Raw genomic sequence first — 70,130 nt, 5'->3', positions numbered from 1 at the left:
AGAACCAGACTCAGAGGAGACTTCCTGTAGAACCAGACTCAGAGGAGACTTCCTGCAGAACCAGACCCAGAGGAGACTTCCTGCAGAACCAGACTCAGAGGAGACTTTCCGCAGAACCAGACTCAGAGGAGACTTCCTGCAGAACCAGACTCAGAGGAGACTTCCTGTAGAACCAGACTCAGAGGAGACTTCCTGCAGAACCAGACTCAGAGGAGACTTCCTGCAGAACCAGACTCAGAGGAGACTTCCTGCAGAACCAGACTCAGAGGAGACTTCCTGCTTTTCCAGTGGGGGATAGAAGAAGAGAGCAGTGGAGGACAGACAGACAGACAGCGGAGGGATTCAGACTCTGGCTCGGGTGATGCTGGTTGAAACAATATTCCATTTAGTTTGTTGGGTTTGTTGAGATGAGGTTTGTTGCAGTTTGTTTGAAGATGGAAACACTCCGTTAATTCACTAGATGAGAGAAAACACATGAGATAAATGTTTATTGAAATCCGAGCACTGCTTAACGTGGCTCTGTGTTTACTGCTTTGCTCCCTCTTTAGACTGCTTGGCAGAATGTGGATTACTCTTGTTTCGTATAGAAGAGCGTAATATTCTCAGGTCGTGAGAGGAGAGAGGCAACCAAGGCCCCAATGACTCCGAAATAAAGTATCTATAACAAAAACAGAGCCCAGAATGGAGAGCAGCAGCTCTGCAGTATGACTCTATCTGGATAATTCCATTTTTTCAAACATTAATTTTACCATGTGTGAGCTTGGTTTTTATTACATTGCTGCCTCAAGACCCAACGATCACAGCCAATCAGTATTCTTGGGTTTGTCACTTCATTTATGGAGAATTCTCTATATTCTTCATATCTTCCAATGATAATGTACACTTTGAATTCAAAAACCTGAAGTTTGTCATTTTAGGTGTAGATTGTTTGTTGTTGTTTTCTCTGGAACAGATAATTGAGCAGTCAACCACTGTATTTTATCACCCCGATTCAGCTTTTTTGGAACAAAACACTGATTAAAAACAACAAACAAACAAAAGAATAAAGAGAACGATATCTCACGTTGAAAACAGGCAGTAAAAGATTCATATTTACATTTCACACATAACTTCAACGTCTCTGGAATTCCGATTGTCTGTCCATCCATCCATCCATCCACCATCAGTCCGTCCATTCGCCCATCCATCCATCCATCCATCCATCCATCCATCCATCCATCATCCATCCATTTTAATCCCAAAGAGGTCATTGTGGAAATACAGAATAAAGAAATGAAGACACATCTGTCATCAGCTTCCTCCAGCTCCCACTCACAGGGTCCAGGGCTTCTGTGACCTTTCCAATCGGGCATCCAGTCGCCTCAACTGGCTCCTCTACGTTTGGTTTTTGAGAAAATCACACCACCCTGTGAAGAAGAGCTCATTTCTCAGTTGTTGAGCATCGGAACGTGGCTCTTTAGTTTCTGCTCTGATCCCTCTGACGACTGCTTGACACGCTTCTGGGTCGACCTCTTCCAGCTGACAAGATCCTGAGCTGGTAAAAGCCTTTTGGTTCTGCCTCAGACCCAGTGTGTCTGCTGGAGGGTAGTCATGTGTCGTACCAAAAGGACAGCATCGTCTGCAAAAGTGGAGATTCCTCTCCGTCCGGCTGCCAACACCGTGCTGCTAGAAACCATGTGGGCCCTAACAACAGACACAAGCGTTATTTATCGCCGTGCGGAAACATGTACACTTTCAGTAGGTGTTTTCATGGCTGTATTAGTGTTTTTCTTGAGCAACAGATGTGAGTACTTGAAGCAATGTAAACAGATGCGTTAGAGAGACCCTTGATACATTCTGTGAACTGAAGCTTTAGAGAGGGATGTTTACAGAGGTGGATTGGCCTCTCTTCTCTATTCTAGCTAATCTTCCTGATCCAGCAAACATTCCCTTCGCTTGGCTCACGCAGCTGGTTTGAGAGCAAAACACTTGATGGCTGCTGATATCAGGTAGTTTTATGTTGAGATATTTATTCTTGACTAACTTTATGCAACATCCTCTGAACTTTGGGCCACATTCTGTCTCCCAAAAGAGGAGCAGATCTTATCAAGTGTGGGTTTGGGAGCCTGAAAAACATTCTGCTCACATATTGTTGATCCAAGGTATAAAGTTAGTCATTCCCAGTAATTTCAGATAAGCGTCCTTGAGAACCCCCTGAGAACACACACTCCCTGTGTTATGGTGACCCAGTGTCGGGTCTGAACCGGGGATTTCCAGACATCTGCTCCTGCTGTGCGATGCGGCGCTGAGGGATAAATGTGTATGTGTGTGTGTGTGTGTGTGTGTGTGTGTATGGTGCACATTTTTTTCAGGCATGTGCATGCTCATACCTGCATGCGCTCCTTGTGTTTACCTGTTTTAGACTCATCAACAAAGAGACTCCTCAATGAAACAGATGCCACCTATTAGATAAAAGTACAATGCAGCCTTCTGTGACGGGCTCAGCAGTTAATTTTGGACGGATGCTTTGGCATGCCAATTTGGGCGAGACGCAGCAACTGCAGGGTCCTGTGGCGACACGCCGGCCCCGTCGGCAGGATTCCCCCTGCATACTCAGGGCTTTGTCTCTGCGGTATGTGATTTTGCGTTTGTGGCTTTTCATTGAAAATGTGCTGCTTGTTAACACACTGGCCTCGGTTCTGTCACTCACCTTCAATTGAACCACCTCCACTCAGCCAACCCGCAGTTTCAGTCAAGCTGAAGCGATTCCAGCTGCTGCCGGGGCAGACCCGCCAGTGTTCCTTTATCGTTTGATGCTGTGCAGCCAAGTGGCGAGAGGGTTTTTCTTCCCCGATGTACAGCAGAAACAGCTGATTCACTAATTTTTCACGCTGTAACAAATGTTGCTTGTGTGATTGGAAGCTGTGCTTGAGGGCAGAAACTCTGATGGCTTAATAAACACCGCAGATCGAGTGGAATAAAAAACATGAGTCAGATTAATTAAAATGTTTGGCTTGTATGGATTACGTCCCTGTGTTTCTGATCTAGTTTGAAACTTCAGTTAGTCTGAAGCTGTGTCAAATTTAGCGGCGTTGCAGATCGCAATCAACTATCTGCATTTTCTTATAAACAAAAAGCCCCAAAAGCAGCGGTTGAACTCCTCTAAAATGCGAGTCTTTTGTAAAAATATGTTTTTTTTCTAGAATCAGAAAGCTTTATTGTCGTCGTGCATTAAACAACGAAATGAAGAAAAAAGGGTAACACTTTATTTGAAGCCCCCTGTATAACACATTGTAAGTGCATTTATAAAGCATTATAATGCCATTATAACACGTGTAGCTGTAGTTATAAACATCCATAGTTGATCACAATGCCAAGACCTAACCCTAACCCTATGCTGTATAGTGCGTTATAAAGCATTGTGATCATTTATGAGTGTTTATAACTACTTATAAATATTTATAATGTATTATATCGGGTGCTTCAAGTAAAGTGTTACAGAAAAAAGACATCTGGGCGAAGAAAACCTAAATGAAATGCATTCCAGAGGGGGAAACCCTCCATTCAGACGCAGCCTCATGGCAACCAAATAACCAAGACATTCTATTTTATTTAAAGATGTATCTAAGTAATACCACTTTAGTTCAATAGGAGGCAGTGAAGAGTCACTATTTTAACAGATTGTGGGATTTTCTGTTAAAATTAGCTTCTTCTTCTGTTGTTGGCCTGAATTCAGGCAGACATGCAGTGACTAGACCGGGTGAATTTATCTGCTACATTAAGTTTATTATTTTCAGATCTTTTATTAGATGGAAAAAAAACACATACTGTACCTTTAGGGAAGTAACATTAATGAAAGCATGAAGGTAATTTTTTTTTTTTATTTGACCCTAAAGAAGAGTAATAGGTGTCCAGTTGTTGAGAATTGTGTGGCAGTAACATTTCCACTGTATGTTCTGTTAGACAGCAACCACTTTCCATCAGTGGTCCAGAATGAAACCACCTGGGATTGAACCAGAGAACTCCTCGCCGTGAGGCAGGAGAGCTGGCCGCTGCAGCCATGCTTCAGAGGTAAACAGCTCCGGGTGGAATCTGGAAAGTTTCTGGTTAGCTGACACACCTGCGTTCATTCCTCGCACCTTGTTTTCAGGTTTCCAGATTGACTCACTGCCATTAAATCCATAATCTTTTTACTTTAGGCAGCTTTCGAAGCTTTAGGTATGAAATTCTTCTCACTGCTTTGTGTTTACTTTCCCGTCCCAGGGGATGATTAATAATTACGGCTGTTAATTCCACCGTACGCTGGCCGCAGAGGGCTTGGTTAGGCGATTAACCCGACTCTTTGTGTGTTAAGTCGGAGCAGCCCCACTTGTTTCACCATCGGGTTGACTGAACAAAGAGCACAGGTGTTTGTCTCAGCTGACAGATTAGCAGAGGTTTCCAGGGCCTTTCTAGTGTGGATTCATGCGTCGTACGTTCCCTTTGACAAGCACTTTATCTCAGAAGCTCAAAGCACTGAAACTGGAGGTGGTGCAAGATCAGATAAAGATTGAACAAACATGTTTTTCAGAACAGTTTTTGTTGGAAAATAAAATATTTTCTTGTCCTCAGCTGATGATGAATGATAAAAGTATTCGCCACAGGTATTCGTCTGCCCTCAACAGCAGAGCTTTTAATTATCAATCACGTTCATCCCTGTAATCGTTACTCCACAGAATAATGCAGCATCACCTCACGCTCTGTCAGAATAATGTCCACCCTCGTTGCCTTGTGGGAGTTAAACCAGCCACTCAGCAGCTGTAAACCACAATGGAGCAACAATCACAGGGTGACCTGGGACAGCTGGCGTCAGAAAGTCACCTCAGCAAAACACGAGCCAGGTCAGCAAGCGCCTGAGTTCAGGGTGGAGGGAAGGAAGGAAGGTGCCGGTCACCCGGGACAGAACCCTGATGCACTTTTTATTTATTGATTCAGAAAGATGCAGGAACACTGCAGACGGATCTGGAGTTTCTCCTCTGGAGGGAACTTCAGGATTAACCCTGGATTTCTGTCCTACAAGTCTGGTTCACTTCTCACCGTGTAAATCACCACGATAACTTCCTCTGAATGGCTAACCTGATCCGGAGCAGGGTATGTTCTGGATCAGAGACCATGTTCTGGATCAGAGACCAGCTCCAGAGCAGGTTACGTTCTGGATCAGTTGCTCAGATGTGGAGAACACATACCTATTAAGATGATGTGATAAAAAAATCAGCTTTACTTGGACTCCATTGCTCCTCCACCAACATTTCTGCCAGCAGATGAAGAGACACATGCTGAGCAGCTGTGGTGACGAGTATTTTATAACTGAAATTTCACATTGATGACATATGCTGGAAAAAATGAGATACATGTGGGGTTATTGTAATGTTATCACCAATGGCTTTTGTAATGTGAAGACGAGCCAGAATAAAGTTCCTGTGTTGCACATTTGTTGACGTGCTGCAAAGATGAAACTTGTCCTGAAGGCAGAGTTCTGCTCGGTCTCATAGAGGCTTCGGTTTGTGTTTCAATTCAAAATGTGACTGGAGTGCACCAGAGTGGAAGCAGACAGAAGACTAACGTTAACATTAACTGTGCCACCAAAACTGGCCTTGCATCGAGTGCATCATCCAAAGCTCTGCTCTGGATTAAGCTGGAAAACAGTCAAGATCTTCTGCACAGAAAGGTATTTTCCAGATCTCAGTACTGATTTATAATACAAACACACTCACACTATGTAACCATGTAACTATGTTATTGTTAAGTGTTTAATAAGCAGGTGTAAATTAGTACAGAGGCTGCTGCTGCTGTGCTGTGAGGCTTCTCTTCAACTGGCCCACCACGGCTTGTATTTGTTCACTTTATCATGAGCTCTTTCCTTTGTTGTTCTTGGGTCAGAGCTTTGATTTTGGGACTTATATTGAGTTTTTATTTGTTTTTTATAGCTTTGCTCTTCAGCCTTTGAAGCCTTTGGTGACCTGCTGTACTTGGCTGTGCTTGCAGGCAGGACCTCACAGCCACAGTCGAGCTGGTCTGAAGAAGAGGGGGAGACACGAGCAGGACACGCTGAATGAAGACCACCACTCCAAGTCCCACAACGACACGGAGAACTGGAAGCGCCCGCGCTGCGGCGTCCCCGACTACCCAGCAATCACAGGGGCCGACGTGCCGTACTACAGCCTGAAGACCAACAGAGGCGGCCTGAGCAAGCAGCAGCGCAGGAAGAGGTTCGCCCTGTTCGGAGGACGCTGGGAGAAGACCCACCTCACCTACAAGTAGGAGACATGGACCCTGTCTTGACTTGGATGTGTTCTGCTTTACACCTGACACCACTTTGTTTTCACTCAGCTTTTTGAACGTCCTATTCTCTGTTCTATGCTGACAGTTGTCTCAGAAAAGCAGTTTTTTTCTGCTAACTTGTCCTTTTGGTAGGTTTTAGAGTAAGACAGATGAAGCTGCCTGGACTCCTGGACCTCTGCTGGTCCCCCGATGTCCACAGTGTCTTTCTGAGCTGCTGGTTTCGGTTTGAGACGGATCCCTGGCCTGAATCAGGGAAACGTGTTTCTGTTTCCGCTCTGTGGTTCACACTAATTTGGAAGACTACACAGAGATTAGTGGAGCTGCAGCCACCTCGTAAAGCATGCGGCCATCTTTTTGTCGTTAACACCTACACAGCTTGATAATTCCTTCAAACGGGAGTTAATCATTCATGTGTTTGGTTACAAGAAAGGTTTGAATCAAATCAGCTTGAAAATACTAAATGTAGGTTTTGTGGAAGAGCAGGAGAATCTCGTGTCCACTGAAACAACCACTGCTGTAAGTCTGGAGTTACTGCAAAGAGACTTATCCTGTATCTCCATCTGCTGCCTTAAACGGTCTTATTCAGTCCTCTGCTCTCTCAGCCTGGTGACAGATCAGGAGCTTCGATGTGGCTGTGTAATATTTATATTTCATATTCAGGATGCACAATAAACAAATCTATAAAAAAATACACATTGGAAATCAGTTTTCTAGCCTGCAGTTCATACACAACTGTTAATTACAATACTGAGGGACAAATGCAGGAGCCATCAAAATAAAAGCACTGAGCTCAGTTTCCACCGTGAAAAGTGTCTGAAGAAACAAAGAGGCTCCCTCTCTTCTCCACTTCTTAAAAAAAAATATCGTCTAATTTCAAGTAACTCTGATCAGAGATCAAATAGCTGCAGTTTGTCTGTTTGTTTTCATGTTTTAAAGACTGAGTCTTTCTAAAGAAATGAAATGTGTTTACAGTTTGCTTGCCGCCGCCATTAGAAGTATTTTCAGGTCAGCTGTGGTGAATAACTGGATGTTTATGTGCTGCAGAAACAGGCTGAAGAGGAATGCAGTATTTACTCAACGAAAACAGATGTCCTCAATGAGGAACTGCACAGAGCGTCCAGGCGTCCTGGAGCTTCACAGAAAGTAGAAAAAAGAGCAAATTAATGGAGAAACAAACAGAAAAAAAAAAGATCTTTATAGGGAGTATCCTCAACAGAAAGAGTTCAAAATTAGAGTCAGTTAAATGTTCTTATTGGGAGATATATAGAGAAGTCAAGAAGTAAAAGCCCAAGTAAATAAACATAATTAAATTAGATTTATGTAAGTAAGTGAAGTTTATTTATGAAGCGCTTTTCACAGATAAAATCACAAAGTCCTGTACAGGACTAGGTAAAAAGGCAAAATGAGTTATACACGTCACAGATTTCACAGAATTCTCTAAAACCAGCCAAAATAATGCAGAATTCAACATTTCTAGATTAGAGATATAGTAAATGATGAAAGTCGTCACAGGATTCCCGAGACCCTGGATCCTAAAAGGATGCTATTGATTGCAGTTTGCGCTCCTTGTCTGCTCCTCCTGGCGATGCTGGACATTGCCGTGAGGCTCACTGACCCCTCCAGAGGCTGGACGGGTCCCTCAGGGGTTGTCGGTTAAAGCTCTGGGTGTGTCCGTGTCCTCAGGATCATGCGCTTCCCGTGGCAGATGAGCGAGGACAAGGTCCGCCGGGTCTTCGTGGAGGCGTTCGGCGTGTGGAGCGAGGTGACTCCCCTGACCTTCAGAGAGGTCACCGATGAGAAAGCGGACATCACCATCGACTTCAACAGGTAGGACCGGTCAGCGCCGGGCAGCTCAGCGAGGGGAGGGGGTCGACTGATGGCGGAGAGTCGTGGTGAAGCACTGAATGGATGAACAAGAGACTAAATCCACTAAAACTGTTTAAACAGCTACAGCTTACATAATAAACATAAAACAGTTTAAAGACTTGAAACACTACTGAAATAATGTCAGGTGATCAATATGGCTGAATAAATACCAGATAGCTAAAACTGCTAAAAACTGTTCAAAAGTTTCACAATGCTAAAATAGCTGAAAGTATTTTTAAAAAGCTCAGTGGGCTGAACACGACGGAGAATGTCTGTGGCCCTTTGTCTGGACTGGAGCGCTTCTTGAACCTGTTCTAAAGGTCAGTGAAGGAGAGAAGCCGCCATGATGTTAAGACAGCACCAAGTCCAGAGAGTGGATGAAACACTCGCCGATTGTGAGGGAAGAGAGTCACCAACTGGATGTACTTCAGTGAAGGACATTAAGAGTGTTTCCAGCTGCACCCAGCCCCCTTCTGGGGGAGTAAGAAGGGACTAATGAATGAAGCTGAACTCAGAGTTTAAGTGTCTGTTTCGTGTGGATTTGGCTTCTTTTCCTGAGATAGAAACAGTCCATCCATCCATCCATCCATCCATCCAACCATCCATCCATCATCCAGAGAAGGGACTCCAGCCAACAGCCTGATCAGCTCCTGACCCAGCAGCCTCACTTGGATATTTTATTGGATCCATTACTCCCTCTGAGGCTTCCACGGCTTCTGAAAAGCTTTTCAGCTCTCTGCAGAGCAGCATCACAGTCTGGTCTCCCCGCAGACCCTGGAGGTGTGGAGCGTTAAATCAGGACTGTCTGCCACTCCCTGATCAGCAGCACCTCATCTGGAAGGATGAGGAGGATAAAGCGTTTACTTTTCATAGGATTGATCTGTTTTCCTGTTTAACTGACCCAGCAGGAGGACCCCCCCCCCCCCCCCCCCCCCCCCCCCGCCGCCACAGTCATGCCTTCATTTCGTTTTAAGGGAAAACCGTAAACTCTGAAGGCTTTGTTCAGCTTTGAAAAGAATGGGCTGGCGGGGCTCGTCTGTAGAGTTGAGCTAATTGAACTTCCTCATTTCATTCTGCCCTGCAGTCAACATGGTTCCTGCAGTCAGTCCTTACAGTGTGCAAAAACAGATCGCAGTGCTTCACACGCCGAACACATGGAAACACAGAGATTCAAGTAGGAAACATGTTCAGGTTGTCAGGAAGCTGGAGAGCCAGGATCCAGACCTCCAGCTTCGTTCCTATTAGAGGTCCAAACGATGGCCTTTGAACTGCCCTCTTTGAATCCACGCTAGAGGGAATCCCAGCACGTTCCTTTCTGCCACCCCCGTCTCCAAACCTCCCGTCAGGTCTGGCTGACGAAGCTCCTCCACAGGGTAAACCCACGCCGACGTCAGAGCTGAGACACGCAGACCGAGACGTGGATCTGTGGATGCGTTTGTCAGAGTGACCCTGGAAAGCAGAACCACATGGACGCCGTTCAAAGCCACGAGCGCGCTGGAAGCATGAATGAGTGCAGCACAGGACTTGTCTGACAGGATTTTTAATAGTAAGCCTGCAGCCACATTTTTATCAACTCATATTAGTCTCTTGGCATGTGGTTTACGATACTTCCCTGTCATAACAGCGCTCCGGGGTTTTCAGTGTCCGCCCACTCGTTCAGTTCCTCTGCCAAGTCCTTCTTCTTCCAGTCCTGACTCGCACATAAGTCACTTTCATAACAGATCTTTCTAATGCCTGTTATAATCTCTCCAACATGATACTGTGTTCTCCTTAATAAATGAAGGACACGACCCCCCCCGGCGCCCCCTTTAAGGCCTTTATAAGAAAACATAAAAGCCTCGAGTCTGCAGATATGCCGAGCACAATGACTCTGAATATGAAGAGCATTTCTAAAAATAACGAGACAAATGTAAGAAGATGAGATAAGAATCTTCTGGGAAGAGAAGATCTGAGTCTCTGACATGGATTGACCTGTGAGTGTTTTCCACGCTTTATCTGAGGAAAAGCCACAAACCCTGGCTCTGAATCCTCTGCTCCAATCAGCGGCATGACTGGAATTCTTGGATAATCAGAAGAAGCTGTGTTAAAAGAGGGGTTTGTGTGCATTTGAGCACAGCCTTTGTTGTCACTCGGTTGGGCTTTGTTCAAATCTCTCTGCACAGACAATCAAAGCTCGCCTTATTTCTGCTTCAAACAACACATTTTCAAAAGTGTCTTTTCTCTTTCACAATAAAATAAAAGAGTTGAATTGATGTGACTTCCAGCAGCTTCTGCCTTTATCCAGTCTGTCTTCACAAAGCACCTTTCTTTAGTTAATACTGAAATATTTCATCTCACTGACCACGTAGTAAAGGTCCCATATGATACTGATTTTAAACACTTTTACACATCTGTCATGGGTCCACAATGCTAATATTGAACGTTTATTGTCTCAAATCCAGCTTCTCCTTGATTTTCAGTCATAGGATAGTGGATCCTATGAGCTGTTTTCAGAGCAGACATCTATAAGCCAGTGAATTTAGTAAATGTTATTGGTTCACAATCTAAAAAAGAGCATGTGCTTGGTCTATTGTCCTCATATACCGAGATGTAACGACATACATGAGACGCTGAGACAAAGACGTGGCCACGAATCATCTCTGAATCAGAGAAATACCACCGTCTCACAGTAATTAAGCTCAGACACACACGTGAACCTACATTTGATCGAACTGCAGAGTCAAACGGTGTCCGTCCGGTCCAGGTACTGGCACGGGGACAGTTTACCCTTCGACGGCCCCGGAGGAATCCTGGCCCACGCCTTCTTCCCTCGAACCCACCGACAGGGAGAAGTCCACTTCGACTACGACGAGCACTGGACGGTGGGCAACAACGTGGGTGAGTCCTCGTCCGGCTGCAGGCCCGGCAGCACCGTGGGGGTGGGCGGTGGGGGGTGGGGGGTGGGGGGTGGGGGGGCTGGTGTGAGCCTCGCTGACCGGCCGTCTTCCTGTTCAGGCACAGACCTCCTCCAGGTGGCGGCCCACGAGTTTGGCCACGTCCTGGGCCTGCAGCACTCGCTGGAGCCCGACGCCGTCATGAATCCGTTCTACAGCGACTCCTACCCTCTGCAGCTCAGCGAGGACGACAGGAAGGGCATCCAGTACCTGTACGGCCCCCCCCGGCACACGCCGCCCGAGATCACCGAGACCAACGAGATCGCCACGGATCTGGTGAGACCAGGAGTCCTCCGGCGTCTGAGTCTCCAGAGGACTCACTCTGCGGTGTGTGTGTGTGTGTGTGTGTTGCGACCCAGCCGGACGCCTGCAGGACAGACTTCGACGCCGTGTCCATGATCAGAGGGGAGCTGTTCTTCTTCAAGTCGCGGTACGTGTGGCGGATCCGCGACGGCCAGCTGCAGCCCGGCTACCCGGCGGTGTCGTCTCGCCACTGGAGAGGAATCCCAGACCGCATCGACGCCGCCTACGAAGACAGGGCTGGAAACATCTGGTTCTTCCAAGGTACCAAGCCAGCAGACTGCCAAACGTGCACGTCTTCTCTCTCCAGGGCTTGAAATGTCTTGGTCTCTCTTCCTTCCTCTGTGAAGCTTCTTTCTCTCTCAGCTCTCACCCTCTGAGTCTCCTGACCTCTGCTAACTCTGCTAACTGCGTTTCAGCCAGACTTCACCATCATTTTACACCTCGACGTCCCATAAAAGCTCCAGTAGTATAAAAAACCCCTCTGGTTTCCGTGTCTGCTGCATCCGTTTCTGTAAGCTGCATTGGCCTCGTTTTAAAGGTTGAACAGGTCATTTTCATTTGGTGGAAAAGCACAGAAATGGCTCTTTTGGTGATTCAGGCTGGTTTATGGTTTGGTCATACAGGTTGCAGACTCCTGAACGAGAAGTTGGAGGTTTAAAAAAACACAAATCTCTTTTCACCACTGAAATTAACAATATAATCCCAAGAGAATACTGTGAAGAAAATAAAACCAACACATTTTCACATAAAACATCCCAAAATTCCAGAGGTGGAAGGTGTTTCAGTGAGACGTGGTTCCCCTGCAGCGTGATCGATCAGCAGATCAATGAACCGCTCACCTCTGCGGCAGGTGACAGCTACTGGGTGTTCGACGCCGAGAGGAAGATCACGGGGCCGGACTCGGTGCGGCGGCTGGGCCTCCCGGTCGCAGACATCCAGGCGGCTCTGAAGTGGGAGGAGAACCACGTGGAGAAGGTCTTCTTCTTCAAGTCCTCCTCCTACTGGCCCTTCGACGTTCACCAGAACCGGATCGACGACGTGCGCCCCCGCAGCATGCACGCCTGGAGCGGCGTGCCCGGGAACATCGACGGAGCCTTCTGGGACAAATACGGTGAGACGTTGATCTGCTGGGGCGGCGGCGGCGGCGGCGTGGAGACGTCCACCGGGCTGACTGTCCCTCCTCTGCTCTCCCACAGGCTACGTGAACTTCCTGAGCGGCCTGCAGTACTGGAAGTTCGACCCGGTGCGGCTGCGGGTGGTGGAGGGCTTCCCCCGCAGCATCGGGCAGGATTTCTTTGGCTGCGCAGCCTCTCGCTTTAAATAAGGTCGCCGGTGTGCGTCTGGTCCGTTTGTCTTCTTCACTGCCCAAACTGAACACTCAGGCTGCCATGGAAGTTTACCAACGGTACATCCTAAAGAAATCCACTTCCATATGGTTCAGACAACTAGATTTATCAGAGTCAGGCGCTTTCAGACAGCATTTGGAAAACAGACCTGTACGCAGACGAGGTTTCTACATTTCGATCTAAGCATTCAGTCAGTCGGCACATCAGTCAGCCCAGTATTCCAGCTGCTCCTGTGTGTTTTGTCTGAGCAGACCGAACCACAGGTAGCTCCGCCCTCCCAGGACCGCTCTTCCTTCCCTGGATCACTCTCCAGCTGCAGGTTTGGAGCTGCTCCCGCCCATTCATCAACATTTTAAACTCATGTGTTCCATCCTTCATCTTCCCCCTGTGAGGCCCGCCCATGACGAAGAGCCACCATGAAGACCTTCAGGAGGTTCAAGCCGATGGCTGATGTTCCAGACTGCAGGTCACGAGACGGCTAATTCACACATCTGTAAATGAGATGCAGCACTAAGCTGCAGCTGCCTGGGATTCAGCATGCTCTGACAGACCGGCGTGAGCGAATTGATCCCTAACCATCCGTCCATCCATCTGACCGACCGGCAGTCACATGAGGAAGACAGAATAATCCACCTTCACATCATGGCTTCAGTACACACAAACACACAAGATGATCCATCATCTGTAGGAAAAAAGGTTGAGGATGAGTGCAGCTGAGAGGGATGAAGAGTCAAAGCTCCAGTTTCCTCTGCAGTGATGTCTTCAGTAAATAACCGACTGCTGAACATATTTACTGCAGAGGCAGCTGCAGCGCCTCCACCACTGTGTGCAGATGTTATAATCACAGCCGCCCACTCGGCATCAGGACTCATCAACCCTGCATTTTTACTTTCAGGTGCAAATTATGTCTTCATCCCTGATCCTGATAAATACAAAGACCTCTGATGTTCACACGGCGTCTTTCTCCACTGCTCTGCGTCTCTTATTGGATAATTGCACATTTTATGATGTGGATCAACTGCGGTTAACCAGACTTTTATAAATCTGTCGATTTGAGGTTTCAGAGCATAAAAAGTTCTGATTGAGTGTAGTTCAAGTCGGTCTTTTGCAGCATGTTATCAGAATGAATTTGTGGAATATTGTGAGGCAGTCTGTTGAACAGACATGATTCTATTCTGTTATGATCACACAGTAGAGTCAGTCTGAACCTGAAAGGAGTGTCAAATTGGTGAAACCACTCAGTAAAGAAAGCAGGAGGGGATCAGTCACTCTGCGGCGCGACGCCATTAAGAGCTTCCAAGAGGAATTTGGTTTCCTTTGATGCGATACAAAGCGTCTCTGGGCCGTGTTCTCTAAGGCGTGCTGAATCCCTCAGGCGTGCTGTGTGATGGTCTCATCGGAACCTTTGTTCCAGCTGTACTCATGTCAATCTGTGGCCTGTCAGCTCAGCCTTCAGGCTTCCTGTAAACCTGGTGAAGTGCATCCTGCTAAACGTTCCACGTGGAGGCTGCACAGCCTCTTCAGACGAGGAACACTTCACTCTCATTGGTCCTGTTTTCTTGTGCAAGCCCTCCGTAAAGCTGAACTCCAGGAAGTGGCTGGTCGTGCTCATGCAGTGTTTCCAGTGCAACGTTCAGCATGAAGACTCACACATACACACACACACTCACACACATACACACACACTTCAGCCTGCTGTCCAGCTGGTGTGATCTTAGGTCAGTCAGTATTGCGTTGAACCTGGGGTCCGTTGATCTGTCCAGAAGGGGCGGAGCGGCGCGCTCCGTCTCTCCCAAGGTGCTATCCACCACTCAGCAGGCGGGCGAACCTCCTCATACCGTACCTCACATGTTGCACAGACTCTGTTCTCCCCTCTGTCACTGAGACCGGCCCTCACGGCCCGCTTCACTCCTCTGACGGTGACCAGAGGAGTGAGACAGAGCCGGGACGGGGCGTCTCTCACGCTTTTATTTTGGAGATCAGTGCAGGACACTGATGATTGAACACTGTGGTGTGTCTGCCTCAGCCGCTGTCCAGTGTAGCTGGGACAATGATAGCTGTGATTTCAACTGTTTGTCTTTATACCCAATGATTTTTTTTTTCATGTGAATACTTTTTTCATTACAATAAAACAATAAAAGAAGAAGAGTCTGTTTCCATGGTGTCATAAAAGCGGTCGGTGATCAATACACTCTCGACTCAGCATGGTGGCGTCAGTATGGAGGATAAATAATCCCTCAGCCCGGGATATAATCAACACATCTTCAACATCTCAACAACTGAAATACAAAGGAAGTATTGGTTTTTCTCACAATTCAAGTCAAATTTCAGATTTTTTGTCACTCTGGGAGATTCAAGGCTTCTTTGATTGTTTGTCTTTCTGAATTTCAGCTTGTAAAAGTCATTATCAAAACTACAAAATCCTAAAATGTTTTAAAATTTCATTAAATCAGGTCATTTTACTGTTTAGTTTTTTAACCAGATTATATAAAAACCAAAATTAGAAATGTATTGATCTGCGGAAGGGGAGTTCTTAATTCTCCTGTTGTGTTGCTGAAAAGCTTCAAGATTTGACAGCCTGAGCTCATGGGTGTCGAACAGATCCAGTGAAGGGGAAACATTCACCTTAATGTCTGAAGCACAGAGCAGAGCGGCAGTGTTCCCAGGACCCATCCCTGAGGGACACCGCTGGACGTCTCAGGAAGGCATGGTCACTTTCCTCTTTCACATCTCATCAGTGTAGGTTTGTTCCAGTTTTAAACTCATTTGGCGTTCTTCTCGAACCTTGAAAGTCAAATATAAATTTACACGTGAGTTTGTGCGTGAAATATTAAGTAGTTTAACAATGAATCAATCCATTCACTATCCCACTGAAGTTTCAGGAAGAACTTCAAAGTTTTTCTAACTTTAGATTTGTCATAATTGCCAAGACGTCCCTTAACTGCCCCCTGGTGGTTGGTTTGTGTATTGCAGGTCTCAATGATCCTGTTTACAAGGGTCCAAGAATCCTGCAACTAATCGGATTGATGGATCAATCAGATTCAAAATGTCTCGTGAATAGGGTTAAGGTTAGACTGAACTAATCACTCAATGCTTCATCTAGTGTAATTTTTTCAGACAGTTTATCTACTTCAAGCGATGGTGTTATGATCAATATTAGAAAAAAGGAACTAAAATCTTGTGATTACCCTTTTTTAAAACTGAAATTATTCTAATTTAATTACTGATGAATCATGTAGCCTGCAGAAAAATGTTCCTTTCAACCAATTTCAGCGGCTTTTGGAGAATCTGGGGAGAAAAAAAGTTGAGCGGCATTGGAAAAGCCTCTGTTTAGAATTACACAGTGAATAAAAAGCACATGTCGGCGTGCGCCGCTCGGTGTCTGGTTATCTCCGGGCCGTCTCTCGTTTCCTGAGTCACGTTCCAGTCATCCCCGTGTGGTTAGAGCAGCTGGAGGCCTGATTCCACTGTACAGGTATCCTGTTAACCACATCCACCAGTCAGACACGGAAAAAACTCCTGTCACCGATCCAACTGCATCTGCTCCAGATTAGAAAAAAAATGACTCTGTCAACTTTCCAGTGTGTGTCTTATTCTAAGATTTAAAACATTTTTATGTCATCAAAACAAACAGTCAAGGAGAAATAACCGAGCCTCCTTCTCTGAGCTTTTTCTTGTTGGTTTGTCTGAATTGTCTCTTGTTTTCAATTTCAGCTGGAGAGCTAAAGGAGGTTTTCATGATGGATGACAGGCGAGTGCAGCAGGTCAGCAACATCAGAGAACTGTGGTTCCTCTGAGCAAGGCAGGCTGAGCGTTACAGCACCAGCGTGGCTCCAAACATGAGAACCAAGGCATGAAAAGACACTTTTCCCTGAGGTTCTGCGTCGAAGGATCAGAGAGTCCAGCCAGTGAGCAGTGACTGGGCCAGTTAATTAGAGTGATTTAGAACGTTAGTAACAGCCTGAAGCAGCTGGTGTGTGTCAGACGGGCCAGTCAGGGCTGGAGGGACAAGATGGAGACAAAATCTGAGTGACGGAGTGAGTGAGTGAGTGAGTGAGTGAGTGGAGAAGTTAGTAACACAGTGAGGTTATTGAAAGGTGGCGAGTTAGTGAAGGTCAGTTCAGTCCTGTTCTAGTTGTGTGAAGAGACTGAATCAAACTCCAGTCATGAGGCAGACATTCAGTCATTTATAAAACCTTCAGACGTTCAGGAACTTAAGTTATATTCCCTGTAAAACTTGTTTTTTTAAGAACCCCTTATTGGCGAAGAGCATATTTGTGCACCACTGCTACAGAGTGTAACGGGATGGCGCTGACCACAGGCTCACTGTGCAGTCCTCTAATGGAGGATGACTCTAAAGAAGCAGCTGAGGAGAAAGAATAACCTTTAAACCGCCGCTGCAGTGTGTGATGTGGGCGGCGGAACATCTGGAATCGCTCCGTCAGCAGAGGGCTGAGCAGAGCGGCGTCTCTCTTCAGTGGAGACGCTCATGTGTCAGGGACTCGGAGTGGAGCCTTCTGATGTGGAGCCAGGCGCCGTCCTGAAGGATGGAGACCCTCACTGAGCCCCGCCCCCTGTCCTGAAGGATGGAGACCCTCGCTGAGCCCCGCCCCCTGTCCTGAAGGATGGAGACCCTCACTGAGCCCCGCCCCCTGTCCTGAAGGATGGAGACCCTCGCTGAGCCCCGCCCCCTGTCCTGATGGATGGAGACCCTCACTGAGCCCCGCCCCCGGTCCTGATGGATGGAGACCCTCACTGAGCCCCGCCCCTTTCCTGAAGGATGGAGACCCTCACTGAGCCCCGCCCCCTGTCCTGATGGATGGAGACCCTCACTGAGCCCCGCCCTCTCGCTGCAGGACGGCGTTTCATCCCGCCAGGATGTGGTCTCTGCTTTACCGTCACATAGGAGATGATTCTAACTCTTCACACAGCCATGGAGGCCGGCCTTACTTCCTGTCAACCAGCCGTTTCCATGGAAACCGCTGCTGAGGACCAGGAGGAGGAGGGACAGACAGACAGAGACAGAGACAAAAGAGGGACCACGTGTTTTAAAGTGTTTTCACATGTTTACTGGAGAAGACTCAGTAACAGGTTGAGGATGTTTGCTGTAACACTGCCCCCTGCTGGAGAGCAGAGAAACTTCAGACCTCACTGATTAAAACCAAGGCTGTCATTATTACAGCTGAGAGCTGCACGTCTAAAAGGTCACCAGCAGACTTCACGAATCCGGCGCGCCACCGCCTTCTTCCACAAGCACAATCCTTTAAATTAACACATTATTAGAACCTAAAACAGATCCGAACGTTCTTCCTCCGGCGCCGCCGCTACAGCCGGAACCTGAGCCGGCACCTGCCGCCCCACATGGCCCGGTCGGCAGGCGTGCCGGGCAGCCGGCCGGCCGGCGTGGGCCGCGCCACGCCGGAGAAGGGCCTGGAGTTCACCCCGATGTGGGGCATCTGCTTCTTCAGGCCGGGCAGGTGGGCGTCCTGCCCCAGGCCGAAGACGTCCAGCAGGGCCAGCGAGGGGAACGTCCGGCCCACGTCTCTGCAGAACAACCACAAAAACAGTCAGTCGGCAGAATCCACGCCGTCACCTGGTCAGGAAGCACCGCCGTGGACGAGGAGCCACAGCTCAGCTGAAAGAGTCTTCCTGCCCTCTGAAAACTGACACCATCTCCGGGAAAATCTGTTCTCATTCAGTCAGCTAACAGATCGCTGTGAGAGCCAATAACAGGCTCTCCTACCGATCATCACGCTGGGAATGGATCACTGAGGGCGGGACGGACACTTTATTCAAATGTAAAAAGAAGCTGAGAAGAATTTTCACCGCGGTGCTTCTGGTCCAGCATCATGAAATTTTGGAAAACTTCTGTCATTTCTGGTGGAACAAAAACTAATCAAGGAAAAATATTGGTCAGAGTATGAATCCATTTGGGCTTAAGTGTATATATGAAATCTATTTATCAAATCCTTCTCCTTATTGATATATGCCTTTTGTGAATGTATTTTGTTGGCAACGCCCAGTGGAAGGGGCTTAGGGGATGAAGCAGCCCAGTGGGCGGGGCTTATGGGGATAAAGCAGCCATGTTGGCTGCTGAAAGGCAGAGCTCTACAGAGCTGCAGTTCAGGCACTGGGAGAACCAACTGACTGCAAACAAATACCTTTTTTTAAACTTGCAAATATTTTTTGTCACTGGACTTTGCGGAGCAGTGAAATAAACAGTCGTCCCCGACTTTTCTGGAAAGTCCCGTCACATTCATTACATTACTGACTTTATCACATTACGTCTTTCCATCTTCTTCTGTAACTGTCATTTCTCTGTGTGTGTGTGTGTGTGTGTGTGTGTGTGTGTGTGTGTGTGTGTAGATCCTGAACATCAGCATGTGCAGATCTCTGAGTGTGTGTGTGTGCGATGCAGTGTCTTACGTGAGCGCAGCCATGTGGATGTGGTAGCAGCGGCTCAGGGACAGGTGCTGCAGAGACGGCAGCTGTTTGAGGACGGGGAAGCTCTCAGCAGTCAGCAGGGTGCAGTCACTGGAACAGCCAGAGGAAGAGGAGAACAGGGGATTTACCGTCTGCCGGTCCGACCCCAGAACTAGCTCAGGTTCCAGAGCTTCACACATCCAAACTGTCACATTCAGTCATTCTTTCATAAAAACCCACACAGTGCCGCAGAGCGGTGCTCAGACGTTCTGTTTTCCTGACGGCAGCCCTCCCAGCATCGTGTCATCCACCTTCAGAACCCTCTACTGGGGTCTCTACTGCTCTGCACTCTACTCTGACTGATGTGGACTTGTTTCCAGTCTTGTTGTAATCTGTAATGCTGTCCATGAGAGGGGGCGTGGCCTGACAGCCGTGGTCACTGATCGTTCATCTACGGGCAGAAAGCAGCAGAGCGGCCGTCCTCACCTCAGATCCAGAGTCTGGATGTGTGGACATCTGTCCACCAGCACCTTCACATCTGGAGGAGACAGACACGGTCAGAGACGTGCACGGCCGCTCACTCAGCTCAAAACCTTTTCCTTCATCAGAGATTGTTAAACGATCCAATATGTAACTGCAGTATATTAAAAAGGTTAAAGGTCAACCCGGGTGCCAGTGTGTGGGGTCTCTCACAGACGCCCCCTGCTGGACGTGTTATTTCTGAGCATTCCCGTCACGTACCGTCCAGACTGAGACTCTCTCTGTAGCCGCTGAGGTTGAGGCGAGTCACCGCCGGAGTCACGTTGTCCACGACGCTCTTCACGTGGTCGGCGGTGAAGTGGCACCACGACACGTTGAGCTGCGTCACGCTGCAGAAACAGAGAGACGGCCCGAGTCAGAGAGGGACCAGATCCCACCTGGAGGAGGAGGAGGGGGAGGCCCACCTGCTGCAGGACCTCAGCATGGCGCCCAGCGGAGCGGCCGAGAAGCCGGAGCAGCCGCTCAGGTTGAGCTGCAGCAGGCCCGGGTTGGAGGCCAGGGAGCTGGAGGAGAGAGGACACGGGGTGAGGCGAGGCCTGCAGCCTTCAGGAGATCAGCGACCGCACACAAACGTACGCCATGATGGAGTCCGACAGCTGCAGACCCTCCAGACTCACACACTGCAGCAGCGTGCAGCGGCGGAGGACGCCCTCCAGGGCGGGGGTGGGGATGATGGAGCTGGACAGATCCATGTGGGTGACGGGCAGCGGCCTGGACACCAGGACACAGGAGACAGTTGACCCGTGCCGTCCGTGACGCCCGGCGGCGGGCAGGCGGCGTGCCGAACTCACCCGGCGTCCGCGAGCCGCAGCTCCTCCACGCAGCAGCGGGGGCAGCGCAGCCGACTCACGCCGATCTTCAGCACCTGCTGCAGCGCCGGGCCGGCGTGGACCAGGCCCTCCAGGTCCACACTGCTCCACAGACACCGGTCGAACCTGGAACACGGTCACAGCGCACGCTGACGAGGCCAGCCGCTTTGTGTGGCTGTTGTGTATTTGATATGCGCGTCCTTGAAGATCACTGCTGGATCTGGGGACTCACGCCAAACGACGCCACCGCATGCAGACCGCAGACACTCGGACCAGGTCCTGCAGGCGGAGGTGCAGCAGGACCCTGAGAAGCAGCTCGTCCGGGAGGTGGTCCCACGAAAGACCTGCAGGGACACGGAGCATGACAGAGAGTGGGACCGGGACCGGGATCAACCCCCCCGCCTGGCAGCAGCAGGCCAGACAGGCTCCCCACCTGCGCTGGACTCCTTCCTCCTCCTGGACCTCCTGCCCAGGACGAACTGGCCGTCTTCGTTCTCCTTCCCTTTGCTGGTGTTCTTGAGCTGTTTGTGTGGAGGGGACCACAGCTGGATGCAGCTGGATGTGGGGGTGCACTCCGAGTCCAGGCCCTCGCCGAGGCCTCCCCGGGGCTTGGACCGCTTCGTCCTGCTGGAGCCCTGCAGACTCTGCAGCTCCTGCAGAGGCCTGCAGCGAGCAGGACAGAAGAGGACGCTCGGTCACCGTCAAACCCAGCTCAGAACCCAGAGAGCCAGCCCAGAACCCAGAGAGACCCAGCCCAGAACCCAGAGAGACCCAGCCCAGAACCCAGAGAGCCAGCCCAGAACCCAGAGAGCCAGCCCAGAACCCAGAGAGACCCAGCCCAGAACCCAGAGAGACCCAGCCCAGAACCCAGAGAGACCCAGCTCAGAACCCAGAGAGACCCAGCCCAGAACCCAGAGAGACCCAGCTCAGAACCCAGAGAGACCCAGCTCAGAACCCAGAGACCCAGCCCAGAACCCACAGAGACACCCATCCATCCATCCATCGCATCACTTCCTCCACCAGCTCCCTCTGCCCGCCATAACCATGCACCGAGCAACGTGGAACCGCGCAAAATCGGACCCAAAAGCAAAGCATTGGCACCGCGTCCCTCCGCGGCTGGGGGATCTGCTGCAGCGGGAAACCTGCTGTCCTTTCTGGAAGCCTTTCAGAGTTTAACCCGGGAAGCAGTGTGTGAAAGGCGGCCTGGCTCTGAAGAAAAGCGCGGTATCGGCGGTTTCCACCTTCACTTCAGACTGAAAACCCCCCAAATATCCGTTTCAAAGTCATCCACGCGGATAAAGCAACACCGATTATACTAACAAGAAAACTTGATCTTTATTTTATTTGAATCAGGACACAGCAGAGGCTAACTGAGGAAACTAGTGCTGCGTTCACGTGAGCCCTTTACACACATTACGCAAAAACAGCATCGGTCTGGAAATACACTTAAAACACGATCACGCTGCTACACACACCTGAAGGCATACCTTTTGTTTGGCATCGGCCCTGACTTTCAGACTTTCAGAGATCCGGAGAGAATCGACAGTTTGCTCGTGCTGCCCTCCTGCAGACTCTTTAAACTCAGCGCCAGCAGCAGCGGCGCCACTCACGCAGCCTACGCTCTACGTGCTACGTGCTACGTCACACGTTTTCAGCCCGGCGGCGCAGGAGGCGTTCAGGTCCCACTCGGATATAAACTCCACAGTCAGTCACTGAACACAGAAAGTGAGTGGCCAGTGGCCAGCACGTGTTTGTCCAAGACAGAAGCTCCACGTGGGGCTCAGGTGTCAAACATACGGTCCGCAAACCAAAAGCTGCCCGTTTGAGACTGAACTTCTGCTTATTACAATATGACCTTAGAAAAAGTGTGAAAAATCATTCAGGTTTTTAAAGAGTATATACTTGGTCAAACTTTAAAATATTAAAAGAGAGTAAAACTCGGTTCAAATATACCTTTTAATTCTTATGATTCTTAACTGCGCATACTTTGTGTAGATTTAAAAAACCAGTTATATGAAAAACTCTAAGAGTTTACTCAATACACTTTATTATAAATACACTCATCTCTCTTTATAGTGGCTTTATTACAAAAGCCAGGAAAGCGATAATCTCATGAAGATACTGGTTTAACAAACAAAAACATTTACTATTTAATCAGTGAATGTGAATTTATGCTCTTTACTTCCTCTCAAAGCAACACCTGCACTCAGGCGTTTTGTAAACACAACATTAATCCAATATCTATTGTTTTCTTGTGATTTATTATTTCTATTTCATTTGTGAGGCTATCAAGCCAAGACAAGATGGAGACTAAAGAAAACATGTCTCAACAAATGAGTGGAATATTCTCTGCAAAGCACCAGTTATTTGAAACACACATCCTTGGAAAAAAAAATATAAAACAAACATTTACACAAAGTAGACAATCTCAAATATACTGTACATCTGTTAAAGTGTTGCGTGCGTCAAACAGGTGAAATCTGTTGCGTTTGTACATCCTTCTACAGCTTCCTAAAATAAGACACCAAGTCATGAACGCTGTGTAAAAGCACAAAACCTCCCCAGGTCTGTTGTCTAGTCAATTAAAAAACCTTTGGCTAAAAGTGCATTTTTCACCACACTTGCATTGGAACGCAGTGATGTTAACTTACAGCAGCTATGTAAGAAGGATTGAGTATTAAAAATATTTTTAAAAGGCCGGTCAGAAACTATCTTTCATGTGGGTGTTTTCGGATGTTCACCATCAAACTGATGCTGCAGCAGGTTTTACTTTGGAGCTAAAGGTCCACTCAGTCCATAACTGCTTTTAAAAACTAAGTCCTTTATTCGAATATTGACCTGAACTTCAGCCGGTGTTTCGCCCTCGCCTCACGTGGGCAGAGAACCTCCTCTAATCTGGGCTTTGGGGCTTTTCTAAGCAGAGTTTGCATGTTCTCTCCGTTTGTTCTGTGATGAACCACTGCCTTCCAGGTGAACCCAGCATTCAGGCTCTGAAGGTGAAAGTTAGTCACAACCAGACTACTGTTGTGTGAATCAATAATCTCAACACATTATTATAACCTCCTACATATTCAAGGCAGATAAAAGGTTCTCTGATGTGTTCCATGATCACGAATTAGTCAAAGCAGCACAGAAAGTGACTGGAGAAGGACAAGCAGCAGAAGGTGGGTTTCAATCATTTATTGTGATTCCAGAACAAGACATCCTGACAGGGTGACAGGGTGACGGTGGACGTGTGAGGAAAGTGGCCTTTGGCACGACTCAAGCCGGGATCGGTCACGAGGAGTGGCGCCGCGTGAAGAATCCCTTCAAATCACATTTTAAATCGAGCTGTCGTCCGACCGCTGAGGGGCGGAAACACACAGAAACATGGAGCAAAGTGCTCCGTTCATTCTTTTCCAACGTCCTGAAAAAATATACGCTATTTTCCAAAAATATTCACTCGGTGCGCGAGCTGTAACAGCCGCTGTGCTCTCAAACGCCTGCATGTGAAGAAATAAGAGTCCTCCGTGTCCAGAGAGGCCACGCCCCTTCTGATGGGTGGAGCCAGACGCAGGAGGATGGAGGGAGCTGATGGAGTCAGTGACAGGAAACCTGCTCGTCTCGGGTGCAGCTGGAGCAGGGGGTGGAGCAGAGGGTGGAGCAGCGGTGGACTCGTCTCTCTCTACATGTCCCGTTCGTCCAGGTGTAGTCCCACTCCACACACCAACCACACTTCTCCACCCTCAACAGATGGACGAAGCAGGAAATCTGGACTTTACAGCAAAAACAAAGAAATGAAAGCGAAGAGTCCGAAGCTGATGTGGTCGGGGAGGTGAAGCCACAGTCCTGCTCACTCCTCCTGAGGCCAGACGGGCCGGGCGGGGAGGGCTTCCTGTCAGCGGGGGGTCAGAGGTCAGCCGACTGACTGAACCGTCGAAGCTAGAGGCGACTCCTCCAGTCAGGCTGGACTCATCAACAAACACTCCTCTACTCTATATAAATAAAAACCTGTCAAACAGCAACTCATTCATGGTTGGCCTCCTCCCCACCAAAAACAAAGGAGAAAAAAAAAAAAAGAAATGTAGAAGCAGGAGCTCCGTGGAGATCTCCTCCCCAGAGGAGCTTCTACAGACCGGCAGACCGGACACGATCGGAGCAGAGAGGAGCGATTAGCTCGACTGATTCATAAACAGCAGCAGAGGAGCGTCCCGGAGGCCTGCGGTCACGTGACACCGTCTGAAGGCAGCGGGGGGCGTGGCCTCAGTTCTCCAGCAGCACCGTCCGCAGCTGGTCCTCCTCGCTCAGGCTGATGGTGGCGATGGCGCCGTCGTTGAACTCGAAGGACGTCCCGCCGTCCACCACCATGCAGGCGTCCCAGCACCGGGAGCGCACGCACACCCTGAGGGAGGCGGAGGTCAGGAGGTCAGGAGGTCGGCGGGGCGGGGCCTCGCCGCCCGCCACGCCTCGCTCACCTGCTGGCGAAGCCGCGCTGCCGACTGCTGGAGAAGACGCGGTTGACGATGGGCTCTCTGACGCTGTACAGCAGGCGGAAGTCGTCCGGACTGAACACCAGAGACTCGTTATACTTCTCTGTAACTGAACACACACACACCACACACACACACACACACACACACACACACACACACACGAGCCACATTAAAGACAAAAGCGATCCGATCCGTAACCATGACGTCAGCAGGAGGATGGACTCACCCTTCTGGAGAAACTCTGGATTTAGTGGAATTTCAAGACCAGTCTGGGCCTTTCCTGGAGACAGAGACAGAGACAGAGAGAGAGAGAGAGAGAGAGAGAGAGAGAGACCGTCACTGGAGTCAGGAAACAGAACACACATGCGAACACACCCACACACACACCGTACCGATGCTGAGGATCTCCTCCACCGCCTGCTGGGCCAGCTTGTTGATGTTGTAGGACCTGTTGACAGGAGCAGGAGAGCAGTCAGACCCGTGGCTGTGAAACAGAAGAAAACCTCTCAGGGACCCGAACCAGGCCAGGCGGACGGCGAGCGAGGCCATGAGCCACTAAGACATCTCATTTAGAGCCGCAACGGGACACAAAGGGTCAAAAAAAAAAAGTTGAAACACTTGATTCCAGCTTTATGTTTAGAAGCCGGGCTGAAAAATACTTCAAGTCACCTTTTAGTTTAACAGGAACAAACTGGAGACACTGGGCTGTCTGGACTGTTTTTACTGTATTTTAAGAAGACATGAGGAGGAAATGGCTGAGTTTTAGAAAACTAAACCTTTTATGCTTTTGTTGTTGTTTCTTTTTCACACAGTCAAAGCTTTTCAAAAGAAAGTTCAAAGTTTAAAATAACATTCAGATGTGATGTGCACATTTGTATTTTTTGGGCAAATAAAGCTCCTGATATAATCTGTAGACATCATGAAACGGTGGTGTTCAGCAGCCATTATGAGACGGCAGCTTTCGCTTTCAGTACAGCTTGAAAACTCTTATTTTATAGCTCAGTTTAGAGCCGGACCACAGGAGAGGACTGACTCCCGCTGTAAAGAGTTCCAACAGGCTCCGGGCTTTAATCCTCCTCAGAGTTAATATTTGCCAGGAGGACAGGAGTGAGACGAGGGACGCCGCCGTGTTTACCAGGCTTTGGATCCGGTCCCGGTGCAGATGCTGAGTCCGGAGCTCTTCTGTTTCTCCCAGGGGCCGTCGTCCACCGAGATCTCGTAGTAAGAAGCCCTGCGGAGCGAGAGGGGACACGGGCTGAGCGGCGGGACGGACGGACTCAGGGTCAACGGGGTCGCGACCCGCCGTGTGGAAGTCCCAGGTACCTGGAGGACAGGGACTCTCCGATGAAGATCTCATTCAGGCTTCGAATGGGCAGCAGGCTCGGCTTGGAGAAGCTCTCATCAATCGACCCGGTTCCTGGAAAGAGGTGCGGCGTCAGAACAGAGCAGGGAGAGAGAGGGGACCTGCCGGGCCGGGCCGGGCCGGGCCGGGAGGCGTACTCTTCCTGCTGTCCACGGTGGACAGCCGGTGGGCCTGGCTGTGCTGCTCCAGGCTCAGCTGCTGCTCGTGCAGGTCCACGGGGGTGGGGTTGATCCCCGTGCCCTCCAGGTGCAGGCGGATCCTCTGGCGCCACAGCCACCTGAACACAGCAGCACACAGGAAGTGAGTCCGGACGCCGCCTCCCGCCGTCCTGACACACACCGTCATGTGACCCAATGGGAGACCCGATCTGGATCCATTCCAACATGTTCCCTTCACCAGCAAGCATCGCACGCCTCTTTCTGTCTGGTGTCTGATCAGACGGGACAGACGGCAGGAGTCTGACACCACGACGGAGACGAAACACTGACAGCTGCTGATCAGTCCATACGCACCTGAACTCACCGCGGCAGAGCTTTTCCAGCGCCTCCGGGAAGGCCCGAGTGTAGCGCACAGGAAGGCACAGATGACCCTCGGACCTGGAAGTGACAGGATGTGACAGTGGATCAGGGGCTGGAGACCCCGGAGCCCAGACCCCCCGGGGACTTTAACAGTGTCAGGCTTGGTGGGTTTTACCTCTCAGGGTCTGTGTTCACTCCAACAACTGGCTTGTTCTTGCTTAAAACCTTACTGGCAACAAGAAGCATTGTCCCGTCGCCTGACAAAACAAAGAGCAGTTAGAGAACTCGCATTGTGCAGCTGCAGCCGTTGTTTCAAGCCTTTGTTCACGTGACTTGTGCCCCCTCCCCCCGGGCTCTGTCCATTCTGCCACAGCTTGAATTGTTCAGTTTTGAAGTTTTAGCTGTTTTAGGCATTTTACCTCTTTTTAAACAGTTTTGTTTGCTTTTTCCTGCCTTATTTCATTTTTTTTTTTGGATCATTTTAATTCCCCATTTCTTGGGGTTTTGCTATTTTTCCCAATTTTACTTGAACCTTTTTTGAATCCCTCTGGAACCAAGAGTGAGAAATCATAATAGTTTAAACATAAGTAAAATGTTTATTCACGTATCATGGAGCCGCAACAGAGGGACTGAAGAGCCACATGTGGCTCCAGAGCCACAGTTTGAACACCCCTGATCTAGGGAGTTTCTTTGATCCAGCGTGCGTGGAAACCTCACTCACTGGCAGGACTCGTGTGCATTATAATAATGATAAGCGACGCATTAAAGAGCACATTGGATCCGATCGTTCTCACCTCCAGCAGAGATGATGGCGTCGGCCCATCGCACCACCTCTTCATCGTATTCCCCCCTCTTCACCACCCGGACGTCGATGCCCTCCTTCCTGCAAACACACACACGAGGCGTCTCAGCGGCTGGACAGAGTCTCCGGGCGGCCGGGTGACCACGCTGCGTCTCGGCTCACTGCAAGCTCGCCACGATGTGCTCCACGTTGTTGGTGTGGATGTTGTGTCTCTCCAGAAGCCCGCTGTAGCTGGAGCCCTTCAGGGCAAGCTGCAAGACACACAGGGACACACACGGCATCAAACACGTGGTCCACGGGCCAAACCCAGGCTGTCAGAGGGGTCACCGTGGTCCTGAGCAGAGTGTGAATGTGATGCATTTGTTAGTCCAGGGGTCTCAGGTGTGTGTCCTGTCAGGGGGTCTCAGGTGTGTGTCCTGTCAGGAGGTCTCAGGTGTGTGTCCTGTCAGGGGGTCTCAGGTGTGTGTCCTGTCAGGGGGTCTCAGGTGTGTGTCCTGTCAGGAGGTCTCAGGTGTGTGTCCTGTCAGGGGGTCTCAGGTGTGTGTCCTGTCAGGGGGTCTCAGGTGTGTGTCCTGTCAGGGGGTCTCAGGTGTGTGTCCTGTCAGGGGGTCTCAGGTGTGTGTCCTGTCAGGGGTCTCAGGTGTGTGTCCTGTCAGGGGGTCTCAGGTGTGTGTCCTGTCAGGGGGTCTCACCAGGTGTTTCAGGTCCTCCTCGGACAGTCCCGCATATCGATACCGCTGCTGCTCAAACTCGTAGCGGGTGGTCTTCGTGACCACCGCCACCCGGTCAGGCTTGAACCCGGCTCGGGGCTGCGATGACACGCTGCACACGGACGAGCGGAGCGGTCGAGGTCCGCACAGCAGGCTCGCGGTTCGAGTCCCAAGGCACAGGATGTTGACGGCTGAGCGGCGAGCCATGATCAGGAGGAGCAGAGGAGAGGGGTCCGGGCTGGGTGGAGGTCTGGAGGTCTGGAGGTCTGGATCCCCTCAGGACTCCGTCCTCGTGAGCAGCATGCCCGCCCAGTCACACTCCCCGCTCACGAAGGTCACCAACTTTTTAATGTCACTTTCCGGATTACACACGCCCTCGCGCACGTCGCAGCGGACCAGCCGTGGACCTGGAAGTCCCAGACCCGGATGTGGCGGCGTTAAAAGTCCCGATCGTCTCAGCAGCTGTGATAAGGGAGCTAAAAGTAGCTAGCAGCCAGCTCACGAGCCGTAAGCCAAAAATAAGACATGTTTTGACTGGGCTCGCGCTCACTGCGGGGCCGTTCTGAAGCCGCGCCAAGTTCCTCGCCTACAAACTCATTTTCAACACGAGCTCACACACCTGGACGGCGGAGGCGTGGAGGAAAACACTCGCAGAAGCCCTTTAAACACGCAGAAACACACCTGGGCAGGTGAGGAGTGAACGACAACAGGAGGACGGAGAGACAGCGCCATACAGATACGCACGTACGCACGCTGTACGTGCGCTACGCAGCGCTTCACCTGATTGGCTGCGTGTAGGGGGCGTGATGACGTAGTATTCTGACAACCTCTGTTTGTGATGCTGATGCGTTCATGGCCACCATAAAAGATAGGACATATCTAAAAATAACCTGACCTCTTTATTGCCCCTGATCTTCTATTTCAGAAGGAAGCAGAGAGCGCTGGGTATCCGGAAGAACAACTGGATTTCACTCAGTATGGCTCACCTTTGCACTTTCAATCCCTTTAAAAGCAGATTCCCATAAACACTGTGAAGTACAAGTTTCCTTTTTATTACTTTGAGCAGTAAGAACCCATTTATTTATCTTTGGGATGACATGCGGCTGGAATCAATACCAGCTTACAGTGTCCACATTACACCCGAGACAGTCCCCAGTCCATCACAAGGCAAACGCAGGGCCACACATTCACACCTGAGGGCAATGAAGATTCACCACATAATGTCACACACATTTCTTTAGACTTTGGGAGGACATCACACTACTCCAAAATGCACATCAGTCAAAAGTTTAGGCACAGCTTCTCAGTTGGTTAAAACAGCAGCAGCTTGGTAAACTGGGAGCTGATGGAGGGAGGAGTGTGTGAGCCCAGGACACAATGATTTATATTAATCCAGCACTGACTTGATCAAAGCAACAGTTGTTTTTCTAAATCATCCCATTTCAGGAAGAGTAGCCTTGAAAAAAACTTGCTCTCACAACTCATTCAGTTTTTTGATGTATTTCAGGTTATGTCATGACAATTTATTTATTCATTTATTTTTACATCTGTTAGACTTAGTGGTTAGAGTAATGAGGCAAAGAATCAAAGTTTCAAATTACCACGTTACACTTGAAATAAACTGGTGTAGTTTTCTATTTCTTTATTTGAATAAAACACATTATGTGCTAGCTGGATTAAACTCATGAATACAGTGAAGCAGAGTCAGGTGTTTGTCTTCCATCAGGTAACATGCAGAGGACAATCTGAATGTCTTCAGTAGAGCAATTAAAGGATAAACAGCTAGCTTAGCTATGATGGATGGATGGATGAATGGATGGATGACTGTAGGGATGGATGGATTGATCATGGATGGATGGGTGGATGATGGATTAATGGTGAATGATGGATGATGGAGAGATGGACGTATGAGTGTAGGGATGGATGGATGAATGGATGATGAATGAATAAATGAGTGGATGAACTGTGAAGACATTTGGACAGACCCCTCCCATCGTCAGTGTGACGGCGACATGGGAATATGTTTGTAAAAGGCTTGGTGACCTGATTCCAGGGGTATTCTTCACTAATTATACTCAGCCCACCAGGGGATATGTTTCCATACACTGAGGTCACTTATTACAGCTCCAGCTCCACTTCTTCCTGCTAATTGTGGTGTGTCTTTTACTCTGTGGAGTTGTCTTGAACTATAACACGTCCCAGGAGAGATGATGTGTATCTTATAAACCTGATTATTGCTTTAAGTAGAGAGAAACAGCAAACTCCTCAGAAGGTGCCGAAGTGTTGGAGATTAGATGGAGTGAGGAAGACAGAGGAGCAGAGGGGGGAAGAAGAAATGAAAGGTGCAGTAATGTGTGACTTCAGGTCATCGCTAAACAATCCAGCGATTACAGAACAGGTGTCGGAGAGTTTCATGCACCTGGACTCTACCTGAAACTATGTCACAGGGCCAACAGTGTTATTATGGGAGGACACTGCTCTAATTCAGCCTCCTCGTCTCTTTGTCTCCCCTCCCTCCCCCTCCCTCCCTCCCTCTTCCTCCTTCTCTCTTTAGATAACTTCCCTCCTGTCATTTGTAGTTACAGCAGGTGCTGGAGTTGGTACAGTCTGCGCTCTTTGCTTTAGATCGTCGTGCAGTGGATCAGAGGAAGAGTGAAGCTTGTGGACAGGCCTGCCAGTTGAAGCGTCCAACAGTCAGCTGAAGACCAAACAGCGTCTCAACCAGGTAGGTCACATCGCTTCACATTCTGCTGAGGCTCCAGTTCTCTCATCATGCTACACTTAAGTCACACAACTGGGTGAAACAACTGACAATGAAACAAGTTGGGATGTTTACTTTCAAAGTAAAAGTCTCTGACTTGCACCCATCGACTGCCTTCCCGACTTTCTTCCCGACGTCTCGCGAGGGTCTCTGGAGCATGATCGGGATCTTGATACAGAAATCCCTTTTCCTGCCAGGTGGCTCTCGGGATCTCCTCTCTGGAGCGTGGCCCGGTGGTTTCGGCCCCGGTGCCCGGTGTGCTCGCTCCGTTAACAGATCGTTAGCAGGAGACAGCTCCAGTTTCTCTTCGAGCAGATTTTCCACAAAACCTGCCGTGGACGAGGAGCCGTCTTCTGACCCTTCCATTCTGATGCTGTTCCTCCTGGCCCTCCCCTCTTGAACTGTAGCTTGAGCAGCCTCCTCCAGTTCCTTCACTCCTTCCTCCGTCTCTGAAGTTTGCATTTCGGCCTCGTCAGCTCTGCTGCCGGTTGTCTTAATACCGTCTCGTATTTCTCGGACAGTATTCGTGTTTTCTTCCTCAGCTGTCTCGGTTCGCTTGGCAGATTGTGAGACGTTCCTCTGCTTCGGTTTATTCATACTTTTAGTCCGTCTTTACTTTTGGTAATATCTCAGGCAGGCATGGTTTTCCTCTCGATGACCGGGAGCTGCCTTCTCATGGCTGTTCCACCTGAAGTCGTTCAATCTCACCGAGTGACACTTAGAACTTCGCTTCCCTTTTCAAAGACCTTTTCTCATTTTCCCGCTGAAGCCGCTTCGCAGGGGGAAGACATCTTATCCCACCTGTGGTGGGAAGAATTACTGTGAAAAAATGTCTCCTTGATTATTCCAGTTTTTTTTCCACACAGTAGAGATGATTATTAATCTGGTTACTGATCGATGCTTTTAACTTGAAACTATGAAAACTATGGAAAGTTCAGACATACTGACTCCTAATCCAATCACAGCTCTCATATTGACATTGATTATTAACTCATTCACATCCACATTTTACACACTGGAACACAAAGAAAGTCCTTTTTTCTTGTAAGACATTAAAGTGTAGAGTGAAAAGACTCAGCGGTGTTCATGATGCAACAACAGAAGCTTTAAAGACGTTAACAACGGATTAAAATTCCATGAAAGAACAATAATAAAACATAAAACATGTCAGGGTTATTTTTAGTTTCCATGCAAAAGGTTAAATAATAAATGTAATTAATTTGAATCAATCTGAAAAGACAAATGAAGTATACACCTCAGGTAAAAAAATGTCTGAAATTCCTTCTGTTGTTCTGAATAGTCAGTAACTGTAAAGAGCCTGTATTCATCGATAAACTGATGAAAACGGTCCTTTATAAACATTGAAACTCTGACACGCCAGCCGTTTACAGAGCAAAGTGAAAAAGGATAACTGCATCAATTTGACTTTATATGTGAGAAAAGTATTGGTCGATTTGGAAGTCAGTTCTAATCTAATCTATATGATCTGAGAAGTATTATTAAGCTTCTGTTGGTTGGATGTCAAAAGCTAAATTTGATGCTTTTTAACCTAATGAGTTAGTCAAACTGTAGATGGTAGTCCGGTTAAGTCAGGTTCCTTCAGCAGAACAAGCCTGAAGTGAGATACAGAGGAGAACGAGCAGAGCAGAGCCCGTCTGGTGTGAGCTGCTGAGTGTGTGTGTCCATGCTGAGAGGACAGCTGACACACACACACTCCTTCACTGAGCTGTCAGCATGAATTCCTCAATAACCTGCTGGGTTTGAACCGCCGCTCACAGAATATGTTAAACACTGAACACAAATCTTCAGATACATCAACACACACTGGAGCACTGTAACATAAGGTGACGTGAAGATTCCCACCTTTCACTCAGATACTCTCCAGAGAGTGTCAGACCATGGAGTCTGAAGAGGCTGAGGAAAGACGTGATCTGAAGAGAAGAAGGAAATGAAAGTGAACCCGTCTGGAGAGTGAGGCTGGTCTGGCCGGTGGTTCTGAGCAGGATTTATGATGCAGTTTGGACCAGGTTATTATGGTCTGAGTCATTTCAGGGGCTTTTAGGCCTCGATAGGACTCACCTCCCTGAGAGCAGAGAGCTGAAGGAATCTGGATCCCTGAAGGGATCCTGCATGAAGAGCAGCGCCGGACACCAGAATGAAGCTGCCGGTGCATCTGTCTGCTCGCTTCACGGTTTCTGACATAGAAACAAGGCTCTGCTGCAGACAGACGCTTTAGTTCAGGTGGAGTTGAGGACATCTGAACTCAGACTGCTGATGCTGACCGTGCTCACCATTTGGTTTTTGTCCCTGGTTTTCGCTCCACTCTGTTGTTCATGTGTTCACAGCAGGATGCAGCGCTTCAGGGAAGGCATTCACATCCGCACCATGAAGGCCAAGAGGAAAGTGGAGGAGATCTCCAAGGAGGACGTCCAGGCCTTCCTGAAGAAGAACGCCTTTGTGCTCTTCACCGTGGGAGCGGTGATCGTGGGTGTGTATGCACCCCCCCCCCCCCCGGCGGCCCGTCAGGCCCTCCTGCACCCAGCTGAGCCCCCTCTGCTCCTCCCTCTGCAGGTATCGTGTTGGGATTCGCACTGCGCCCCTATAAGATGACCTACCGAGAAGTCAAGTACTTCTCCTTTCCGGGAGAGCTGCTGATGAGGATGCTCCAGATGCTGGTCCTGCCGCTGCTCGTCTCCAGTCTCATCACAGGTGCAAAGCTTTTCTTCACGGTGTGCGATGAAAGTCAATCGTATAACCCTCTGCTCTTTCTGCAAGCTTTCATTTTAACGTCATGTTTATCACACACAGGAAAAGGTTTATGTCAAGGAACATGTTCAGCTGCAGAAAACACAGAAACAAAAAGCTTTGTGTTTTTCAGGATGTCACATAGAGAGCTGGAACAGAAGCGTTCACACCCCAGTGTTTGCACTGTCTCAGATGTTTGAGGGAAACTGACTGTGCTGGAGTTTTGGCACCGGACACCAAGAACAGCTGCAGGGACGGAGGACAGAGCGTGGAGTCAGTCCAGACAGTCAGATGCAGTTCGTTTGTATAAACTTATTGTATTGTAGGACAGTAAAACTCACCATTAAAGGCAATCCTTATGGACAGGAACACAGAGAGGGACTGAAATATGTTAGATTTTCATCACTGTGTAGGAACTATTTGATCAAATAACTTCATTTAATTTTTCATCTTCATTATGTTCTTGCTCTATAGAAAAAAACGCTTCAAAAACAACTGAGGGTTGAAATATTTTAAAGCGATACTTCAACATTTTGGCAAATTGGCCCATTTAGCGCAATTCCTTAGTCATTTCAAACAGCATACTTACTTTTTTGTGAGGGCGAGCTGTTGTTTATTCAGAGGTGAGTCGGGGAAGGTTTTCGGGACGGACACAATGGAAGTGGATGGTATTTTTGTTCCCCCTCGTCAAACTCATCAAATACACAATCCAACAACCCCAAAACACTTTGGTGGACACGTTATAATCCACACATTCACTACGCTGTGGAATATTAATGCAAAATTATGAGATTGAGTTGTTTATGCGAAGATTGCTAAGACGGAACTACTTACTAAACATGGCGTCTGGGCGTAGTGATCTCAAAAGAAAAAGTAGTTCCCAGTATTTTCTTCAGTGTCGTAACGCTACAATATTATTTGTTGGTGTTCCACAGCGCCGAGAGCTCCTTGGCAACGCGCGCGCTCTGAACCAGGGCCAGTGCACGCCATTGAAATGTACGCGCAGAGGGCTGGTAGAACGGCGAAGGGATTTGATTGGTTTCTTAAGAGCGGTCCGCTCCTTACGATTGGTCGGAGTTTTTACTGTCCTTTGGCTGCTACCGTTGTCAGATTTTTTCCGCACCTTTTTCCGTACACATAATGTATTGACTTCTCCCAGGGGGCAGGGAGCATTTCACTCAGTATGACAAAAAGTGCTTTTGGACAACATCGCCTACCCTAGCTTTAAAGTATATAATCCATTCAAAAACCTATATTTTTAAAATGACAAACTGAAGGCTTTAAAGTGTCATGAGGATATGGGCAGGTTGAAGGTAAACATTCTGTATCGAAGATTCAAATATAAACTCACAACGTAAGCGGCAGGAGAAAAAATGGTGGAGTGAAGATGAATTGTCAGAAACAGAAACAAAGGGCTGAGCAGGATTAATACTGCAAAAACACATCATCAGCAGGTTAAACTAACCATTCTCACCACGTCTCAACCAGCTCACGGTCCCTGTTGGTGGAGAACAGCGCTTAGTGAGTTCTGCTTCACAATGACAGGAAGAGCCAACATTCAATGATCAAAAAGCCACTTCGCTGTGAACACTTGGCCGCTACAAGACACTGAAAACCAGAACACAACAGCAAAAAGTCACAAGACAACAGTAAAAAGCAACAACACAACAGTTAAATGGCGCAGATTGGCAGCCTCGCTTCCGTCAGTCTGCCCCAGGGCAGCTGTGGCTACAGTAGTAGCTTACCACCACCCAGTATGGTGTGAATGAATAATGCAATGCAATGTAAAGTGTCTTTGAATGTCCTGAAAAGCGCTATATAAAACCAATGCATTATTATTATTATTATTATTATTATTATTATTATTATTATTATTATTATTAAAGTCACAGCGTAACAAAAAGCCATAACACAGTAGCAAGTGTTTTTTTAACGTTGTGTTGCGGCTTTATTCTGCTGCGTTGAGCCATTAGGCCTTCTGGACCACTGAAAAAAGTGTATCACACTTTAGAAAAGGGTATTACATCATTTATATTATTAATTCAGCACAAGGCTCAGTGCTGTTAGCATGGCTCTGCATTGAAGAGACCTTCATTTTCTTTATTACTCAAGTTCCAACCAATTTTTCACCTTCTGTTGATCAGGAATGGCAGCTCTGGACAGCAAAGCCTCGGGGAAGATGGGCATGAGAGCCGTCATTTACTACATGACCACGACCTTCATTGCAGTCTTCATCGGAATCATCATTGTGCTCATCATCCACCCTGGAAAAGGATCTAAAGATGAGTTTGGAAAGCAGCAGACCATCGAGCAAGTCAGTCCTGCTGATGCCTTCTTAGACCTGATCAGGTAGTAACAGTGATGGGCACAAAGTTAATCCAAATGAAATAATGAAAGTTAGACTCTAACTGGTCTTTGTCTCTTCTAACTCACTGCCTGTCCTCTCATTTCAGAAACATGTTCCCACCGAACCTGGTCCAGGCCTGCACTCAGCAGGTGAGCTCTAACATGACACATGTCAGACTCGAAGTGTTTAGTCCTCCATGCAGTAGTGTTCAAATCTTTTCACAAGGGCTGGCAATGTTGACTTTCTGAGAGGATTTATAAAATTAGACTAGATGCAGGCACAGCAAAAGAGTTGGAGTACTTCACTGAACCACAATGCTTAGAAATACAGCTCAAACCTGAACCCAGGCCGTAATTATTAGAAATTAAGAGGGCAATTGACCTTCAATGGAAAATTTATGAACGCAGTCATTGCAGGTTATTAAACCTCAGGTTCCCCAGAGAGTAGACCTGCTGGATGTGTTTCTTATAGACTGAAAATGACTCATATTGTTTCAGAAAGATTTGAATAATAGGAATGGATTTCTTTGGGTCAGAGACATATAATAATTCATCATCAGCATAAAGTGAGAATTTAAATTCCATTTTTGACCTTCTTATCTGAGTACATTTGGGAGAAGATCGAAGATATATTGTTTGTTACCAATATTCTAATGTTGAGATGAGAGCTGTGATCTGTTTCAGCTCTTTAACACCTGACTGCTGTAACCTTCGCTCTCTGGTATTCTCCAGTTCAAAACTAAATATGGAAAGCGAGCGGTCCATGTGACAGTGACAGTGAACGAGACCCTCTTCAACTCCACCAATGGGACCCAAGAGGTGGTGGAGATCACCCGGGAGGAAGTGATCCCAGTGCCGGGTCAGGTGAACGGGGTCAACGCCCTGGGGCTGGTGGTCTTCTCCATGTGCTTTGGTTTGATAATTGGCAATATGAAGGAGCAGGGCCAGCTCCTCAGGGACTTCTTCGACAGCCTCAACGAAGCCATCATGCGCCTTGTTGCCATCATCATGTGGTAATCTTCTCTAATTTCACTCTCAGTTCCTTCAAAGGAACGGTTCCGACACATGTTCTGCAGTCAGGTAACGGACCGCCCCTCCTCTCAGGTACGCTCCCATCGGCATCCTGTTCCTCATAGCTGGAAAGATTGTGGAGATGGATGACCTGACTCAGATGGGTGGTCAGCTGGGCATGTACACCATCACAGTCATCATCGGTCTGCTGATCCACGCCGTTTTCATCCTGCCCACCCTTTATTTTGTCATTACTCGTCAGAACCCCTTCATCTTCATCGCCGGTCTCCTGCAGGCTCTGGTCACGGCCCTGGGAACCTCCTCCAGGTGAGCAAAGAGCTTCTACCACACATCAAGTGGCTGCGCCCGGCGTCAGCTGCCGGTTTTAAAGGCATCACTGCTTCATATAATGTAAAGAGGCCCGCTGTTGAGGATTATTGATAAAGATAGGTTTCAGACGTTGAACATTGATTACGCCTATTCATCTCAGTTTATTTCAACATTTGGAAGCAAGTGAATGGATTTTTGTTTAGAACGTGCCTCACCTGTGACTCAGGCCCCCCGAGAGCCATCAGGAACCCTCAGGCATCTCTGAAGTCTTTCATAGACAAGGTTCAGGTGAAGACACGTCAACCAATCTCACATTCACACCTGAACTCAGAACTTACTTTATTTGTAATGTGTCATATAGAGCCTGGTATATTCTTTTAGAGCCAAACACTTTTTTAATAGGGATGCAGCAATACCACCTTTGTAAATGATGAGTATAATTATGATACAAGTACTCTGTGCAGTATGGAACCTGGTACCCGATGCTGGTAGCAGTATCAGTATCCCTGTGTTCCAGATCTCACTGGGACTCTCCAATTGTGTTCTTTTAACAAGACTCAGATTCTTCAAATTGAGAGTTGGGAGTGCTGACAGGGAAGCACAGGCACACTCGGAAGACAGCGTTTCACTGTACAGGCTGCCAGTCTGAGTCCACCATTCTTCAAAATAAAGCAGAATTGTTAACACCAGACCAGAACTCTTTAAACTGAACCAGACATTTAACCAAAAGGTCCATTTTCAAATGTTTCTGGTAAATCAACACCACAAATGTTACTCTACCAAATGGTTGAACAGCATTTTGAAGTATTAAGGCTAACACAGTCGTTTGTTACCTTATCTAATTGCTCCTGTTCTTGCAGGATGCTGAATGTAATGAAGGTGTCATTATTATTAGACTGCAGAAATCCTGTTCAGAAGCACCCAATTCAACCGAAGTGTGCTGAGATGACATGATTACATGATCACAGTCTGCTCGGGGGAGGTTCGAGTGACCAGGTCTGGTCAGCAGTAGACTGGTAGCAGCTGATTTTACAGTATGTCAGCAGGATATGTGTTATTTCTAGTGAAGGTCCAGTAGAGAGGACAAGCGCAAAGTTTGTCCTCTCGACTGGTTATTGGCAAAGTTATTGGAATGCAACATATGACGAGAGAAACTCAGTGCAGTAATCAGTAAAAGCAAAGCTCCATTTAACACTCAGAGGTCTGGTGGTCCAAATGTTGTCTTCCACAAAAAAACGTGTTCCAAAAACATGTTTTAATTTAAGTATTTTCAGAAGCAAAAATCAACTTCCAGTAGCCACAAATACACATTCTGCTTGATGCATTTTAGATAAATTAAATTATTAGTCTGTGTGAGACAGATGGAGAAGTTGAGTGTATTTTATCACATTCACCACCTCCACCCACACACCCACCCTTAACCTCCTCCACCCTCAGACCCCTCTAAACCTCCTCCACCCTCAGCCCCCTCTAAACCTCCTCCACCCTCAGACCCCTCTAAACCTCCTCCACCCTCAGACCCCTCACCCCTACCCTCAGCCCCCTCTAAACCTCCTCCACCCTCAGACCCCTCTAAACCTCCTCCACCCTCAGACCCCTCTAAACCTCCTCCACCGTCCCCGACTCAGTCACAGGTTGGTGATCAGGTAGTTGTGAGCCAGACTTCCTGTCCCAGAGTCACATGAGTCCGTCTTGTTTGTTTCCAGTCTCCTCCTCCACCCTCTCGCCAGGCCTTGAGGTGGAGCTGTAACTGTCACAGAAATACACTAAAAGCAGAGAAGATGTGCACATTCCGCCAGCACGCTGTAAACGAACACAACAGAAGAAGGTGTTGCCTTATTCAACCAAATCGCATCAGTAGCTTCTGCAGCGCGATCAGCTGATCCGTCATATATTCTTAGTTAATCTCGAGCCCTGCCCATGAAAGTTCCCTGGTTCACTGTTCAATTTAATGACTTTGGCATTGGACAAGTTAAGTGCTTTCATCTGGTTTTATAGATAAACTGTGTGTCATCTGCATAGAAGTGGACATGCCAGTTGAACCTGTGTTAAATTCCACAAGACAAAGCCTGCTTCTTCTTGTTGTCAGCTCTTTAGCTTTAGCTGTATTCTAATGAAATTCAGCAAATTATCGCATCTTGTTTCCATTCTAGCTCTGCCACACTTCCTGTCACCTTTAAATGTCTGGAGGAGAACAACAAGATCGACAAGCGGATCACTCGTTTCGTGTTGCCTGTGGGCGCCACCATCAACATGGATGGGACCGCTCTGTACGAGGCGCTGGCGGCCATATTCATAGCCCAGGTCAACAACATGGAGATGAACTTTGGTCAGATCATCACCATCAGGTAAACATCTACAAACACAGCTGAGCCTTTTGGAAAGTCACATCACTGCAGCTGTGGTTCACTTTCTCCTGAATGAAGCATCACGGCAACAGCCGCCAGCATCGGCGCGGCGGGCATCCCTCAGGCGGGCCTGGTCACCATGGTGATCGTACTGACCTCCGTCGGTCTCCCCACGGACGACATCACGCTCATCATCGCGGTCGATTGGTTCCTGTGAGTACTTCCCCGTCCCATGAAGAAGTGAACGATCAAAAGCAGCTCCATGCCTTACTACCACCTAGTGACACACTTCTGCCGTCTCCCCGGAGTCTCGCTCCACATCTTCCCTTTTCTATCGAATATTTTCGCAATGAGTTTTAACATAGAAACATAATTAGGTTTCCCAAATTAATCATTTCAATTAGAATACCCTTCCCAGAAATTACTCAGCTAACTGGGGTAATAAGAAAAAAAAACCTTCCTGTTCTTTAACTGGGATGGACCAAATATGAATCTCTGCCAAAGCCTGGCTTCAGGAGGACTTTCCACAGTGAACACAGACCGTGGGACAGCCTGGATCCGAGGAGCTGAGGGGACTGCCACGAAGGAGGAATGTCGGGACAGCTCAGTGAACACACACCGGCTTTTTCATGGAAAAAATAAAAACCCTGAGGGGACGTCACTCGTCTTGCTTTCAGTCACTATGTGTGCTTGAAAAACTGTACTTACAGATCGGCTACTCTGATTCTCCTTTACAAATCTAAAACTTCCATTGAGGTAAATGGAGTTAAAATTCTCAGAGTTGTGACAGTGAGTGTGTGCAACTTTTGTTTGATATGCTGTCAAAAGGTAACATAGATTAATTACAGAATTTCAATAGTTAATCGTGATTAATCACGTTTTGATTTCCATGACGGAGCCGGTGTTGTGAGGTGTTGGGTGATGTGGTACACAGCGGAGGCCTGGGACTGGTGCAGGATGAGGGGGGTCGGGCCAGGTTGAGTCCTTTCTAGAGTCCGGTTACTTGGCTGACGTCCCTCATGGAGGTTGACTTGTCCTCCAGGAGATGAATCAGAAGCTTACGGTGCAGGCCGTCAGTCAGGAAGTCTGACTAAACCAAGGCGTTTAATGGACTTCATGACCCCAGAGGTCAGGCTGACAGCCCAGTAGTCATTTAGTCCAGTCATGCAAGGGTTGTTACCAAAAGCCGAGACAGAAAAGACATTTTATTGTTTCAGACAAGTTTGCTCATTATTTGGTGTATGTAACAAACTCTCTGTTAGGAATAACAACAGTGAGATAAGAAGATAAAATGACACACTTGTCTGAAATGACAGTTAACACATGTAGACGTCACGGCAGGTATTAATGGCGCTTTACATTTATGGGAAACAACAGATGCGTATTGAAAATGATTTAATCCATCATCTGTTTTCAATATCACTTCATCCAGCCTCGTGTGATGGAGGGATGATGTCGGAATATGGATGAAGGCAGGTTACAACCTGGACAGGCTGATTATCAATCTGAGAGAAAACTAACTTTTACACAAACAAACACAAGAGATTCACTTTTCATTCCTAAAACCTTGATACTTTTTCTAGTCTTGTTGTGGGTTTTATGAAGATGCATGGCTGGAAGCCATTACAAAGAAGATCCCGTGAGTTCAAGAGAATCCACTCAGACTCAGTTTGTCTGTCTGTCACAAAGGCCTGGTAGGATGCTGAATTACAGATTTTATTTGGGAGTTCATGGTGTTTCAGTTCTGAGAGCTGAATAGACTCACTGACTGGTGGGTGTGACTGCTTTGGATGTGGTCTGTGGTTATTTCCATTTCATTCATCCACTCTTTTCTGTGGATGCAGCGATCGCCTGCGAACCACCACCAATGTGTTGGGGGATTCTATCGGCGCTGGAATCGTGGAGTTTCTGTCCCGACACGAGCTGCGCAGCAGAGACGTGGAGATGGGGAACTCGGTGCTGGAGGAGAAGGAGCGGAAGAAACCTTACAAGCTCATATCACAGGATAGCGATTTCGAAAACGACAAACGAGCCCACAGTGAATCCAACATGTAGCTCCACTAACATCTGTCCACACAGCTGGATCCCATCGTTCTTTTTGGAAGTAAGCGTGAAATAATGTTGGCAACCACATTTTCGCCATGTTGATCCAAATGACAAAGATTACAGCCGTGGCAACAGCCATCTGTCTTCAAATAGGACTGGTAGTTTTTGGTTTGTATGTTTACTACTTTGACATAAAGAATTTGAGTAATTTATGTAGAGATTGAGGAAGATTTATGATTGGGAGTGAGCTGGGTAAATGCTGAAGCTGAAGTGGTGTTTTAAAGTCAAGAGGCCAACTTCCTTCAGATTATGAGCCACATTCAGCCCCTTTAGATCTCACCGTGATAGCATCATTTAACCTATGAATGCCTACAAATGCCATGTTTTCCCTTCATTTAAATATAAAAAGTACAAGTCCAAGGTGAGATCATTCACATTTTAGACATTTTTTACCTGATTTATTTTGAAATTTCCTCCAAGAAAGTAGCCCAAAGTGTTCCCTATGAAGGGAGGAGGATCTGATAAGCTTATGTCTCTTCCTACTCCTTTTCCAGCATGTTAAAGTTTCCATTTGCATTGCATTCATTATTTTGTTTGAATTTATTTATTATGTCCAAAATAAAAAAGATAAAGCAAACAACTATTGTGGAAAAAGATTGGGTTTTTTTCTGTGATCAAAGGATTTCTGCAACATTTATCATGTTTTCACAAACATCTTCTCATAGGTTGCTTTAGTATTAAGAGTTGCATTAGCATTAGCATGCTTTAGCATTGTTTGTCTCTTAATTTTGTCTATTTATATCTTAAACGTAAGCCTTTTTAAATCTGTTCCTTCTTTTGTCTATGTTTGTACCTCCACCAAAACAAAGTCCTTGTATAGGCTACTGTACTTGGCAATAAACCTGTTTCTGATTCTGATTAAGGGTTGCTTTAGCATTATTTTTTGCTTCAGCATTAATGGCTGCTTTAGCATTTGGGGTTTCTTTAACATTAAGGGTTGCTTTAGCATTAATGATTGCTTTAGCATGAAGGGTTGTTTTAGCTAGCTTTCCCTGCAACATCACGGATCCCTTTTGTTCACTTCTGAGTCTCAGGCTGCTTCCATCCCAGGAAAGTCCGGGACTGGGCTCTCCTGGGTAGGCGGGGATCGAGAATTTCCCCCCTTCATTTGGTTGGGCTTTCTGCAGAGAGCGGACCACCGACGGAGCAAAAGCACAGACAGCGTCATGCAGTTCCAGCACCTGCTCGTTTGGGCTCGTTTCGAACTGAAATCCGGCTCCTGTGATTGGTGCAGACTGAAACCAGAATGCAGCCGCAGGGTAGCGGTTAGCGGCTAACGGCTAACCACAAGTAATCAGTCTTTTAACCATAAACTATCAATGAGCGCCTGTCATCCAGACTGAACCCTGTGACAACAGCTTCAGCCACCAGCTGCATGTTTGACACTCCTGCTCCAAGTACTAACAGACTCACGTGTGCAGATCAATATTGAATTTTAACATAGATTCTAAATATATTCTCATATTGTATCCATATTTTCAAGAAGACACAGTTCCCATGTCACTGAAACAGTGTTTCTATACACTCCACTTCCAGCTGTTTACTACTGTGTTTAGAAGGAGACCATTAATGAACTTTATATTCCAGTGGACACTGACTGCTTCCCACACTCTGACTACTGCTGATAGTCTTTATAAATATACCAGCTATTAATTTGTTATTTTGCTGACATGAAATATTTTAGATTTAACTGAAATTGACCTTTTGGGGGAAAATTGTAGTGTTGTATTTGCACAAGTATTTTTTCTTCAGCAATTTTCCTGAAATTTTACTGTTTACTGTTTACTTCCGGGAGACACGTCACGGCCACCTCGTCCAATCAGAACACTTCACAGACCCCAGCGTGAGAGAGGATTTAATCCTTCGTTTTCCCATGTAAAGACGACGCTCATGATTATAATTCTGAATGACTTAATTCAGAATAAACCAATTCCGCATTTTTAACATAATGTAACCTCTCAGTGGAACATGAAGCAGAGCTGAGCGCGACTGGAGCAGGGGGGAAAACTGTGGTGTGGCTGCCCCCTGGTGGACAGCAGCAGCAACGACACAGTGGGGTCATTAAAGCTTCATGTTTTTAACCGGATTTAGAAAAACTAAATCAATAAAAAAAAAAGAAGGGTTCCACATTGTAAGTCCCCATCAGTCCAGAGAGCACGGTGTGTCAGTCCTCCTGTCCCTTCAGGAAACCCCTCATCTGGAGTCTGTTCTTTATCCATAGCAGGGCCCCGTTCCATCTGCCTGTCCCAAAAAGCAATTTAAGACATGGTCCCTGGGCGGGGGACTATCCGGTATTAGACCGATAAGAACACATTTAGTTTATTTTACAAGAATTTATTGACATTTTTGCAGTTGACATTTCATTTCAGATTATCCACATCTCTTCTAACAGGGCGCAGTTTATCTGTTGGGAATATCATGAGAGTAATGGAGTAATAAAATACATATTCAAGGATAAAATCAAGCCCTGTTTGGTGAAGGAATAAAACAATGGGAAGTAAAAGGTGTCTGTTCTTATAGAAGTCAATAAAAGGTGTGAATCCCTCCAGGCACGACAAAACACAAGTGGTCTTCGAACTGATTTAATGAAGTTTGACGAACTCCATTACAACCGTGAAAACTGGAAGTAAACAATACAATTGAACACCTCGTTGGCTGCATGCCTCCAATGAAGGGATATCATCACCGGATCCTGCTTCGTGTCTCTTGACGGAAAACTTAATACTTTCGAGCCAAATGGCGAGGTAATTCAACACGCCGTGTTGCCGCCAACAGAGAAACAGCAGTCCAAACCGGAAGTGAACAGCACTTACGTCACCCTTATAACCCGAAACCGAGACATGCAGCACACAATAATCACTTTACAATTAAAACATATTTCTAATAACCCTCCAATAAATATGAAATTGCAAATGTAAACAACAATAATAAATAACTATGGGCACTAAAAAATGATGCATTTACAAAAGGAGTTCATTCATTAAACAGTCCTTCGTGTTGTGCAGGAGAGCAGTGAGTCCTGAACCAGAGGAGCTCATCCTGTTCTCCCAAACATTTGGTCCTTCAGGATTCTGCCATGGTGCTCAGAGGAGATCCTCTCCCTCCTGCTCCTTCCCTCCAGCCGCACCCGGAGAGCCAGGCCATTGCTGCGTTGACCTTTGACCTTTGTGGCTCCGGCTCCCTGGTCCGAACGGGCAGGGAGGCCATTCTTTCCTGAGGCTGTGTCCTCGGCCTGCAGCGTCAGCCGTCTCTACTCTTGCTGTCCTGTTGAGCCAAACCGTGGAGGACTGGCCGAGTGCAAGCCCGCACAGAAACCATGGATCCGTGGTTTGTTAAAATCTGCCACTAATCCTGCTCCTGCTTCAAATGTTTGAACAAAAGTGTTAATAAGATCATCGGCCGGTGGCGGGCTTGAAGAGACGGGATTTTAAAGATCAGTGGGAAAAGCCCGGAAGTGAGCCTGAGCCCAGTGATGTGAGTGAACTGGACATGTCCCATACAGCTGTGAGGAAAAAAAGAACCTCATAAATGAGGAGTTGGAGGATTTTCAGTATAAGTACAAACCGTGAAAGCCGGGGCCTCACGATCCTTTTGACTTTTTGGGTTTTAAGCAGGAGGTGTCAGAAAAGTTCCCACAGGGAGAACCGGCTTGTGGCGCCAAGCGTTCATAGCGACGTCACTTTTTGATCCTTGGATGTCGGCTCTTCCTGTCATTGTGAAGCAGAATTCACCAAGCGTTGGATTGTTCTCCCACTAATAGGGAACGTGAGCTGGGTTTAGACCGTCGTGAGACAGGTTAGTTTTACCCTACTGATGATGTGTTGTTGCAATAGTAATCCTGCTCAGTCTAAGGCGGTGGTTGCTTCATTTCGTCTCGTTACTGTGAATTTGACATATTAACATTATGCTTATTCACTGTTTTTATTTTTACCAACCAATGTAACATCTTGAAGCCTCTGAGGCAACTGTTGTGATACTGGGCTATACAAAAATAAATTGATTGATTGATTGATTGACTTCCACTCAGGTAACATAAACTGAGTTTCATCTTATGTTGACGCTATCAGACGTTCTAGAGGTTTGTCTCAAAGGAACTTCCTCACTGGTTTTTCAGATCTTCAGATGGAGCTCTTTTCAAAGTGCTGTCATGAATACAGGGAGGACCAGAGAGAGTTAGTCCTCACACTGCACCTCCATCTACCTGAGGGATTCTCTGCATCGTCCCCTGAAACACCCACATATGCTGCAAACGCGGAGTGTTTTTTTTTCATGACACTGTTTAAACATACTTAGCAGTGCATACTATGTCCAACAAACACAAGTGATGAACAAGTTGTGAGCTTGTCTGAGCAATTTGCACTGTTTTTAAAAGTCCTGTGAAAAATAACAATCTTTGCAAAAAAATGAGAGAAAGAAAAAGTGATGGAACTGGGAATCCAAGGGTGAAAGCACCTCCATAGTGATTTATTTTCTTTTTGTAACAGCGAATGCAGTTCAAAATCTTAAATTAATTGATTTTCATATTTATTAAAATAGCCTCCCGTGTGTCTGTATTGTGCTCTTTAACAAAGACAAAACATTTCAGCATTAAAGCTCGTATTTTTAATGTGACCGCTTCCTGGATCATAGAGACATCTCTGCTGTTTGGAACAAACCAAACCATGTGAAAATGGGGTAAAAAGTTGTTGAGTTACGATTATTGTAGTTGGGCTTGCAGTACCTTTGTCCGGAGAAAACGTTCAATTAAAAAAAAAGAAAGAAAAAGAAACCCTTCCTCCGCGGAATAACCGCACTGTGGACGCCTGGGAGACCCATCCAAGATGGCGCCCGTGCAGTCACGTTGCACGTTTTGGAGCAGTCCACTTCTGACGTCATCCGTCTGCTGGTCAGCTGACAGGGACGGTTAAATCTCTGATTTTAAATCCATCACTGTTCGGATCGTCCACAGCTGATTTTTTTCCCGGAGACAGAGACACAGAGAGCGAGAGAGACCTCCAGTATTTGACTGACAGACCCTCCACACCGACCTTCTGACCCCCAAAAACACTTTCAGCACCTCAGGTGTTGCTTTGGTGAGTTTATTATGGAGTAACTTCAATGAAAAACGCACATTTCAAAGTAGCTGATAGAAAAACATCTTTCCCCTCTTCAGCAGAGTTTCCCTTTAGCTCCAGCTTATCCTGCATTTACCTGCAGGTGTAGTATTTACTCTGATTTTAACTTCATGCCCGTTTTTAGAGCTCAGCAGTAAATTTATTCAAGTTTGTACACTTATTCCACAGAAGCTGAAAGATTTCCAGCCTGCTGGAGTTTTAATTTTCAAACTTTCAGCCACACAGATCAAAAAATTCTCCCTCATCTTATGAGAATGTCTCAGAAGTAGTTTTTTTTTCCTGGTTTCACAACTGTTTTAAACAATTCAGCCTTTCTACTTTATTTCTTGTGAGTAGAAACAGACAAAACAATGAGCTGAAGACAGCTTCAGTTTTCAAATCTCCACAGTGTGCGGTTCTCCCGCTGTGTCAGATCAGTCCAGACGATGCCCGTCTAACCGTTAACCTGTGACTCTCAGCTAGATCCACCAGGCATGGAGCTGGAAGAGGACCACCTGAACCTCCCCCCCCCCCCCCCCCCCCCCCCCCCCACCTCAAGTACAAGGTGCTGTCTTCCTGGGCAGCGGCACCTTCGGAGCGGTGTTCCAGTGTCTGGAAAAGGCCACCAATCAGATCGTGGCAGTGAAAATGATTGAAGACACCAACGCCGTGTCCATCGCGGCGGCAGAAAAGGAGGCAAGACATGAAACATTCAGGGCCCGTTGACGTATAAACACACACAGGAAAAGAACTCTGGATTGAATGTGATCTTGTGTGATTCCAGGCGGCGATCCTGACCCGGCTGAGAGATCTGGGTGGGGACCGGTTCAACATCGTCACCTTGAACGACTCCTTCATGTTCTCGGGGCATTTCTGCATGGACTTCCAGCTGCTGGATGTCAGCCTGATGGAGCTTCTAAGACAGCAGAAGACTCCCAGGCTGAGAGAGATACGCCCCATCGTCCAACAGGTCCCACCTCCTCCTCTTTTCTTCTGCTTCACAACAGCTGATTCCATATTTCATCCAAAAATATTTACACTACTGTAGAAAGAAGTGTTGACTAATTATAATATTAATTCATTGATGAATAAATAAATAAATAAATGAATATTGGCTGAAGAAAAAGTCCCAGGTGCAGCTTCCATCCTAACGTAGTTCAGAGTCAGAGAAAAGAAGGGTTCTGTCTTTGCGTCGTGCTTCAGGTTGTGGATTCATATGAATCTTCAGTTCTTTAAAAATCACAGTAAAAACAGTGAAGTTTCTGCGTTGCATTTCACTGTGGGTGTGGTGTCTTTTCTTCAGCTGGCCGTCGCTCTGCGCTTCCTGGAAGACGCAGGCGTCGCTCAGCTGGACTTAAAGCCGGAGAACATCATGCTGGTGGACCGTCTCCAGCAGCCCCTGAAGGTCAAAGTCATTGACTTCGGCTGGGCGCTGTGCAGCACGGAGAGCTGGACGGGGGTCACGCTGCAGACGCTCTGGTACAGGTACGCACCGCAGGCCAGTTCTGCACATCTGGAACATGTGGATCTGCGCTGTGAGCCGACTCCTCAGGTCATAACCACCTTCCTGTGTGTTCCTCAGAGCTCCAGAGGTTCTGCTCGGAGCTCCGTTTAACCGCTCTGTGGACGTGTGGTCGCTCGGCTGCATCGCTGCCGAGATGCTCCTGGGAACGCCGCTGTTTCCCAGCAGGAACGAGTATCAAATGGTCAGTGATACAGTCCAACACAGCACCATCAATCAGTGATTTACGCTTCAGTTTGTGGTTTAAACATCTGGTCAGCACACTGGACAGCTGTGGAATACACTTTCTACTGAAACGAGTTCTTCTGGAACGAGTACAAAACATGTAGGAGGGTATTTGTGTGTGTTTTTGAACGTCTCCTCCAACACTGCGGTTTCCACAGATCCAGCACATCACCGCCACCATCGGACAGCCGCCAGAGGGCATCATGGAAACGGGCTATTACACCAGGGATTTCTTCCGTGAGAGAGACAAGCGGAAGTCGCACTGCCGCTGGACGCTGAAGGTACTGTCTGACTGTGTCTGATTCGGACCGCTGCTGTATGCTTTCTTTTTTCTGCCGTCTCCTGCGTCTGCAGTAATTCACACCATTCCTCTTTCCAGTCACTGGATGAAATCAGTCCAGAGCAGAGCGCCATGAAGCAGCATCCAGCCCCCGTCAGGAGCCTCAAGCATCTTCTACTGGTTTGGGAAATTTCTTGGAGAATACGTGTGTGTGTGAGCAGGTGGAGTTCATGAGCTGAAGAGCGTTTGCTTCCTGTTCCTGTCCCTGGCAGGTCTCTGGTGAAGGCCTCGCAGAGGAAGACGCCCGAGCCGAGGCGCTGGACCGGGCATCGTTGGTGGAGCAAGATGCTGGAGGTGGATTCTGGTAAGAGGATCTGCCCTGCAGAGATCCTCTCCCATCCGTCCCATAAGGGAAAGATCCATCGTTGACGCCCAGCTGTATTTCGGGCCACCAGGTGGCGCCTCGCCATCTAAGAGGGAGCAGGTCCGGGCCCCATGCGCCAGCTGTCCATGAGGGGCCCGGGCACCGCCCATGCAGATGAACCGGCCCGGGGCCCGCCCCCGTCCCTCTGGGTTGAAGGCCCGCACCAGTCCCTTCATCCCAAATTGACATTGAAGAGTGGGGGTCCGGGACCCCCTTTTGCTGTCCCCGTTGCCCCCCACCTGCCCCCCGGTGGTGGTCCCGGAGGGGGGGAAGCATGTCCATTACAGATAACTTTTTGTCATTCACGGTCAACCATTTGTCCCTTGTCCCATATTGACATACCTGCTTTTCTATTCATCCCAAATTGACATGGAAGAGTGGGGGTCCAGGACGCACTTTTGCGGCCCCCGTTGGCCCCCACCTCCCCCCCGGTGAGGGTCTCGGGGGAAGGGGGGGGGGGAGCATGTCAATTACAGATAACTTTTTGTCCGTTTCGGAGCACCTATTTGTCATCTTAGAAGGATGTCCATATAGGGTGAAGAAAGGCCTTGCTCCATTATGGACCTATACCCAAAATGACACTTAACTATGCCCAAACGGACAATGCGCAATGCATTATGGGTGATGTCATCCACGGATAACCTGTTGTCCATTTCGGAGTACCTATTCTTCATCCCAGAAGGACGTCCATATAGGATGAAGAAAGGCCTTGCTCCCTTATGGAACTATGCCCAAAATGTCACTTCACTATGCCCAAACGGACATCGCCCATAATGCTTTGCGCAATGTCATTCACAGATAACCTGTTGTCCATTTCGGAGTACCTATTCATCCCAGAAGGACGTCCATATAGGATGAACAAAGGCCTTGCTCCCTTATGGACCTATGCCCAAAATGACACTTCACTATGCCCAAATTGACATCACGCAAAGCATTATGGGCGATGTCATTCACGGATAACCTTTTGTCCGTTTCGGAGTACCTATTCTTCATCCCAGAAGGACGTCCATATAGGATGAACAAAGGTCTTGCTCCCTTATGGACCTATGCCCAAAATGACACTTAACTATGGCCAAACGGACATTGCATACCAATACAACCCGTTTGATGGGGGTCGACGGGGTCCCCGACAAAAGGTTATCCGTGAATGACATGCCCCCCCCCCCCCCCCCCCCCCCCCCCCCCCGAGACCCTCACCGTTGGGGAGGTGGGGGCCAACGGGGGCCACAAAAGAGGGTCCCGGGCCCCCACTCTTCGATGTCAATTTGGGATGAATAGAAAGGCAGGTGTGTCAATATGGGGCTTTGCCTCTACTGGGCAATACTTACTAAGTGTTCACTGGACAAGTGCTTATTCCGAAACAGACATTGCCCATCCCCCACCCTTGAACCTGCCCATCCCCCACCCTTGAACCTGAGGTGGGGGATGGGCACAGATTAACTTGAGTCAGGAGTCAAGAGGAAAAGAAATCTTGACTCTGACACTTGGTCTGAAATTTTCTAAGTGTAGCGTGGACAAGTGCAATAATAACAGATATATCTGTTATTGACAGAGGAAATGGTCCACAATGAAACCAAAATTCAGGTTGGCCCCAACACAATTCAACTCTTGATTATCAATCATTACAGTGTAGACATCTACTCTGTCATGTTTGATCAAGATTTGATTAACGGCCTTGAAATGTATAGCAATTTTTAATTGTTTCTTCATTAAAACCCAAAGTGACATTTAGTTGTCCAAGAATGACAAGTGTGCATAGAACTTGGTAGAATATTCAGTCATCTTTTAACTGAGAAAGCTCATTTTTTTAGTATGCTGATTAGGAGTATGTGCTAATGAAGTATATCTAGTTGATTTTGAAGAATTTCAAGAAAAAAAGGTCAAAATGGCTTAAAAAAATTATAATTTGTTTGGTTTGTCTATATCAGATAAAAGGGAGGCGTACTCTGATTGACATTGTCCATATAATATCCTAGATTAATCAGTCATCTTTTAACTTGGAAAGTTCAATTTTTAGTAGGCCTATGTTGATCAGGAGTATGCGCTGATTCAGAATATGTTGCTGATTTTGAAGAATTTCAAGAGAAAAGGGTCAAAATGGCTTAAAATGGTAATTTGGTTTGTCTATATCGGATAAAAGCGCAGTACTCTCTGATTGGCATTGTCCATATAAAATCCTAGATTAATCAGTCATTTTTTAACTTAGAAAGCTCATTTTGTAGTATGTTGATTAGGAGTGTGTACTGATTTAGGATATCTAGATGGTTTTGCTGATTTCCAGAAAAAAAGGGTTAAAATAGCCAAAAAGATTGAGATTTCAAAAAAATAAAAAAATCACAAATCTAAAAGGCCGCAGAATGGGAACCGTTTGTCCTAGAGACACCATTCTCATATCGTTGGACTCATTTTATTGACCTTAATAACTTATCTTAAAATTGGCTCGCGAAACCATGTAGAACAAAAGTAGGTCCAAACTTCACCTCCAGCTCAGAATGGTGTTGGGGGCTATGGATCTGACAGCACTGAAATTTCCAATTCTGAGAGAGGCTAGTTTTTCCCTGGGAGTCTTGGACAAAATCCAACACTGGATTCTTGTTCAGCACCTAAAAGCCATGTGCCGTGCTTATTTTGATGACGATTCGATTAACGACTTTAAAATAATTGGCAATTTTTAATCGTTTCTTAATTAAGGCCCATATTGACATTTAGATATCTGAAAATGACAACAGCCATTATATTTTAGCTAATTTACCTAAAACCATAAAACCTAGGAGACTAAAAAATCAGTATGGTGATCACACATCACTGCTGATTACGAATCTTCCTTTGTTTCTGGTAAAATCCCCCAAAAAGTAGGTGAAATCTGGAATTAGACTGGGATAAGAGGAGAGATGCAGGTATGTCAATATGGGAAAAACGGTTACCCGTGAAGGACAAAAAGTTATCCGTAAATAACATGCTTCCCCCCCCAGGACCACCACCCCCCAGGACCACCACCCGACCCCCAACTCTTCAATGTCAATTTGGGATGAATAGAAAAGCAGGTATGTCAATATGGGGCAAGGGACAAATGGTTGACCGTGAATGACAAAAAGTTATCTGTAACTGACATGCTCCCCCCCCCCGGGACCACCACTGGGGGGGAGGTGGGGCCCAACGGGGGCCACAAAAGGGGGTCCCGGACCCCTGGGTCCGTTTGTCCGTTTCGGATGAAGAAAAGGCATGGGCTGTCAGTCTGGGATGAAGTGACAAGTCTTCACCCCAGATGGACAGGGGCGTAGCTAAATGTCTGGGGGCGGGGCTATCATTTCGTCTGACGACGGTTCCATCTTGAGGCCAAATGGCGGCGGCGCAGGTCCGAGGACCGAGAATGACATTTCTGTTATCTGTCCTGGACGTGGGCGGGGCATAGCCGAAACTCCGCCCTGCGCCTTCGTGATACTCGACATGCAGTCACTTCACCTGAAATGGTCGGTTATCCGTCATGGACCGTCACGGACGGCTTCGGGGCCGAAAATGTTTGTTTGGGCTACTTTTATATGGAAAAGGGATGCCCATATGGACGCTTTCCCTGACGTTCATCACGCTGAGCCATCTCAGTGACCTGGGCAGCAGCAGCTAGTGAGTGTGTTTAAGTCTTCATCATGACTGTCAGAAGAGACATGGAGCGTTGGAGCTTAATGATGGGTTATCTGCAGTGTGAAGTGTTCCATCCACTACATGGCGGTCTGCAGCCACTGGAGCAGTGATGAGGGGGAGACGGCTGGTCTGGACCAGCCACAGCGTGTCTGCAGGTATCTGATCTTCATCTCTCTCATCCTCATCCTCATGCCGTATGTTCAACAAACTGATGGATGTTGTGGGAAAGTCACTCTTTGTTTTGTGGCTTGTGTCACAAGAACAACCTGAGGCTGAGACACAAAGAGAGTCCAGCAGAACCCCAGAGGACAGGACCGTCCCGCCGTCCTCCAAAGGCGCTGGCAGGAAGAGGAAGCACGGCGATGACGAGTCCGAGACGCCGCCGATTCCTTCAAAGAAGAGGAGAATATCCAGCCGGTCCGTGTGTTTCAGTGTTCACCGTGGTTGTGCTGAAGAGACGTGAAGCTGCTGAGCTGAACCCTCTGTTGTCTTCCAGAGTGACATCTCCGGTCAAACCCGCGGGGCCCTGCAGCGGCGGCAGCTGTGAGGAGGGCCAGACCGGTCTGGACCGGTCGCAGAGGCTCTGCAGGTATTTCATCTCACCTCTCAGCAGGATGCAGCCTGTTTCACACACTGAGGGAAACTGACTGTTGGTTTTCTTACTTGTGAAAGACGAACAGAACAACCTGAGGCAGAGACACAGAGCACGGCGTCTGACTGCAGCCCCCCCCCCAAAGAAAACCCCCCAGCTGAACAGCCACACCGGTAAGCACAGCAGAACAAGAGCAGCTCTGGAAACAGGACTGAGAAACGTCTGGGCTTTATTTAAAGCTGATCAGATGGCTGCAGTGACCCCGGCTGACAGCTTTAACCTGCACTGTTCTCCTTTCTGCTCAGTTTGTTCTACAGAAGTCTGCAGAACGCCTCAAACGTCAGGAACCCTGTCCAGTTCCAAAGACCGGAAGAGGAAGAAGGAGGGTGAAGAGCCTCAGAGTTCAGCTTCTCCCTCCAAGAAAAGAAGACACACATAAAATCAGCACTTTACACCTTCTGAGCGGGACACAGCCGGAAGGCCACAGAGCACAGCCAGGAGAGATGAAGCACCTGCTCAGGTCCAGCTCAGGACAGACTGACAGGACCTGTGGAAACCACAGCTCCATGTTCTCCTCCAACAAAGATGGCCGTCCCCTCAGCGCCACTGGACATTTCTCAGGCTGGAGTACAGTCTGAATGGACTTAATAGTGCCTCTCACTTCCTGTTTCACGGACTTTATGTTGCTCACTTGAATGGACGACCCGACTCCTGAGGGCTTTTTGAAAAAGAGCTTTAGGCTTTGGCTCACTTTCAGGGAGACTCCCTCTGGTGGTGAGGCAGGGGAACAGCCTGTGTGTCACTGCTGCTGTATTTTATGGGGATGGGAAAACAGTTCTGGGGAACAAAACAAATCACAATGGGGACAATTTAAAGTAAAACAATAATGATATGGGGGGAAGCCTATGTTGCCCTTACATTTAGCCTTCATAAGAGCTGACTTAATGTTGACTCTTCTGTCCAACCTGAGCTTCAGACAGTGTTTCTGGCATGGTGCTTCTCTCTTTCCTGCCTCAGAGGCCAAACCCCAGAAGCAGTAAACTGCTGCCATCACCAGAGCAGAAAATGCTCAGGTTGCACCAAAGGGCTATTACTAATATGCCTTATATTATTGTCATTATTATGTGTAGGTATATCAGTTAAAAAAGCACAGATTCTATTTATAAAGTATGTTTTATGTCTTTCATGTATAACTGTGCTCTCTGTTTATTATTATTATTCTTATAATTTTTTTTACTATTTGCATATTACTTTCTCTATTTTACTGAAAACTTTGCTGCTGTGACATTGCAAATTTATCCTTGTGGGACTAATAAAAGAAATTGTAATGAAATTTCAGCTCAGTTGATGTTTTTGCGAATACGACGGCACAATAAATCTGCAGTAGAAAAAGACTCTTCCGTCGCTGCCGGTCCAGTCAGGCCAGCGGTCTGCAACATGTGGCTCTGGAGCCCCAAGATGGAATGTAGAAAGACCTCTTTTATTTCATTGCCACATTGCACAATTAAACAAGCCACGCGTGGCTGTGAAAATATCACACTTCCAAGAAACATCACACTTCCAAGAGCTTAAACAGCTGGAAACGACAGGAATATTCCGAAGCGAGGAAAACAAGCAGAGAAATAAGAGAAAGAAAACAGCAAACATGATGGAACAGCTCTGCAGAGTTTCTTTCTTCATCTTTTTCCAACATTATTTTTTATCAATTTGCAATATAAACAAAAGACATACAATTGTGTATGTTGAACACTGAACAAACAAACATGGTGAAGAACCAAACCCCATCACTGATTCCAGTTGTTAGTCAGGGGACGGATTCATTGTCTCATTTTGTCCTCGCTAATTAAATAGGTAGAGTACATGGAGAAAAATCCCAAAAACTGAACAGTGCAGAGGCTGCTTTTAGTACAGCCCAGTCCTTTCAACCAAGTCTGTTGAAATGATTCAAAAATGGGTCAAAAGATTTGATTGAAATCATATTGCCAATGTTTTATTGTCTAAGTTATTTTCTCTAAAGGGAGAGTTGTAGACAACTCAGAAACCATCTGCTCACTCTGGTCTTCTAATATCTTTCCATGAGAGGACTATCACTGCTGTTGCCAGTAAAACACTTCCATTTCCAAATATCCGTGGATTTTATTTAATCTTCAATCTCTCAGGGAATAAAGCTAAAATATAGATAACATCTCACATGACATTGGCAATTTATAACCCAGTATCTTCTCCAGAGTCGTCCACATGTCATTCCTGTGTGACTGTCCTTTTCTACACTCCCAGAAGACGGGAGTGTGATTTGCGTGCTGCTCACCACACCGTCTCCAGCAGGTTGGTCGGGTGGATGTGGATTTTTTTTTTGGTTACAGGTGTCATAAAAACCCTATGGTCATATTTTTCCAGTAAAATTCCCTCCGAATCCTGGAGCTGGTGGTGGTTCGCTGAACTTTGCATATATTCATCCAGTCCTCATCACCTAGTTGGGATCTTACCCTCTTCCACCCATCTGTTTCTTATGTACAGTGTTAAACTTTATCAATCCACAGTAAAAGAAGCAAAAAGAAAGTATTTTGCTGATATTATCTTGGCTAACTGTCACAAGCCCCGTGTATTATACAGGTCAATTGAAGCTGTTCTCAGTGCCCCCCAGCCTTCATGTTTTGAGGCTTCTTTTGAAATGTCTAAACGTTTTCTGCACTTTTTTATTGATAAAGTCACTAGTGCTAGGGCAAACATTGTACCGCCTGCCTCGGATCCATCGGCCCCGCCCACATGCTGCCATGTGTTTCGGCAGTTTGAACCGATTTCTTTGTCACAACTTGAGGAGGTGGTTTCCCACTTAAAGCCTGCAGGTTCCCCACATGATGCTGTCCCTCCACACCTTTTAAAGGAGGCGTTTCCTTGGGTGGGATTTGCAGTTTTGTCCATAATACATGACAGCTTAATATCTGGGGTGGTGCCACACAGTTTTAAGCATGCAGGTGTTCAGCCTCTGCTTAAAAAACCCGGGCTAGACACAAGTGTTCTCTCCAATTTTAGATCGATATCAAAGTTGCCTTTTTTATCAAAGCTTTTAGAGAGAGTTGTTTACACTCAAATTTTTACTTATCTTAAAGAGCACAACCTCCTTGAGGTGTTCCAGTCTGGTTTCAAAAAACTGCACAGTACAGAATCTGCTTTATTGAGGGTTTTTAATGATGTTCTCTAAGCTTGTGATTCTGGTGATTGTGTGGCTCTTGTCTTGTTGGATCTTACAGCAGCTTTTGATACAGTGGACCACAACATTTTAATTTCATGCTTGGAGAAATGGGTTGGAGTGACAGGTGTTGCACTGAACTGGTTCAGATCTTACCTTGAAGAAAGATCTTTTAGTGTTCGTTTTGGGGACTGTGAGGCTACAAAAGCTCCCCTCCAATATGGAGTTCCACAAGGATCGATTTTGGGCCCAATCCTTTTTTCCTTGTATCTTCTTCCTTTGGGCTCCATCTCACGGAGACATGGCGTGGCTTTTCATTGTTATGCAGATGACTGCCAAATTTATGTGCCTCTCCAGAAGAAGAGTGGTCTCTCCTCAAGCTCACTTCAGATCTGCCTGAATGATGTAAGAGATTGGATGGCTCTTAACTTTTTAACTTTTTAATGACTGTAAAACTGAAGTTATGGTGTTTGGACCCAACTCAGTTTCAAAATCTGTCGACTTGGGCTCTCTAAATCCCTATCGGAGAGATGAGGTTGTGAATCTTGGCTTTAAAATGGATTCTTGTTTTAAACTAGAAAGTCAGATTCGCTCTGTGGTGAGGTCTGGTTTCTTTCACTTACGGCAACTAGCTAGAGTTAAGCACTTCTTGACACGACAGCACTATGAAACTGTAATCCATGCTTTTGTGACTACTCGGCTGGATTATTGCAATGCACTGTATTTTGGGGTAAGTAAGGCTGCCATTGCTAGACTGCAGCTCGTACAGAATGCAGCTGCACGTCTTTTAACAGGAACTCGTAAATCTGAACACGTCACCCCAATTTGATCATCTCTTCATTGGCTACCAGTGCGCTTTCGTATTCGTTTTAAAATTCTTTTATTTGCTTTTAAGTGCCTTAATGGTTTTGCCCCGCCTTACCTCAGTGATCTCTTGAAGCCCTACGCTCCCTCTCGGTCTCTCAGGTCAGCTGACCAGCTTCGACTGTGTGTCCCGGACACTCGTCTGAAGACCAGAGGAGACGGGGCTTTTGCAGTGGCAGCACCAAACCTGTGGAACGAGCTGCCACTGCACATTAAACAGGCCTCGTCTGAGAAAGTTTTTAAGTCTCGTCTTAAAACATACTTATTCACTTTGGCTTATAACACTGTCTGAGGAGGTGACATTTTTTTATTGAAATGTATTATCACAATGTTTTTATTATAATGTTTGGTGTTGATTTTATGTAAACATTTGTTTTTGCTGTTGTAGCACTTTGGTCAACTTAGTTTTTTTCTAAAGTGCGTTATAAATAAAGTTGCCTTTGCCTTGCCTTGCCTTGCCTTGCCTATGTACAGTGTTAAACCCTGATGTAACATTGAAATCTCTCTCCCAGCCTTATCTTTATATGCATTCTATTTCGTAAATGCTTAGCCCACCTACAGGTTTCGCTATTGGTACTCCTCTTGGCGCACAGCCAATCACTGAGACAACAGAAAACTTGACGCACCAATCCTATCCACGCGATGGCACAGCACCATCCCCCTCGCCGAGGGTAAATTCGGAGGTGGCGGCCGCCGCTCTTCCTACTTCTCCCTCAGCCCTCGAGACATCAAGAAGCTGCAAAGACTCTTCGCATCAAGATTCTACAGATCAAGACTATGGATTTGCCGGCCCGAGAAGTTTCGCCAACAGGCACCGGGTCTTTCTCCTGCCGCTCCTGCAGGGCCTGAAAGTTCATTCTACTGCCTCCATCAAGTCGTCTTTTCCCTGTGTTCCACGCAGAAGATTATGGAAGTAAATCTGTGCCATCTGATTTTGAATTTGAATTTTAGACCTGAATTATTTTTGCATCGAAATCTGACTTTGAATTTTAAAAGCATTTGAATTTCCAGCACTGATTTCTTTTAACTGTGTAAAAAATTTCATTGCAAAAAAATTCAATGTCTAAAAAAATTCAGTGCAAAAAAATTCAATGTCTCGAAAAATTCGGTGTAAAAAAATTCGACGTCTCAAATTCAGTGTCCAAAATTCGGAGTCAGAAATTCGCAGGCAACATCCGGGTAACTACGTCCCTACGGAAGCCCTAAAAGGACAAGACTGATCTTTTTTTTTCGGCGAACCGGAAATCCCAGGCTTTCGCCAGACAGCGACGCTCCGCTGCCCCGGACCGCAGACAGAGGTGAGTTTGTGCTGTTAATGAGTCATTTTGTGCTGTTGCCCTTTCCTGAATAACTTATATGATGCACGCAAATCAAAACTATCTGTCCAGAATCTGCACAGTGCAGTAGCCATATTTGGCCTCCTAATACATGGACCTGTGTGTTCTCTTGCTGCTGTCTGTGTTTTAGAGCAGGACGAGCTGCAGCCTTCCAAAGAACGGCAACAACCTCACCAAATTCACCAGGCAGCTTTATGTACTTATGTGATATTCAAATACTGTTGTTTCCGTGCTTGCCATCCTGACAACCTTACACTCTGGTGTTTTTGCAGTTACATCCATACAGCCGTATGGCCATAGCCTTATGCTCATTACAGAAAAGATATATAAGTCACTGTTTCAAATGATTCTATGTTGACAGAATCATCAGTCACAGGCAATGTTAACTTACAAGAGCAAGGTGACTGAAACCTGCTTGAGAAACTTTAGATGTATTTGGAAGTCTGAAACATCCAAATAAAATAAAATACATTCACTAATGTTTTGTCTGAATTCATAGTGAAACAAAAAAGGCAGACTCTTTGCTTGTTTTTTTTTTCTTTACAAAATTAAGTTAAAATTAAAGCCGCAAGCGGCATTGGACGGGACCTCGCCCTCTGGCAAGGTGGCCTGACTGAGGTCGTCCTTGTACCTTGATGACCGAAGTCCAGGTCACTGGGAACCTTGCTCCTCCATAAACAACCATTTTCATGACTTTACCTCATTTTCTGTTGTAAATGAGCTTTTATTTTGAAGGAATTTTGGGCTTGTATTTTGGAAACGTAGTACATGCTTCCACTAACAATGTGTAAACCGAAATTATGAAGCTGCTTTGTTAAAAATGTCATTTTTTGCAAAAATGTGACTTTTATTTTGAAGGGGTGTGAGGCTTTTATTTTGATAGTCATGTGTGCTCCAGTTTAGCAAACACCAACATATCCATCTTGCTCCGTCACAAACATCCATTTACATGACTTGACCTCATTATGTTGTAAATGGGCTTTTATTTTGAAGGAATTATGACCTTCTATTTTAGAAACATAGTACAGGCTTCCACTAACACAGTTTAACACGAAATTATGAAGCTGCTTTGTAAAAATATGTCATTTTTAGCAAAAATGTGACTTTTATTTTGAAGGGGTGTGAGGCTTTTATTTTGATAGTCATGTGTGCTCCACTTTAGCAAACAACAATATATCCATCTTGCTCCTCAACAAACATCCATTTTCAAGACTTGACCTAATTTTCTGTTGTAAATGGGCTTTTATTTTGAAGGAATTTTGACCTTGTATTTTGGAAACGTAGTACATGCTTCCACTAATACTGTTTACCCCGAAATTATGAAGCTGTTTTGTTAAAAATGTCATTTTCTGCAAAAATGTGACTTTTAGTTTGTGGGGGTCTGAGGCTTTTATTTTGATAGTCATGTGTGCTCCACCAATATATCAATTTGAGTGTCAGAATAGTGTCGTTCCATACCATTGTGTGTCTGTTCATCAATCTATCCATGCATTCATCCATCCATCCATCACCCATACACCTATTAAAGAGTGATTTCAGGTGTATGGTGTGTATCAGGTGATATTTCTGCAGGGTGACAGCTGTTTAGATCATTCCAATGTGTTTCAAGTGTTGCTTCCTCAGTGGCTTGCTGCTGCAGGGGCACTGCTGCTTCAGTCATGTGTGATTTGTGGTCACGGTGCGCCATCTACTGTGGAAAGCAGGGACAACATGCAGAATGTTTTACAGCAGCTCTCAGATCAGCCCAGAGGCTCTATACCCATATATGGCTTAAGTAGGTCACATGATGTTAGAGTGTGACTCGGCAGACAACCAGTTTCTCTTTGGTAAAAACAGCTGGTCTTGGCATTCCCGTTGCCCAAAATGAAAAAAACACCCTCAACTTTGATAGGCATTTTAGTTGTCTTTACATATATCAAGTTTTCAGAGCAGTCAGACTTATAGTTTTGAAACGGAAAGGCTTAATTGATGAAGAAGGCGAGATTTTTGAGCAAAAATGTACAATAAAAGTGTGAATGACGGACTTCCTGTTTGATTTAGGTCATGGGTACGAGTGAGTAAGTTGTAGATCTCAATGAGACGAACGCATGCATATGTTTTTTTTCTCTGTACAACACTGTGAAGGGTGAAACAGTCCATATTAGTGGTTTTGAGTGAAAAGTGTTTTGAGGCACATTTGATTTGACAGGAAATAGCGGACTTCCTGTTGGATTTAGGTATAGGTATGTCTCTTGGTAAATTGTAGAGCTCGATCAGACGAACTCATCTATGTTGATTTTATTTCTCTGCGACATTCGTGCGGGTCGCACTGTCCATTGTAGTGTTGCAAGTGCGTTTTCAGACTTCAAAATTTAAGGGTTAATAAAATCCACACCCTGAGACTTTTGAAAAAGTTTTGAACAACTTTGTGAGAGACACTTGTCCTCTTTTATTTGGCACCACTCTGACGTCTCTACAACAAGCGGTCTCGGAGCAGATAATTTTTAAAGGAGGAGTCATTTTCGGCTGATTTTCATCAAAATTTGACATATAACTTGAAATAGCGGACTTCCTGTTGGATTTAGCATAAAAATATCAGATCCTTTTTTGTAGATCTCAAGGAGACGAACGCATGAGAGTTGGTTTGATCTCTCTGCGACATTCCTGCGAGTTACGGTGGGCTTTTTTCACGTTTCTAGGTGGCGCTAGAGAGCAGATGGAGATATGGGGTTAATTTTTCCATTTTATCAAATGTTTTGCCGGTGCGGATGTGCCTGCCAAATTTGGTGAGTTTTCGTGCATGTTTAGGGGGTCAAATTGGGGTTTCTTTGCGCGTAGGAATAATAATAACGTTGAAGAAGAAACGAACGAAGAACAATAGAGGCCTTGCCCTCAGGCAAGGTGGCCTCAGGTCTGAGGCCACCTCGCCTTCGGGCTCGGTCCCTAATGAATCAATTATGACACAGTCAATGAGAAATGGGAGCTTGAAATGAGCCACAGTGAAATTTAAAGTCTTCCTGAATTGAAAAAATGTATTGCTTGATGCTGACTGCAAGAAGGTTCTGCTTTGTTAGTTTTAACAGTCGTTATTCTATTGATGAAACAGCCAAGACTGCTTCCTGATTCTATATTGTATTAATATAGCATTTTAGGGCTTGTTCAGTGGTGTTTTCTATTATAATTTCAGTTTTTGTTTTTACTGTGGCAGGTGGACGGAGATGCTGGTGGGACGAAGGATGAGGAAACCCTGTCAAAGTCTCCTCCTCATCCTGGAGCTGTGTGGAGGCCAGCTTTACATTTTCTGTTGTGTTTTCTCTTCTTCACTTTCATGCAGTGTTATTTTCATGACAAATTCTTGTCAGTTCCTGAATGATTTTATTGCATAATATCATTGTCAACAAAGATTCTATTTTTGTATTAAACTGTTTCAAACTCAAGTCAGTCTTTTTTAATATTTCCCAGTCTAATTATATTGATTCATATCTCTGATTTCAAGAATACTGGTTTCTGCTGCTCTTAAAGCATTGAAGAGACCAGAGAGACTGTTGTACCTACCTGTACAGAGCCCAGCCTTACCTCGCAGTGAAGCTGTGTGTTTTACAACCAGGAGCTCCAAGTCTGCAAGAAAGACCGGCGAAGAGGCCGGGATGCAGGGCTCAACGCTGTTTATTTAGAAAATGTAAAAAAAAACTTCACAGATTGTCAGTTATCAGTGTGTGCATGGATGTGGTTGTGTGTTAAACTATAGCAAAAAGCTGTGCGACTGAGCCCACATGGGTGGTGTGCACGAGGGCATCAGCCATCCATTGATGTGTGTGCCTTAGAGAGATGAGGAGGAATTTAAGTCCAGATGTACTCTACAGAGAGTCAACCAGTATGCAGCCACTGACTATAGAGGTTGTCACAAATATTTGAGTCCATTCAGCCTCCATTTGAGGGTATAAATATCAGAACAATTCAATAATCATTTCTGGACAGTTTTATCTTTATAAAGAGATCCTCTTCGTAAAAACTGACTGACTCAAATCAGTCAAAACAAGAGATTCCATTCACACAAATGTATGCATCTTAACTGAAGTTTAGCCGTGGTGTAGATTTGGCTGTACCATAAACTGAAGTGCCTGGTTTTAGGTTTCAAGTTAACCATTTGTTCCGTCACACTGTTGCCACACAGGTGTAAGATTCAGATAAACCAGCTGACATCAACCTTTATTAGGCTCTGTCTGACATCTTTGAGGTGAAAATCAAAATATCTACAAAAATGATTTACATTCAGGCATTTGTCTGAGACTGTCCTATAAAAATGAACATTACCTGATGATGGTTTGACCTTTCCAAAAAAGCTTAGCACACATGGATCTTGAATGTTACTTCAGTATTAAAGAATGCCACAGCTGAGCACAGCAGTGTAAGTTAAGCATTTATACCTCCAAAAGATAAAGAAGACGCACATCGCGTTGCTTTTTTTCTGCGATTGATTTGTTGTGGTTCATATGCCGCATCTGAACAGGGAGCTAGCTCTGACATCAGACAATCGGCCAAAAATATCAACCAACCCCCCCCCCCCCCCCCCCCCCCGCGCGTAGGCTACTGTCAGTTTACAACTAAATAATAACATAAAATGGTGTGAAAATAAATAAACTAATGTAATAAATCTCTACACAACAGTGAACACGGTAGTTGGAGCCCTGCAGCGTCTCCAGATGTGCCAGTTACAGATTCGGGTAAAATATTATATCCTCCATCAAAGTACAGCAAACCATGTATTTTTCGTTTCCAAAAATTAATTTGAGAACGAACATATTTTCTGAATAAATACCTTTGTCCTGTGGAGCCTGCAGTCCCAGAATCAAATGAGCAGGGTGAGGACGGACCGTGTGGGGGGTGTCCGTCCTGGTGCGCAGCCGGGGAGACTTATTTTACTAATTTTAATATGCTCTTGATTATTATTGACGGTTAATAACACAACTGTTTTGTGTGTGTTGGTGTGTGCGTGGGTGTTTATCAAGGAAACGAGTGCACGGTGTGTGAGTGAGAGGTGACGCTGCGCAAATGCGCACTGTAAAAAGTCAAATAAATTTTAAAACCTGATTTGAGGCATTAATACAGCAGACATGAGGCATTAAAATGTTTGCTGATCCTCTTGACTTAATATTTTGTTTATTTATGTTAATTTCTAATACATTAGATTACAGAAAAACAACCTGTTGGTGTGCTCCTGTATGATGGTCTGGCTGATCATTGCAGCCTTTGGAGGGGGTGTAACATCAGCAGTGGCTGAGCGTTTACGGCGTTGCTTTAACGGAGGCCAACTTCTGTTAAACGGTGGTGAGCGGTGGTGAACGGTTACGAGCGGTGATGGATTTTTTTCACCGCTCCAGGGACGCTCCAGCAAAGTTCGGGCGGTGTGACCGGGCCCTTAGTCTCATGGAAAACAAAGAAACAGCCTACAGTAGCGCTCTCGACCTGTGAAGCTGAATATATGGCTCTGGCTTCTACCATGCAAGAGTGCATATACTTAGAGCAGCTATTGAAAGGTATTGATGACTACAAATACAGCCAAACAGTGGTGTATGAAGACAACCAGGGAACAATCGCCTTGGCCAAAAACCCTGTCAGCAGGCAGCGGTGTAAACATGTGGACATCAAATATCACTTTGTAAGGTCCATTGTGAATGAGGGAAAAATGGCCCTCATGTATTGCACTACTGAAGAGATGTTGGCAGATGTCATGACCAAACCTGTTTCTAAACTGAAACTGAGGAAGTTTGCGGGTCCTATGTTTGGTGTCTAAAAAGAGTGAAAGACACACTTGGATTTTATTTTAATGTTTTGAATGATCTTTGTTTGGATTTCAACAAATCCGAGTACAAGTGGGGGTGTTAAGAGACCGATACTATATGATGTACTCAATTTGGATGTACAGAATTCCTGCTGTTATATTTGATGTGCAGTGCTATGTTTTCACCACAATGGGGCGTGCAATATTGTATGATTTTAGCCTTTTACTATCCGAACAGATTTTAACGGGGCATCGCAAAGACCAAAATCCTTCATGTACTGTTTCACAGTTTCTGAGGATTGCCAGAGTCGTTGACTTCCTGTGGTACTCAGTCTGTCCAGCTGTGGGTCAGAAACCATGTTGAAATCCCCTCCTATAATCAATGTGTGACCCGAGTGATCATCCAGTGAGGAGAAGAGGGAGTGAAAGAAGGAGGGGTCGTCAACATTAGGTCCATACACGTTAGCAATGCAGAATTTAACATTCTGGATAGATAATGTGATAATAACAAATCTGCCTTCTGGATCTATGATTGAACTGTCAGTAGAGAAGTTTAACCTTCTACTGATAAGAGTTGCTACTCCTCTTTGCCTGGAATTGTAACAGGCTGAGTACAAGTGTGGAAGCTGTGTTGATCGGAGAAGATCTACTGATGAGTTTGTTAAATGAATTTCCTGTAATAAGACAATGTCTGCCTGTAACTCCTGAAGCCGATGGGTAATTTTTAATCTCTTTTCCCTCGTACCAGCCCCACGGATATTCCAGGAAACGAAATTGAGAGTGTTCATGACTACAAAACTATGAGTGTTACATGCATTTCTCTAAACCAGGGGGGTATTGCACAAAAGTTGGATAAATACATCCAGGATAAATGAAAATGCGCTGCTTGAGTCAGCCTAGTCGGTGTTTTCTCGGATTAATCGGTTGCACGTTTGCCGAGCCAGGATGAAAAGACGTGGCTTACTCAAGCCAAGTGAGGAGCATCAGGATCAGTGGCGTTCACGGCGTTCTGCAGAAGACCACGAGATCGATCACAGAATCACAGATTGAAAATGGAACAAGGACGAGCGTCTTACTTCACCGGGATGAGCAGCAGTGTGCGGACTGTACCGCGGCTGTCGGGGGGGCTCACTGAAAAAGGGGGGTGCCCCAGAGCGAGGACTTTACACAAAACACGTCCATTAATTTCACGTCCATATATTACAGCCTGTACGTCTGCTTTAAGTGACGTTTAAGGCATAGCGCCCCCACGCTTCAATGGTGAGGACAAGTACTGCATGCAGGCCCGCAGCTTTATTAAAGTGTAATAGTGACGCGCAAATCATCCACTAAAAATGGCCTAATTCTGCATATGATCCATGATTATGATCATACAAAAATGATAATAATAAAATACAGGAAATACACGGGGGAAACAGCATTTTGCCAATATTTAGGATATTTATTCAAGAAAATTTCAACTCTGTGTCCGTGTTCTCTATTGAATCAGCTGTCCTCATGCCGTGTTCTGTTTCATCCCTCATCTGTCATGAAGAACAAACCTGTCGGCCAGAAAAGAACCTGCAGCAGGTGAAAACCAGACATAAAAATATTCTGCAGTCTGGTCAGTTGCTTAAGTGTCGCCCAAAGAGCAATTATCAAATAAGTGATAAATCTGTTTCTTCTGAGAATGAATTTCTGTCTGATTTTAGCCGTTAAAAGAGTGGAGTCAGAATGATGTGGGACCGTTCACTCCTAAAGCTGGAGTCCTGAAATAGGACGATTTTCCTATTTTCAGGAGACAGTTAAGACAAAAGGATATGCTGTCTGTTATATTGTGTCCATTTCAGTGGTGTGAGACTTTTATTTTTCCTTTGTTTCTCATTTTACTCATTGTGTAGCTTCAGGGTTGTTTTATTTTATTTCTTATTCTTTATTTTTTACATCAGTGTGGTTTAGTACCAGTTTCATTAAGGTTTTTTTTTCCATTGTCTTTACAATAATTGTGAACCTTTTATTGTAGGACTTGTATTAATAAAGAAAGGATTCTGAAATGTCTGTGTTGAAAGTTATGTTGGTCTTCATATAATCTGAGCAACAAAATAATGCTAAAGTCAACCAGACCCTGCAAATGCAACGACTACAGTAATAAGATTTGGCTGCAGGATCATTAAATGATGTAATGTGTAGAAAAATCCAGGAAATGCTGTAAATCACACCCATTTCTCACATTGTTGACAGCAGTTTAATCTTATCCTGGTAGTTAGCCTGCTGTGGAGCAGCGAGCTGCAGAGAATAAATCACCATGGTGACTTGTCCGGGATAAACTTGTCCAGCTTTTGTGCAATCGACTTGAGGCTAACTTCGTCCAGGATCACCATAAGATCGCCACAGGATAACAACAGTTTGCTGGCTTCATCCCTTATCCTGGTTTTGTGCAATACCCCCCTGGTGTCTGAATGGAGCCCGTTGTTTACTGGTGTGCACGCGTGCACGTCAGCTGAGTGTGCATTCTGAATCTGTCTATCAACATGCTTACAGTGCACGTGAACCTGTACAGTGATGTGTGTCAATAAGCCGATGTCCCGGTGCGCCCCGCGTGTCGGGTTACTATGGTAACGGGTGCAGCTACAGTGAAGCGTGAGAGGGTGAGAGTGAAAAAGGGTGAAGAGAGAAAAAAGTGAGAGTGAAAAAAGAAACAAATGCTTAAAAAAACACATCCACGGTGAGCAGTGCAGTGGAGACGGGCAGTGACTGACTATTAATTAATTTATGGCTGTTTTATGTCTCAATATTACGGAGTGATTATGGGACAGTGCCCAGAGGAAAACTTTACTGCTTAAAGCTTGCTCTTCTACAGCTCAGGAGACAAATGTGAGATTCTCATGTCAGCCTCATTTTAGTTTATGTTTTGTCTAAAATGTTTCTCATATGTTTCTCCTAAAATCCACTAGGAGAAATAGGTGAGACAGAATAATAAGAGGGAGTCATACTTGAGACTTATGGGAGATACCTTGCTAATCTCAATTGTGTGTTTGCAATGGCTCCTTTATTTGTCCTCTGGAATAGAAAATGAGCAATACTGGAGCTACTAAGGAGCAATATGTGACACACACACACACACACACACACACACACACACACACACACACACACACACACACACACACACAAAATACTATATGATGACTTCAATCATGTAACCCTCTCCTCCCACCTGACTGGATTTATCCTTCTAAACAACACAGATCATCCACTCATAGTACTGTGATGGGCCTCTCTCTTGACTGCAGGACGGAGAGAAATACATGATCTTTGTACCCACAAGCATCAGGCTTTACAATTCTGTAGCAAATAACAGATGAGCTGACAGACAAATGAATCCCTTTTGGGATGAATAAAGTCATCTCAATCTTTATTAAAATTCAAAAATCAGTACTCAGTTATTGCAACGACTCAGTATTTTCAGTATCCAAGTACTGTAGCTGTAATGTTAACAGCATTCAATTTAACATTTAAAGACAGAAAAAGCTATAACACTGTCATTATAAAGCCTGAACAATAAATGTGCCTCAGTGAAAACGCGTTTTCAAACAATAACATTGTCTCTACCAGTGCAGTGTCAGCAAAACTTTACACTCTAAATCAATGCACAACATTGAACAACAGAATTCTTTAAGGCACACATGGAGCATCTGCATAGAACAGATTTTTTGAACATGGTCACTTTAACAAGTGTCTGTATGAGTATGCCACATTGAATACTTCACAGCGTTGTGGCTCTGATGCGGCATTTGTTTATGAAGGCTTTCTTGACCTTACTTTTCTCCACCGGTGTCCAACCATCCAGCGTACTACAGCGCATGATGTAAGCTGCAAGAAGAAAAGAAAGCACAAATTACAAATTGCATAATGTAACTGCAGTTAGCAAGACCGTATTGAGAGCTTGTTAATAATCCCGATATCACAAAATTGAAATATGTCTATGGTTCACACAGGAGGAAATTCAGTAAAACTGTGAGGACACTGAAACACTCACAGTTTTAAATGTAGCTATGGGGTTCCAACACTTCAGAAACCATGCCAAATATGGCCAGATATGTTGATGAATATGAGAAGGGGCACAAGAAAGAGAAAAACAAACTAGAAATAAAAACTAGAATTAGAACAAATTCATTTCTGAAAATAAGTTGCTTTTTATATTGATAAAGTTGATGGTTGGATGCATGTTAAGATGAGGAAGATGAGGAAGCAATGTTGAAAAACAAAAATATGATATTAAACTGATTCTCTGGAGCTGCAACTATTAGTTGATTAGTTGTCAGCTAATAAGGGAAAAAAATCTGATTCCAGCATCTCAAAGGCCCAATATAGAACCCTAGAGCCACTTTAGGTTAGAGGCTCGGGTTGTGCCACAAACACATTGCATCAGCATTGGACAACCTGGGAATGAGAATGATAGCTGATGATAGATAGCTGAAGTCACTTCCCTTGTGTTAACCCTATGGGACCTTATTTCTGGAAAAATATGTATTAGAGGTGTCACAATATTGATTGTCAATTGGATACTGATCAAAATAACATCAAAATCTTAAACTGCTAAATTACAGTGAAGTTACAAAAATAGTAATTAAATATCAGGTACCCACTGACTTCTCATTTGTTTAGTTATTTTCTAACTGACTGGTGAAGTTATTGCTACATTATATTGTTAATAAATGATTTAAATTTGACAATAAGGTCTTAGTGTGGTACATTGCAAAAATATAATGGAGATTATATCACTCATGACACCATGCAGACCATCGTTTGAAATAAGAATTCAAAATGAAATCAGTCATCATGGCATCAAACTAAGGATTCTGGATTAGACCAATCTAAAAGTGGCACAACCATCTGTGCTAAAAGGGGAAAAAAGATGAATAGAATATAATCATGATTTGATAAATTCAATAAAATCAAAAAGCATTTGGATAATTGTGACAGTATGGCAGTGATCAGCGATAGACAGCTTAACTTGTGATCCCATGAGTTTTGTCATGAATTACACGTTTGTTAATTTATATCTCTTCAAAATGTGACCTAAGAAACGTAAGTATGAAAAAAGTGACATATTTAGGAGTTTTGTGAAACCACTCAAACTAAATGAAATAAACTCATCGTACACAATAAATTACACGTCAATAGTATCC

At 46.0% G+C, this 70,130-nt stretch overlaps 4 protein-coding genes and 1 long non-coding RNA gene across 6 annotated transcripts in view; 2 read left to right on the top strand and 3 right to left on the bottom strand.

Moving 5' to 3' along the window:
• The window catches only part of LOC115382545 (stromelysin-3-like), a 20,100-nt gene extending 5,218 nt beyond the window's left edge, over positions 1-14,882 (top strand). The window contains exons 2-8 of the mRNA XM_030084322.1: positions 6,004-6,275; positions 7,984-8,127; positions 10,910-11,043; positions 11,161-11,375; positions 11,459-11,663; positions 12,253-12,513; positions 12,599-14,882. Of these exons, the coding sequence (XP_029940182.1) occupies positions 6,004-6,275; positions 7,984-8,127; positions 10,910-11,043; positions 11,161-11,375; positions 11,459-11,663; positions 12,253-12,513; positions 12,599-12,726 (1,359 nt within the window). The 3' untranslated portion in view covers positions 12,727-14,882. The remainder of the gene's footprint in view (positions 1-6,003; positions 6,276-7,983; positions 8,128-10,909; positions 11,044-11,160; positions 11,376-11,458; positions 11,664-12,252; positions 12,514-12,598) is intronic.
• A 2,968-nt stretch (positions 14,883-17,850) lies between these two features.
• Positions 17,851-22,132, bottom strand: skp2 (S-phase kinase-associated protein 2, E3 ubiquitin protein ligase). 2 transcript variants are annotated; one of them, XM_030084325.1, is made up of 10 exons: positions 22,008-22,132; positions 20,954-21,183; positions 20,753-20,864; positions 20,503-20,646; positions 20,288-20,422; positions 20,116-20,214; positions 19,913-20,040; positions 19,658-19,709; positions 19,175-19,282; positions 17,851-18,292 (listed from the first exon to the last, which is right to left on the bottom strand). In XM_030084325.1, exons 1-10 carry the CDS (start codon positions 22,019-22,021, stop codon positions 18,073-18,075), a joined length of 1,242 nt encoding a protein of 413 aa, XP_029940185.1. In that variant the 5' UTR covers positions 22,022-22,132; the 3' UTR covers positions 17,851-18,072. The 2 variants fall into 2 exon arrangements, with proteins under 2 accessions (XP_029940185.1, XP_029940184.1); XM_030084324.1 differs by having other exon boundaries at positions 21,996-22,069.
• Positions 22,133-23,690: 1,558 nt separating this feature from the next.
• Positions 23,691-29,123, bottom strand: nadk2 (NAD kinase 2, mitochondrial). Its single transcript, XM_030084323.1, has 12 exons — positions 28,368-29,123; positions 27,838-27,926; positions 27,668-27,756; positions 27,049-27,130; positions 26,868-26,951; positions 26,493-26,632; positions 26,316-26,409; positions 26,128-26,223; positions 25,385-25,440; positions 25,219-25,272; positions 24,975-25,098; positions 23,691-24,901 (listed from the first exon to the last, which is right to left on the bottom strand). Exons 1-12 carry the CDS (start codon positions 28,590-28,592, stop codon positions 24,763-24,765), a joined length of 1,272 nt encoding a protein of 423 aa, XP_029940183.1. The 5' UTR covers positions 28,593-29,123; the 3' UTR covers positions 23,691-24,762.
• A 1,937-nt stretch (positions 29,124-31,060) lies between these two features.
• LOC115382543 (excitatory amino acid transporter 1-like) lies at positions 31,061-41,996 on the top strand. Its single transcript, XM_030084319.1, has 10 exons — positions 31,061-31,091; positions 33,492-33,634; positions 33,718-33,855; positions 36,036-36,240; positions 36,345-36,387; positions 36,970-37,250; positions 37,342-37,575; positions 39,732-39,926; positions 40,005-40,139; positions 41,771-41,996. The coding sequence occupies exons 2-10, from the start codon at positions 33,496-33,498 to the stop codon at positions 41,979-41,981; spliced, it is 1,581 nt and encodes a 526-aa protein (XP_029940179.1). The 5' UTR covers positions 31,061-31,091; positions 33,492-33,495; the 3' UTR covers positions 41,982-41,996.
• LOC115382560 (uncharacterized) lies at positions 34,464-43,630 on the bottom strand. Its single transcript, XR_003930579.1, has 4 exons — positions 43,558-43,630; positions 37,301-37,307; positions 36,947-36,951; positions 34,464-34,475 (listed from the first exon to the last, which is right to left on the bottom strand). It is a non-coding gene; the product is annotated as an uncharacterized LOC115382560 (long non-coding RNA).
• Between the last annotated feature and the right edge of the window lie 26,500 nt (positions 43,631-70,130).

The sequence above is a fragment of the Salarias fasciatus genome (assembly GCF_902148845.1).
Source record: "Salarias fasciatus chromosome 7 unlocalized genomic scaffold, fSalaFa1.1 super_scaffold_4, whole genome shotgun sequence".
Taxonomy (NCBI): Eukaryota; Metazoa; Chordata; class Actinopteri; order Blenniiformes; family Blenniidae; genus Salarias; species Salarias fasciatus.
This window is presented reverse-complemented; position numbering and strand designations above follow the sequence as displayed.

What these genes read in the sequence shown, in the direction of transcription:
- skp2 (XM_030084324.1), bottom strand. Translation starts at nt 22,021, where the DNA reads ATGCCAAACAAAAGGTATGCCTTCAG. An exon ending in AACAAAAGGTATGCCTTCAG is followed by an intron (nt 21,184 to 21,995) that starts GTGTGTGTAGCA and finishes TGCTCGCTGCAG; the next exon opens with GCCTCTGCAGGAGCTGCAGA. An exon ending in CTGCGGCTCGCGGACGCCGG is followed by an intron (nt 20,423 to 20,502) that starts GTGAGTTCGGCA and finishes CCTGGTGTCCAG; the next exon opens with GCCGCTGCCCGTCACCCACA.
- nadk2 (XM_030084323.1), bottom strand. Translation starts at nt 28,592, where the DNA reads ATGGCTCGCCGCTCAGCCGTCAACATCCTGTGCCTTGGGACTCGAACC. An exon ending in CGCCATCATCTCTGCTGGAG is followed by an intron (nt 27,131 to 27,667) that starts GTGAGAACGATC and finishes TTGTTTTGTCAG; the next exon opens with GCGACGGGACAATGCTTCTT. An exon ending in GGAGAGTCCCTGTCCTCCAG is followed by an intron (nt 26,224 to 26,315) that starts GTACCTGGGACT and finishes CTCGCTCCGCAG; the next exon opens with GGCTTCTTACTACGAGATCT.
- LOC115382543 (XM_030084319.1), top strand. Translation starts at nt 33,496, where the DNA reads ATGCAGCGCTTCAGGGAAGGCATTCACATCCGCACCATGAAGGCCAAG. An exon ending in CTTGTTGCCATCATCATGTG is followed by an intron (nt 37,251 to 37,341) that starts GTAATCTTCTCT and finishes CCCTCCTCTCAG; the next exon opens with GTACGCTCCCATCGGCATCC. An exon ending in GGTCAGATCATCACCATCAG is followed by an intron (nt 39,927 to 40,004) that starts GTAAACATCTAC and finishes TCCTGAATGAAG; the next exon opens with CATCACGGCAACAGCCGCCA.